The sequence below is a fragment of the Olea europaea genome, chromosome 18, assembly GCF_002742605.1.
Source record: "Olea europaea var. sylvestris chromosome 18, O_europaea_v1, whole genome shotgun sequence".
Taxonomy (NCBI): Eukaryota; Viridiplantae; Streptophyta; class Magnoliopsida; order Lamiales; family Oleaceae; genus Olea; species Olea europaea.
In genome coordinates, this window is record NC_036254.1 from 4,373,695 (window position 1) to 4,434,194 (window position 60,500).

At 36.4% G+C, this 60,500-nt stretch overlaps 7 protein-coding genes and 1 pseudogene across 7 annotated transcripts; 2 read left to right on the forward strand and 6 right to left on the reverse strand.

Annotated features, from left to right (window-relative positions):
- Window positions 1-5,429: 5,429 nt before the first annotated feature.
- Window positions 5,430-7,378, reverse strand: LOC111366626. Its single transcript, XM_022987342.1, has 5 exons — window positions 7,192-7,378; window positions 6,550-6,825; window positions 5,860-6,429; window positions 5,749-5,802; window positions 5,430-5,635 (listed from the first exon to the last, which is right to left on the reverse strand). Exons 1-5 carry the CDS (start codon window positions 7,376-7,378, stop codon window positions 5,430-5,432), a joined length of 1,293 nt encoding a protein of 430 aa, XP_022843110.1.
- Window positions 7,379-10,212: 2,834 nt separating this feature from the next.
- LOC111366445 lies at window positions 10,213-12,742 on the reverse strand (annotated as a pseudogene).
- Window positions 12,743-17,854: 5,112 nt separating this feature from the next.
- LOC111367227 lies at window positions 17,855-18,859 on the reverse strand. The gene has a single exon (XM_022987983.1). The coding sequence runs from the start codon at window positions 18,261-18,263 to the stop codon at window positions 18,006-18,008; it is 258 nt and encodes an 85-aa protein (XP_022843751.1). The 5' UTR covers window positions 18,264-18,859; the 3' UTR covers window positions 17,855-18,005.
- An 82-nt stretch (window positions 18,860-18,941) lies between these two features.
- Window positions 18,942-21,195, reverse strand: LOC111367226 (protein CONSERVED IN THE GREEN LINEAGE AND DIATOMS 27, chloroplastic). Its single transcript, XM_022987982.1, has 7 exons — window positions 20,823-21,195; window positions 20,294-20,446; window positions 20,081-20,158; window positions 19,844-19,939; window positions 19,725-19,760; window positions 19,437-19,612; window positions 18,942-19,327 (listed from the first exon to the last, which is right to left on the reverse strand). Exons 1-7 carry the CDS (start codon window positions 21,042-21,044, stop codon window positions 19,165-19,167), a joined length of 924 nt encoding a protein of 307 aa, XP_022843750.1. The 5' UTR covers window positions 21,045-21,195; the 3' UTR covers window positions 18,942-19,164.
- A 2,064-nt stretch (window positions 21,196-23,259) lies between these two features.
- Window positions 23,260-28,915, forward strand: LOC111367228 (probable prolyl 4-hydroxylase 9). The gene is made up of 8 exons (XM_022987985.1): window positions 23,260-23,649; window positions 23,727-23,846; window positions 24,552-24,709; window positions 24,887-24,989; window positions 26,237-26,332; window positions 27,091-27,156; window positions 27,273-27,392; window positions 28,627-28,915. Exons 1-8 carry the CDS (start codon window positions 23,524-23,526, stop codon window positions 28,717-28,719), a joined length of 882 nt encoding a protein of 293 aa, XP_022843753.1. The 5' UTR covers window positions 23,260-23,523; the 3' UTR covers window positions 28,720-28,915.
- A 2,368-nt stretch (window positions 28,916-31,283) lies between these two features.
- LOC111367229 (ribonuclease III domain-containing protein RNC1, chloroplastic) lies at window positions 31,284-36,201 on the reverse strand. The gene is made up of 5 exons (XM_022987986.1): window positions 35,245-36,201; window positions 33,329-33,533; window positions 32,299-32,499; window positions 32,000-32,086; window positions 31,284-31,835 (listed from the first exon to the last, which is right to left on the reverse strand). Exons 1-5 carry the CDS (start codon window positions 36,015-36,017, stop codon window positions 31,518-31,520), a joined length of 1,584 nt encoding a protein of 527 aa, XP_022843754.1. The 5' UTR covers window positions 36,018-36,201; the 3' UTR covers window positions 31,284-31,517.
- A 6,727-nt stretch (window positions 36,202-42,928) lies between these two features.
- LOC111367230 (BTB/POZ domain-containing protein At5g67385-like) lies at window positions 42,929-46,469 on the forward strand. Its single transcript, XM_022987987.1, has 5 exons — window positions 42,929-43,691; window positions 43,833-43,902; window positions 44,053-44,673; window positions 44,749-45,288; window positions 45,738-46,469. Exons 1-5 carry the CDS (start codon window positions 43,567-43,569, stop codon window positions 46,263-46,265), a joined length of 1,884 nt encoding a protein of 627 aa, XP_022843755.1. The 5' UTR covers window positions 42,929-43,566; the 3' UTR covers window positions 46,266-46,469.
- A 2,411-nt stretch (window positions 46,470-48,880) lies between these two features.
- LOC111367231 lies at window positions 48,881-51,418 on the reverse strand. The gene is made up of 4 exons (XM_022987988.1): window positions 51,215-51,418; window positions 50,698-50,938; window positions 49,692-49,854; window positions 48,881-49,534 (listed from the first exon to the last, which is right to left on the reverse strand). Exons 3-4 carry the CDS (start codon window positions 49,770-49,772, stop codon window positions 49,004-49,006), a joined length of 612 nt encoding a protein of 203 aa, XP_022843756.1. The 5' UTR covers window positions 49,773-49,854; window positions 50,698-50,938; window positions 51,215-51,418; the 3' UTR covers window positions 48,881-49,003.
- Window positions 51,419-60,500: the final 9,082 nt, after the last annotated feature.

Here is a 60,500-nt window from a genome sequence, read left to right on the forward strand (position 1 = left end):
GAAGAATCAGCACCGCTCTCGGCACTCGTGTCCTCCTCCAAACTATCACGAATCCAACACAAATGACGCTGACACACGGCAAGAGCACAGCGAAAAGTAGAAAGCTCAGCTGACTGACGCTCGGAAGCAGCACGTAACTGCGTGATCTCTGCCATCATACGAGCCTGCTGCTCGACCAAAGTAAACATTTGTTCCATAAGCGTTACCATGGGGTCAACGGGCAAAGCAGCCACCCCAGGGGCAGAAGTAGATGTCGAAGGAAAGGTAGAACTAAGCAAAATTGCCGAAGAAATTCTGTACGAGGCGGAAGAGACACCCGGGAACCCCCAGTAAGAATCTCAGTAATAGGATCAAAGAGCTCCGAAAAATCAAGAACGTCAAAGGTCGCAGCCTGAGCTGTAGCACCAGCAGAAGAGGAAGATGACAGTGCATGGGATCGACTCTGATGAATGGTCTGCTGTCCTATCGGATGTCCTATGCGACAAGTCGAACCCTCTGGAAAAGAAGCACCCAAAGACAAAGCAACCCTATGAATCAAGCAAGCATAAGGCAACCCGATCCGACCCCCAGGAGTACGAAATGAAGCTAGAATCTGCTGGCACACAAAGCTAGGAAAGTCGATCGAGTCCCCATGAAGAAGGGCATATAGAAAACAGGCACGCACCATAGGTAATGAAGAGGTATGGGCAACGGCCCACAAGTTTGTGCACACGATGCGCAACAAAACCTGACGATCAGCTGGTAAGGAATCTGTGGCCATCGTCGTAGGCCCCCCAACAGACGGGGTGTTCAAAAGCGTCGACCGAACAAGAGCATCAGCCGGAATAGAAGCAGGTAGAATATAGGGATAAGTCGGATGTGTAATCTGAGGTATACCTAAAGCATGAGCTACAGCCGATGGAGTAACCCTAAAAGAATGACCTTCAAGAAAAACCCTAAAAGACGAGTCGTCGATATCATGAATATTAGCATAGAACTCCTAAACGAGGAGTGGGGGAGGAGGTGAAAGACCAACAAGAAGGGGCTCCCAACCCCGAAAAACAAAAATGGCGGCGATATCAACAGGAAGGTCAAAGAGGATTACCTCACGCTCCATGAGAACGGGGCGTAAGGAGAACTGAGAAGTGAAGACCTCCTGAGCTGTAGCAGAAATGAATCTAGAACGACTATACGACGTCGAACCACTAGCTGGTTGCGCAGAGGGTCGAGAACGCTTACGGGCCATCTGGCACATGGAGAGAGGAACTTAATAAGTAAGATGAAGAATGCATGGGGTACGATGCAATATGAAATGAAACACCGCACACACAAATGAGGCACGAAAGAGATGCATCAAAAAACGTGAACGACTCTAAGAGCAAACCAAGCATGATGTACTTATACACCAAAAAAATGTGTAAAAACACTCAACAAGTCACGTGACGAGAATGAAACAAAGACGGAATGAAGAGGAGGAAAAATTGAAACACACAAACTAAGGAAAACAAACAAAACATAACAGGGGACGTTCATCGAACACATGACGAGCGTCACTTCGGCACACAATTCCAAGCACATACGAGACCCAAGCACGCATCCAAGCATAGTCCCACAAACTAGAATCCAAGGGCTTTAAAATGAAACAAACCACACATCAAACGGATTAACGGAATGCAAGAACGACCACGACGAACATGGTACCAAAAACACGAAAATGCTATAACGAAACAATGGAAGAACACGCAATCCATAATTAATGGTGAAGGCAAATGCGAAGTGTACCAATAAAACCAATCACAAAATGCATGAGGATCATAATAATGCACGTATCAAACAAGCAAAAACACAAGAACAATGAAACAACACAAAAATGAGAAAAACAAGAAAAAAATGAAAATACCTCAAAATCAATATGAAGAAGATGAAATCCGGATTAGGAATCAAGGTTAGGGCCCTCAAACTTATGTAAGAAACCAAGTAATGTCAAGAGATGGGAATCAAATGGAAGAAGGAAAAAAAAGAGAGAAAGAAAAAAAATGCGCGAAAATGAAACAGGCGAGGGGTTTAAAAAGCACCGTCGCTAGAGCGAGGAATGGGCGAAACTCGAGCGAAAAGCCTTCTGCTTTTGTCGCTCGAGCTAAGTTCAGGCGAGACTCGAGCGAATTCAAATGTCAGAAATAGCACCAAATTTTTGAATTTTGAGAAAAAGAACACAAGTTTCAAGAAATGACGAAATTAGCTCCAAGGCGTGGAATTGCAAAGATAAGACAATTGCAGAGCATCGAAAAATAATCCCAAAAATCAAAACCGAAGTATGGAACCAAAGTATGTAAACGATACCACCAAAAAGCATAAAGTCACAAACTTGACAACCAGCACAGAGACAAATCTTAAGCCCACACACAGTTCAGCATCCCGTGGAGTAAAATATATACAGAACATCACTGTGAGAAGTGCCACGTAGTCCATGCAAGTTAGACTCAAAACCTTAAATTAGTGAGAAAGGACACGTGAAAACAACCAGACAAAGGTGAATGGCTACCAAGTGACAATCAAATCCAATTCCACGAGGACCGATATCAATAATTACGATTGTCACAATTTTACTCCCCCTAACTGTATGATTCAATTTTTTTTTTTTTGTAAATAGTAAGAGCAAAAGAACTTAAGTGCAATGCAATCCTCATTAGGAGACAGAAATGACCCCAGTAACGAACTTTGGGCCGGTGACTCCCAAGTCAGACGACCCTAGGGCACCAGGTTAGAAACCCCTCAAGCTTAATTGTTCGAGTCAAGTAGGCTCCGAAAACAGTCATAAGTTCAACGAATAATCAAAATAAAACTTGGGAAAGACAATATTTATTAGGTTACACTCGTCCCAAATCAAGTCACATATACATACAACCCCAATCACAGAAGAACACCATCCCAAGTCTCACCCATGCGGTCAAGACTCGCTTACAGGACTACAATGTGTACTGTGTGAAAATGAACGACGAGCCATATACCCAGAACTCCACAGACAAAAATGAACAATGATGGAACCTCAGACTCGTACATATGATAAAAATGGAGTTTGATTTTTAATGCACATGCCATATTCGTTACATAAAAGGCACAAAAAAAATTCTTATTATTATTATTATTATTATTATTATTATTATTATTATTATTATTATTTTGTTTAAACACACAAAAGACTACTAAACTACAAACTAACAGTCAAAAATGCATCACACACATAGATCACACGCAAGTTATGAAGTGATTAGGTACATATGTGATAAATGCATGAATATGCATGAATCCATGATCAGATAGGTGAGCAAACACCAATAGCCGTCCGAAGCGACTCAAACCTCAATTCATCTAGTGGTTTCGTAAGTAGATCTGCCAATTGATTAACAGTAGAGACATGGTCGAGAGAGACTACATGTGATTCAACAAGCTCACGAATAAAATGATGTCGTATGTCAATATGTTTTGTTCGAGAGTGTTGAATGGGATTCTTAGAAATATTTATAACACTTGTATTATCACAGAAAACAGTCATGGTCTCTTGACTAATCCCATAATCACTCAGCATCTGCTTCATCCAGAGAAGCTGAGTGCAGCAACTCCCTGCAACTATGTATTCGGCCTCTGCCGTGGATAGAGATATAGAATTCTGTTTCTTACTCAACCAGTCTACGAGATTGCTACCCATGTAAAAACAACCCCCTATCGTGCTTTTCCTATCATCTGTGTTTCCGACCCAATCGGCATCGGAGTAACCAGCTAAGTCAAGATTAGAATTCCTAGAATAGAATATTCCTAGATCAATTGTTCCACTCACATATCTAATGATGCGTCTAACAGAGCTTAAGTGTGATTCTTTTGGATCTACCTGAAATCGAGCACACATTCCAACACTAAAAGCAATGTCAGGTCTAGTAGCTGTGCGATAAAGAAGACTACCTATCATGCTTCTATATAGGAAAGGATCGACACTTTTACCCGAAGCATCACGACCTAACTTCAAGCTAGTATTCATAGGTGTCCTAGTATGCTTCTTACTATCCAACCCAAAGCGCCTAACTAGATCCTTAGCATATTTAGACTGTGAAATGAACAGTCCATCCTCTGTGTGTCTCACCTGAAGTCCAAGAAAATAACTCAACTCCCCAACCATACTCATCTCAAATTCTTGCTTCAAACACTCAGCAAACTCATAAGCTAAAGACTCAAGAGGAGAACCAAAAATAATATCATCGACATAAATCTGAGCAATGGTGATAGTTTCTTCAACATGTCTAATAAATAAGGTCCTATCTGCACCACCTCGAGAGAATCCATGTTTTTCAAGGTATGATGTAAGTCTCTCATACTAAGCTCTAGGAGCTTGTTTCAGACCATAAAGGGCTTTGTGAAGTTTGTAGACATAGTGGGGAAACTTAGGATCAACAAATCCTTTTGGTTGTTCCACATAGACTTCTTCTTGAAGAAGTCCATTCAAGAAGGCACTTTTAACATCCATTTGATGCAACTTGAGCCCTAAGGTATATGCAACAGCAAGCAGAATCCGAATAGACTCAAGTTGTGCAACAGGGGCAAAAGTCTCATCAAAATCAATTCCTTCAACTTGAGTATAACCCTGAGCAACTAGTCTAGCCTTATTCCTAGTTATAGTACCTTGGTCATCTGTCTTGTTCTTAAAGATCCACTTAGTACCTATAACATTACAATTCTCAGGTCTGGGAACTAAGATCCACACATTGTTCCTCGCAAATTGATTGAGCTCCTCATGCATCGCATTCACCCAACACTCATCACTAAGAGCCTCTTCAACTTTCTTAGGTTCTATCTGAGAGACATAGCTAGTGTATGCTAGATTGTTCAGTACTCTCCTACGAAGCCTCATACCTTCATCTAGATTCCGAATGATATTGTCCTTAGGATGATTAGACTTAACCCTAGTCGATGGTTCCTTAAGATCTTTATCTCGATCTTGTGGAAGTGTTTTCTTTTCAGGTGTTTCAGGTTTCCTAAGAGATGATTCAGACACAGGTGGCTCTATAGGATCCCTAGAACTTATAAGATCACCATCTTTATCACAATTTTCAACACTCTCCCTCTCACTCACAGCATCATCTATCACAACATTTACTGACTCCATCACCACACGAGTACGTAAGTTATACACCCTAAATGCTCGGCTATTTCTAGAGTACCCTAAGAAGATTCCTTCATCACTCTTCGATTCAAACTTACTCAAGTTCTCTCTATCGCGCAAAATGTAGCACTTACTCCCAAACAGTTGAGAAGTCATCTACCACAACAAGAATGTATCGCTTACCACCTAAACTATTAGTCCTAGATGGTCCCATTAAATCCATGTCTATCAATTCTAGGGTTCTTTTGGTCAGAATTTTTGAAGTCTTCTTATGGTTCCCCTTAAGTTGTTTACCTAGTTAACATGGTCCACACACAACATTTTCACTAGGACCTATCTTAGGCAAACCATCTACCAATTCTTTTTTAGCCAGTTGTACTAGACTCTTATAGTTCAAATGACCTAATCTTTTGTGCCAGAGTTCACTCACATCAATTTTAGCACTCCTACACACATAGTTAGAATTAGACAAGACTCCATAACAATTATCAGTTGTTCTAACCCCTTCAAGAACACCCCACCAGACGAATCATACACAGTACATCTCTTTTGCACAAAACTCACCTCAAAATCAGCATCACAAATTTGACTAATACTTAACAAGTTTGACTTTAAACCTTCCACATAAAGCACATTAGAGATCACAGGTAAACCATGTATTTGTACAGTACCTTTGCCAAGAATAGGTGCAGAACCCCCATCTCCAAAGGTAACCATACCACCGTTACATTCATCAAGAGTAGTGAATAAAGCCTTATTACCACACATATGAGTCAAATGACTAACCTGATTAGACAGAAAGCTAACCTTACTAGGAATGTTCAGATTTTTATGCTCATTCCCTAACCTATAGCATCTAGGCTTAGTGTGTCCTAAGGCTCCATAGTGGTGACAGGTAGGAATGAACCTAGGCTCAAAGGTACGTGGCTGAGGGTATCTAGGTATGAAGTTCCTACGTGATTGATGACTCTGTTCTCTCGGAACATTCTTACCCTTATTTGAACTACTAACAGCATTAACTTTCTTAGAGGCAGAAACAAAAACAGTCTTAGAAAGTCCAGCAACATGTGTATTACCCTCAACATATCCTAGACCTTTCCTATCTCCTGCAGGCTTATTCATTTCCAAAATATTGTCCAATTGCTTAGTCCCACTTATGAAAGTCTGGAGATGAGCATTAGATTTCATCAATTCACTAGTCAAAGTCTTAATCTTGTCTTCTAACTTCTCATTGACACACTTTAACTCACTGCCACTCTTAAGTGAATTCTGAAGATTACTAGCAAGTTTCTCTTTTTCTCTTTCAAGTTCATCAACCTTTTTGAGTAGGGCTTTATTGACCTTTTTGATTTTAAGACTCTCCTTAAATAAAAGTTGATAAGCTTCTTGTATTTCTATGTCATCCTCTTCCTCATTACTAGAATTATCGTTTGGAAGTTCTTCCTCAACCTTGTCACTCTCCTTATCAGATTCACTCTTAACAGTCGATACAAATGTCATATAGTTTCCTTCGTCCTCACTACTAGAAGATTCCTGTCTATCATTGGTCTCAGATTCATTATCTCTAAGTGAGACAACTAAGGCCCTACGTTTCCCTTTTCTTTGGTTCTTCTTATAACTAGGGCATTCATTCCTATAGTGACCTATACCTTGACACTCATGGCACCTAACCAAACGTGGTTTATCACTCGACCCTTTATTGTTAAACGTTTCAGTTTTTGCTTTTGTGAATCTGCTAGGAGCTCCACTCTTTTTATCTTAAGGCTTTCTCCTATTCTTGAGAACTTTTTGAAATTTCTTAACAAAGTATGCGATTTTCTCGTCCCTAAGTGACTCAGTATCAGAAGATTCATCTTTTTTGATGGATTTTAGGGCTATGGACTTTCCTTTCTTAGGTTGTGTAATAGTGAGTTCATAAGTTTGCAACGATCCTACCAATTTTTCAATTTTAACTTCATCTAGGTCCTTACTTTCCTCAATGACAGTGACTTTAGGCCTAAATCTCTTGGGCAGGGACCTAAGCACTTTTCTCACAATTTTAGACTCGAGAGTTTTCTCACCTAAATTGAAGCTAGAGTTAACAATGTCATTCAATTTAGCATAGAATTCGTCAAACGTTTCATCATCCTTCATTCTCACTTCTTCAAACCTAGAAGTTAGCATTTGTAACTTAGAGTTCTTTACCGTTTTTGTTCCCTCATATGTAGTTTCAAGAATGTCCCAAACCTCTTTAACAGTTTCACACATTCACACTCTCCTAAACTCTTCAGGAGACACGGCCATAAACAGGGCATGAAGACCCTTGCTATTCCAATTACACTCAGCTATTTCATCCTTAGTCCATAGTGATATGTCAGCAAGGTTAACAGTTCCAGATACGATAGTAGAGGGAGGTTTTCAACCATTTTGCACACTTACCCAAACATGCTCATTTAAAGACTTAAGAAACGCACGCATTCTAACCTTCCAATAGGCATAATTACTTCCGTCAAAGTACAGAGGTACAGAAAGTGATTGACTCATCTAGACAACTATGGGTCAGGACTCGAGATTTAGCTCTGATACCACTTGAAAAACAATAGTTCGACCCAACCAACACCTAGAAGGGGGTGAATAGGTGTTTATGCGGAATTAAAACAATTAATTAACTGATGCAACAAGTCACATCAATTATGCATTGCCTAGATTCATTCACATACTTTATCTACCTAAGTTGAATTACCAGTTGAAAAATAAATAACAGAAAGCAGTAAAAACACAACAAAATGTTGACAGAGAAAACCCAACTGGGTAAAAACTCCGGGCACAAGCCAGTAGAGATCTACTATAGAAGATATTGACTTACAGTACGTCAGACATTATTGATTCTAATAATATTCTGATCTCCTTACTGTATCGACCACAGCTATCCTGGATTTTGCAGATCTGCGCCAAAATCCCAACTTTGAATATCTTCTACCTCCTGTGAATCACCAAGCGCTCCAGCTCTTCTAGCAATTTCCTTCCCGGATCTTCAAACAGATGATCTTCTGGAAGTTTATATGGAGATATGAAAGGGTGTTTTGGTTTTGTGAGGGTTGATGTTTTTATTCAAAGAACCATGAGAATCAAAGATGAAAAGAATGAATTTATTTTGGCTCTTGATCTTTTGGAAGTTGAGAGGAATTGTTGTTTTATTGTTTTCCAAAGGTCACATAATGAAAATCGGACGTTTTGTTTATATAGCAGGTCGAATTTGGTAATATGGAGCGTTAAAAATTCGCGAGGCATTAAAATTACCCAAAGGTCAGATAACACAGTCGCTCGAGCGAGATCCTGGCGAAACTCGAGCGACGTACCTTCGCTCAAGCGATAGACCAGCGAAACTCCAGCGAGGTCAATTCTGCAATTTTGGCTCTAGCAAGGTCAGGGCGAAACTCCAGCGACATCAACGCGCCGTTTGCATCTTCAAAGCATCCCACTTTACCTTAGACCTATGCTATGACCTTTACTAAATTGCAACTTTAGTCCCTAAACTATTTGACCTGTACAATTTAGTCATTGACTTTACAATTTTGACAAATAGGTCCTTAGGTCCCAGATTACCAATTACACATTTTCCTAACACATTCAAAAGGTTAATTAGAGGCATAAATGCAACCGAATTACCCAAGTTCACAATTTTTCATATTGACAAGCATGTCCTCGAGACAACATGACTTGTGCCCCATGTAAACAATATTAAACCCCATTTGACTCCCATTCTTTGACCAGAAAAATGAAAAATATGATCGTTATCAATTAGATCAAATCACCATATTTGACTTTTTATCTCTTGTGTGAGTCATGTAATAGTTATATTTTTCATTCTCATTCTTAAATCAATGGAAATCAAACGGGCATAATACAAATAAATTAAGCAGTTAGAAATATGTATCCATGAAGTTGTGTCCTCTTTGGTATTTGATAATTAGGGTTGATGCAAATGGGTGGAGAATAAAATATCACTACTTTCGTTCCATTTAGTTATTTATTCTTTATTTTTTTTCTATGATTAAAATTTAAACACAAAATATAAGAATCAAGGCAGGTTGAGTAGAGACCACATGTTCCAAGTCATGTTGCGTGCTTCTCCGACTAAACCCATTTCTACTTATTCTTCGCAGCAAATGGATTCTCTTGAAGTGAAATCTAGGACGGATCTGTATTTATTTGGTCGGGCTTGTGTTGGAAACTGTAGGAACTGGTTTGTAGTTTTGTTACTTGGTTCAGAATATGACTGCAAAACCAGCTAGGAGAGGTTGATGACAACTATGCCCTTGTTTGAGACCATTCTTATCAAAAAAATGATTTTTAAATAGTTTATTGATGAGAAATATATAATTAAAAATAAAGAAAAATCATGAATTTATATGTAATATTATTTTATTAAAAAATGTGTGATTGAAGTATGATTAAATCACTGTTGAAAAATATATTTTGATAGAAAAAAATGTGCTCAAACAAGGACTATATGTTTGTTGATAATATTCTTGAGAATAATTTTAATTTATTTTCTTTGGCAATAAAAAATTGTAACAATTTTTTGTGACAGGTTCTTATCAACTTCTAGTGCTAAACTATGTGCGTAGACTTTATTTGATTGGATTTGGACTTCATTAACTATGTTCGTATTTTTGAAATTCTGTTTATTCTGTGCTGAATTATTTAATATACGTAAATACTACGCCCCGTTTGACCCCCATTATTCTTTTCATTCTTTTTTTTCTCTTATTTTCAACCACACAAATTTTCATAAAATAATATTATACGCAAATAAAAAACTTTTAATTCTTTTTTAACCGCATATTTTTCAAAAAAACACTATTTTAACCATTAAAATTTGGAAAGAATGGGAGCCAAAAGAGGCTACATATCAAGTGAAATATGTAATAATTGTTTAATAAAATAATAGCAAAATTTATAGAATTACATCAATTAATTAAGTGGTAAAGCATTTGAAATATACACAAGCACTTAACATTGACATCCAATATTGAATATCTAGCCTTCCAAAGTTCTTTTCCAAGCAAAGACCGAACAAGACAAGTAGATAAAAATAATCATGAAGCAATGCTATAGCGAATGTGCCTAAGAAGAACTGGAGTCACAACGTCGAGCAAGCTCAATTGAGGTAAGTGACCATTAGTCTGCATCATCTCAACTATGGATTTACTGTCAATGTTCTGGTGGATGTACTCAAAAATCACTACTAGAATGGCTAAGTTTTTCATACTTTGAATTATGTGACATGGTATAGTAACATGGCACAATAGATGCCACATGTCACTTTGAAATATAGTTTGTACCATACTTAATGCTATGTCTGGTCTCATGTTGTATGATGTCCTGCTGAATCCTTGGACAGCCAATGTTTCCATGTCACCTCCTATGACTAGAGGTGCAAATCCATCACACCATGCCTTGTAATTTGATTGCATGGCTTCCAATAATTGTTAAATCTCTTCTTGTTCAACTCCTCCATAATAGTCCGTGTCATTCAAGTACCTGAGCATGAAGTTAAGCGAAAAACATGAAATTGTGAATGTTTACATATTATGTGTTAGAAATTGAAAAGCATGACAAGAAAATGTGCTAAAAGAATTAAAAATATATATGTAATTAAATAAGCAAAGCTCAAGATTCGACCCAAGGTTAACCAAAGGTACATGAAGTACACATTTGGGGCCATGGCACATTAAAGGTAAACCACATTTAAAAGGTTAATAAATACAATAATGCTGAGTGTACATGGGTTTTCTGAACAGAACCCCTTCAAACACTCATGCCAAGTGGGTCCAATGTATAAAAACCCACCAAAAACCCCACCCACCCTCAGTGTTGTGAGTGCTGCTGTACTCTGTCCTCTTAGCACCGTCCTAATAAATAAAAGTACAAAAAGTATGTAATTACCAAACATGATGGTTTGTACATAAAAGTTACTAACTAAAATTGAACAGCTATCGAATTTGCATTCATTGTGTATTCTCTAGAAGTTAATTCTAGAGAAGATTCAAAGTTTGGAGAGCTCCTTCAAAACTTGCTAAGCAACAGTGATTAACACTAAAATTCCACCAATTTAAATTTAATTTTTGGGACTCATCTTACCCAACAATTAATTCATCTGTCATATCATTTGTTGCTTCATTTATCTTTATAATATATCTCCAAGAAAAGAAATTTATATCCACAAAAAGGTAGACGTTTAAAAGTTAATATAAACCTACGTAGCTATTCATCTATTTAATTGAACAGTAGTCTTAACTTCGGAGGAAAGGTATATGTACAAAGTAGGATGCAGAAAATAATAAGATCACCTATACACCAATTTAAATGACCTTATCATTTCACCTCAATTTGAGGATTAGGATGATCCCAATATTCACAAACAACATTATTCATGTGAAATTTAAAGACCTATGCAACTGTGCAATTTATTCAGTGATATTCAATTGATATTTACTTTTACACTTCAAGAATTCAACTCCCATCCAAGAAATACAAACCAGTTTCAAAGTCAAAGATCTAACCTCGGAGAAACAGAGATGGTGACAAGTTTAGTGAAGAGATCGGGACGTGTAATAGAAGCTATAACTCCAATCATGGTGGATACAGAATGTTATGCCCCTGCATAGAACCTCACCGCGTCCGTTTCAGATAATAATCGAAGCGTATGAAGAGGAGGCGTACCTGAAAATGTCATGTCCGAGGCGTGAGGTCATCGAAGTGATATAGTCCGAGGCATCTACATTTTCTGAAGCGTCGCTTTCGAAGCGTGAGGTAACCGAAGCGTTATGCTGTGAAAGAAGATGAGAAGCACCTCTCCGTCGCCAGTTTCACAGACGAATCTTTTGGTCAAGATTGTCTCTATATCTTTAGGAATGATTGATGTGACATCTCTGTCATATGTCAATTCAAAATCAGAAGAATTAATTGTCCGCACACCTACGAAGCGATTGATGGACACCGACAAGCAGACATCTTGCATCGTCGGATGATCACAAGTGTCTAGCATCTAGCAGTGCTCTTTGCCTATAAATGCCAAGAACTTAGCCAAAAATGAGGTAACTATTATACTCATGTTATTCCACAACTAAGATATTCTACTTTCTCCTCCCCCTTCAGCTTGTGCATTCCGGCACCACCATCATCACCGTCCACTGACTTAATCGTCGGAGTGTATGTGGGCACCACTACCACCGCTGGTACCGACCATATACACCTAATCGTTTGCTGTTACACTAGGGTGGAATACGTGGAGTAACTCTCAATTGGCCACGTGAAGGGTCCAATTTGCAAGGTCAACACAGAATGACCCACAAATATACACGACTGAACCTGAAGCTCCTTTAGTATTGCAAACACGTCATAGGCATATCCTTCAAGTGACGAATACCTTTCGAAATCAAAGTAATCCGGCTTGGTGGTTCCAACACCCATATTATCAAACACTATGACCCGATTTTCCTCAACCAGATGTGGTACTAGGTGTTTCCAAATTGGCTGGTCAGTTCCGAATTCATGAGCTAGTACTATGGTTTGGTCACCTGACCCCACAATTTTCACGTTGTGTGCTTCTTCGACTAAACCCATTTTCTTCTTCGTAACAAAAGGATTTTCCTGAAGTTGTAATTTGGCGCGAGTTTCTATTTGTTTGATGGGGCTGGCTGGTCGCTAGTGATGGAAACTGCATGGACCTGTTTTTATTTTTGTTTGTTGGTTCGGAGTATGACACAAAACCAGCAACACGAGCCGATGACTAACACCTGTTTGTTTATAGGGTTTATCCACAATGCTGCGGCCATATTGGCCCTGGCCATCTGGCACCGCCAAGGCCGATGTGGGTAGTGTAGCACGATTCTTATATTATAATATTTTCACGATAATGGTATTATTTTTTCTTGGGTTCAGAAATGAAAGTTGTAGGATTGCTTGACGAAAATGTCTTATATTTAGGATTGCTTGACAAATCTCTTGATAAAAGGTTTGTCAAATTTGAATGTTTAGTTGAAAATTGTCGAACTCAAGTAATTTGTGACTAAAAATTAAAGTTTGATCAATTGATAAAATTTTAGCAAAATTTTCTCAAATAGGGACGTAGAAAGTTCGACATTTTCTAATCATATTTCACCCAGAATTTCATTAAAGTAATTATTTTCTCTCCATTCTCATCAGTTTATCTCGCTTTTTCTGTTATGATCACGAAAGTGAAACATAGGTAAAGATTTGACGAGTTTTAAGACTTTAATACGATTGTACATGTGATGAATGATGGTAAATGCTAGAGTTTATGATCGTTGTAATTTTCTATTTGTGACCTTTAGCCCGGTCATGTTTCTATTTGTCCACATATGTTTATGACAATTGTTTTGATAAATTCTAATGTAATATTTGTATTTCCGTGACTTTGTTTTTCCTCGTAAGTTGTGACAAATATATATATAATGGGTCGAGTTGACACGTGTCTCCTCAAAATTATGTCAAATGTAACTTTTGTCAAATTTATAGCTCGTGTAATCGAGATAAGTAAAATTAAAAAATTTGTGACACGTGATTTGTGTAATGTGAGACATCTCCAGTACTCACATAAGTGAAAATAATCATTATTTAGTATATTTAGGGTTTCAAGTCGAGATAACTCCCATGAAAATGTGAAATACCTAAATATATAGCTATATAATTTAGAACGAAAAAAATAAAAATAAATTTATGCTCGCAAAAGTGAAATGAAAGAGAATATGAAATTTCTAACAAGAATGATGAAATTACGCTCTTCGAACCATTTCTCTCTTCAAGCCATTGTGAAGAAACTAAGGTAATAGGATTTACGGGAGTTTACATGGTAAAATTAAACCTAAAATAATATTACCTCAATTATAACAATTTTTTGAAAATATAAAATGAAATACTAAAAATAAATTTGAATTGTTATGAGCAAATATAATACCTTTCAAGAGTATCATCACCATAACATGAATTGTAAATGCATGAATGTGATGTACCAAAAAATCCACGATCCTAACAAAATAGGTAACAAAGCTACTTTGTCACTCACTACTATAAAGTTAAACTGGTGCTTGCCGTTGCACCAGGAGTTGTTGCGCTAGGTGCTAAAGCATGTATTTTCTTTCTTCTTCCTTTTTTGTTGATTCAACAATCCTAGAGTTTCTTTTTTATCCAATCATATATAAGGAAATTTTTTGTTTTTTGTTTTTTTTGCCCCTTTTTTATAATATATATTGTTAAGGGCCCTTCGGTATAAAAATAAAAAGATTGCAACATCGAATTGGACTCCCGATAGATAATAGAAATTGGAAATACCTTTTATCTCATACTACTCTCTCAATATATAATTCAATCTTTTGGAAAAAAAAATTAATAATAATACAGGAAACTTTGCATATCGAATTCGAAAGTTTCAATCAATTCTTGCCAATATCCACAAAAGGAAATTAAGAACATATTCTAGTTGCCCAAATAAAAAAACATCCATGGCCAAACCAATAAAGTATTCATGCCAAAAGGATTATATTCATTGATAAGTTGTGAAGAGTTTGATAATCGTCAATCACCTCAAGTTTGAGGTCATCTCGTTTAAAAGTATAACCGTGGTACTTCGCTACACTCATTTTTTAACAAAAGCATAATTTAGACGAGTTGTTGAAATTTGCTTTGTGTAAGCTTTCCTTGCATATATTGGATAACTCGAACGCATTCGATCCGTTGTTGTTTTTTTTTTTTCGTTGCGCTAGGTGTTAAAGCATGTATTTTCTTTCTTCGTCCTTTTTTGTTGATTCAACAATCCTAAAGTTTCTTTTTTATCCAATCGTATATAAGGAAATTTTTTGTTTTTTGTTTTTTTTTGCCCTTTTTTAATAATATATATTGTTAAGAGCCCTTCGGTATGAAAATAAAAAGATTGCAACGTCGAACTGAACTCCCGATAGATAATAGAAATTGGAAATACCTTTTATCTCATACTACTCTCTCAATACATAATTGAATCTTTTGGAAAATAATAATAATACAAAAAACTTTGCATATCAAATTCGAAAGTTTCAATCAATTCTTGCCAATATCCACACAAGACAATTAAGAACATATTCTAGTTGCCCAAATAAGATGTCCAAATAAAAAAAAAAAACATCCATGGCCAAACCAATAAAGTATTCATGCCGAAAGGATTATATTCATTGATAAGTTGTGAAGAGTTTGATAATCGTCAATCACCTCAAGTCTGAGGTCATCTCATTTAAAAATATAACCGTGGTACTTCGCTACACTCATTTTTTAACAAAAGCATAGTTTAGACGAGTTGTTGAAATCTGCTTTGTACAAGCTAACTCGAACGCATTCGATCCGTTGCTTTTTTTTTTTTTTTTTGTCGTTGCGCTAAGTGCTACAGCATGTATTTTCTTTCTTCTTCCTTTTTTGTTGATTCAACAATCCTAAAGTTTCTTTTTTGTCCAATCATATATGAGGAAATTTTTTGTTTTTTGTTTTTTTTGCCCTTTTTTAATAATATATATTGTTAAGAGCCCTTCGGTATGAAAATAAAAAGATTGCAACGTGGGGGCAACCCCAGCCAAGTTAGTCGGGCAGTTGGACTAGCAATCGTGAGGTTGCTAGTTCGATTCCCGTTGGAGCTGCTTATTGGCCTTCTTGGTTTGAATCGGTCAGCTATGGGTAACCTAGGCTGATTTACCTCCTTGTGGTCCTTTGCTGGCTAGGATCACAAGGCGGGGTTTACCTAGTGCGCACCTTCGGGTAGCGGCTGCGGGTTCCCTTGTCAACAAAAAAAAAAAGAAAAAAGATTGTAACGTAGAACTGGACTCCCGATAGATAATAGAAATTGGAAATACCTTTTATCTCATACTACTCTTTCAATATATAATTGAATCTTTTGGAAAAAAAAATAATAATACAGAAAACTTTGCATATCGAATTCGAAAGTTTCAATCAATTCTTACCAATATCCACACAAGGAAATTAAGAACATATTCTAGTTGCCCAAATATGATGTCCAAATAAAAAAAATAAAATCCATGGCCAAACCAATAAACTATTCATGCCAAAAGGATTATATTCATTGATAAGTTGTGAAGAGTTTGATAATCGTCAATCACCTCAAGTCTGAGGTCATCTCGTTTAAAAGTATAACCGTGGTACTTCGCTACACATTTTTTAACAAAAGCATAATTTAGACGAGTTGTTGAAATCTGCTTTATGCAAGCTTTTCCGTCATATATTGGATAACTTGAACGCATTCGATCCGTTGTTGTTTTTTTTTTTTTTTTTTTTTTTGGCACGTCGGTACACCCCCTTGCCATGATGAATCTCTGTCTTGTGGAAAGATTCGACAGCGTCTCCCATAAGGGGAGAAAAAACATAAAGATGAGAAAAGAAAGAAGATATTTTTTTTTATAGCTACTACAATCGTTGAAGCAACTATTGAACCAACTATCGTTTCGTCAATTTATCGTAATAAAAAATCAACTCGTACAAATATACTAACTTAAAAAATTGAATGCATGACCTGATCTATGCGAAGGAAACAATGTAGTGAACTGGTTGGTCCACATAAACCTTTATTTTTGTGTTTCTGTTTTCTTTTTCCTTCAAAAGTTAATACAAATAATGAAGAATGAAAAAACAGTTGAGTCAGATTCACGGGATAGTAATATAAGAGCATCTCTATGATACTCTTTAAATATGAAATGATCTTCAATATATGGAAGAGGCTACATTTACATCACATTGTACATAAGGGTGTCCATAGTTGAGTCAGATTCACGAGATAGTAATATAAGAGCATCTCTATGATACTCTTTAAATATGAAATGATCTTCAATATATGGAAGATGCTACATGTACATCACATTGTACATAAGGGTGTCCATTATGGACACCCGACGCCTCGGCATTGGCTAAGGCGCCTGCCACGCACTGGCCCACTGGCGCCTCGACCAATGCCGAGGTGCCAGGTGTCCATAATGGACACCCTCATGTACAATGTAATGTACAACAAGATTAATCCTATATTCTTTAAATATGAAATGCTTTTTATTTTAAATAATTAATATTTAAAATCATGCTCTAAAATACTCTTTGAATTTACAGTTTAATTTAAAGAGTGAGCTTGACTCTCCAAATTGAAGAACCAAACCCACCCTCTATACTTAAAGCACATTTGGTACGGATCAAAATCTGATTTTAATTTAAGTCAAAGTCAAACAATTAATATTAAACATATCTTTTATAGGTTCCACAACTTTTAAATCACACATTTTAAATTTTTTTTATTACAATTTATTCAAAAATCTAATTTTAATCTCTACTAAACACCCTCATAAATGCATTCAAAGTATTTCAATTTTTAATGTAGGAAAATAATAAAATAATTTAAAGAAAAAGCTTGTTAAAATAAAAAATAGAGAAAATTAATAAATATTTTTTAAGATTAGTAAAATTAAGTATTAAATATAAAGAGTTTGTTGGGCAATTCAAACTCTCTAACTTCATAGATGTTAATATCTTTAAAAAATATAGAGGCTAGATGCTCTAAGAATCTAGTCTCCATAGAACAAATGAAATTTCTAATGAGATTATTTCCAATTACTCTTAACTTTGATACCATCATGCCCTGATTCCAGGATGTCAAACTCATGAAGTTGTGTAATGTCATTAATTCTACACTAAACATAATAAATCTTAATCCTCTCATTTTTCTCCTTATGATTATAATTCAAACGTGCCTTGAAAAACAAGTAGCTGAACTACAGCCTTTTATTCAAGTGCTTCCAAATCATACATATATCAAAGCATATTAAACAGGTAAAAAAAGAAAAAAAGAAAACTAAGGGACCCCTTGGCGGTTCACCGCATCAGTGGCGGAGAGTTGAGCCTGGGAATTGGTGCCGCCGCCGCCTTTCTCAGTCGGCGCGTCGGTGGAGCTGGCAGCGCCGCGGCCAGGTTGAGGCTGAAGGTGTCCCTGTGTTCCGTAGCCTTGTTTCTTGTAATCCTCCAAATCTTTGTACTGCGTGTATGGACTAGTCTCCACCGGTAGCCCCTCTAAATTCCCCTTCTTTTCAACATTTTCTTGTTTTCTATCCATCTGGTTCTGGATTCAAAGTATTTCTTCTAGTTTATTTTTGTCTTCTCCGATTTCGTTTATAATATTTGGCTGTGGATTATTCCATCCATCGTTTTTGTTATTTAAGGTTGCTGATTCTCTTTGTAATGGTGCCACGTGTCATATAGGTGTCCATTTTTTGCATGAGATGTCACTCATTGAATGAATGAAGGCTAAAGCCATGCAAAACCAATAAAATATTGGGGGTCATTGTCGATTTGTTTCTTTGCTATATTTGCACCCACATCTAACGGAAAACATTGCTAAAATAATAACGGATTAATAAAAACTTTTCATAGTAATAATGGGCAGTTTCGAATCATTTAAGAGTGGATGATCATAAGCAATTTTTTAAATAATTTTAATATTATCCGTACTTATTCCGATTATGTAATATGACTGATGTTGAATACATTTTAAATACAATTTTTGCTGAATAAAAGTGAAAATTAATATAAAAGATTTTCAATTTTAAACTCCATGGCAAATCCTGGAAAATCAGATCACTTGAGTTGAAACTGTAGCTCTTAGCCCACTTTATGTACCATTTCAGTAGAATTTTCTGATTACTTTCTGTATTATGTACTTCGTATTTGAAGTGAACATTTATGCTACCTTAAATTCGAACCATCCACACCTTTCACTCTGTAACAAACTGTATATCACAATCACATCATGTATTTGTATTAAAAAAATGCAAATATAGCTAATTGTTATGCTTTAACATTAAGATTTTGAAAATAAAGTTTTTAAGTTCCCTACTCTTTGCTTTGCCTGTGATTATTTTATCTAAGGAAATCCCTAGTTTCCCCGTCCAATCAAAATAGATCACAGGGCTTGTACATGATGTGAAAACTTAACACCAGCCAATTTTTCCTCATTATTACTCAAGTAAATCCTCCCATTTGCAGTATTGCCCCCCGGCCAATGCACGATAATACCTATCTCTGCAGTACACTGGCCTTCCATTGGCCGCCTCTGCTGCGGCTGCTGCTAGATCATCGTCTGATTTCACATCAACTGGCAGTCTCAACAGTTCCTCCTTCCTACAATATATTCGTAGAAAATTTGTTATGTGCAGTAAATATGATTTGACATGTTTGATAAGGTAGATGGTACATTTTTGTATTTAAAGACTTGACTAGTTTCACATACCGTATATTGAACTTTGTGTTGATCTTTGATGATGAAACGTTGGATGGGTTCTCCTTAAATGTGTTCTGGATAAAATTCTCGACTGGGGTAGCGAAAATGAATAATGAAACGGCTGCAACTAGCAATGCTCCTGTTCCAACCAGTGTCTGCTTCAGCAGCTTGACCACTGGTTTTACCTAAATGCACACATTTACACAGTTCTTTCACTCTTATTGAAGATACAACCTCTCTAGGCTTTAAAATCTGTATTGATCTCTACAATTGAAAGCAATATAATCTATTAAGTACCTTGTATGAACCCAATAATCTATCGCGAGCCAGGATCTGCAATAAAAATGATCAATGAAAGTTATCAAACGCAGTTCGCAGTTTTATGGATTGGGTTACAACTGATAAACAGCACTAACCTCGGGTGGCTTCACCCACATTTGTCCATCATACCATCCAGTCTCTTCGTAAGGTATGACCGCTGATAAAAGTCTATCGCCAACATAACTCCATCCCTGTACATGTACAAATAATAAATTTTGTAGATCGCATTTACAACATTCTAATGGAACAATAAAGTAGTTTGGACAATGAATTGACCTAGCCATTCTGGTATTCTAAAGGATGGACTTTCCAGGAGATTAACTGTAACATACCAGATAAATCCTCAGGACTATTAATGAAACAAGAAAAAGAGTTCCCGTCCCTGCTGCTAAGACGAATCGTAAAGGATCCTGCAGATTGAAAAGTATTAGTTTGTACTTGGCAGTGAGCGAGCACAATTCAAGTTCCATTAACAAATTGTGCAGGAAGACATTCTTAGCAAAACCTTAATCCTTTGCTCATGTATTGAACTATACTTGTACTACCTTTGTAGGATTGAAACTTGCTGCTGCAATAGGCACTCCCAGGACAGTGAAAGTTACCAACCAGAGTCCACCAAGACGTAGGAAAAAAGAGCCTGGACCCAAGTCAGCCCATGAGTATAAAGATGCTTCTTTCAGAGATGAGTATTCATTCACCTGTCAAATCACCATAGTATGATAAAATCAACTTTTTAACAGATCCTATGAGAAAAAAGATGACCAGTTCATTACATTGTCCACTTCAAACCATATAATTAAACTTACTAAACAAGCCATTAAGGTTTTTCTAAACAGTACGAGGTTAAATAGACTGGTGGTCTACAAATTTATACTGAAGTTTGTTACAATCTCTCTCAATTTTGATAATAAAAAAGTGTCGCAATAGAAATTTTAACTAGCCAGATTGTGACGTCAATTTCTTTAACAATCAATCTGACGTACATACAGACATACACGCAATAATCAATTTCTCACAAGTGCTACAACTAGGTAACTTGAAACAAAATTAAGTTAAATGATCACTTGAACATACCGGCCTTTGTTCGAATGGCACCTCAACTTCCATCCCTGGACCCCAGCTTCGACCAGGCACCCCACTCTTGCCCCCATCCATCTCATCTCTTAGAGCCCTGACAGCAATTCTCCCGGCTATAATCCGATTTCTGTCGCACCGGATTATCGACCGGAAACTACTCCCAACATCACCCTGTCGAGGACTCGGGACTATAGAACAGTATACATTCAACCGAAGCATTTTTTTTTATCAATTAATCGACGGCAGTTTCTGTGAAAAACCAGTGTGCCTGATTAGTTCGTCATGAAGAGAGGGTCGGCAATCTGCATTATTTACGTGGAGGAAAATAACGGGAAGAGAAAAATAAATAAATAATGGTTTTTTGTTTTGTTCTAAAGCGAAAATGGTCCGTATTATTAATTAGTAGGATAATCCAAATAGGGTTAGATTTTTTAGATATATTCTGTGGCTCAGAAATTACAGAATGTTGTGTGGCCTGCGCTGTAACGTGTCGAAAGTTTCCTTGCACGCTGCATCTTGTTCATATCGCACGTCCCCACGGGCCTGCGATCTTCCAATTTTCAACTCCGACTGCATAAGTGGACGAACCCATTGTTAAATCAATAATTGAAAACATTAAAATCGATTCAAACTATGAAACTTAAGAATAAATTCACTTACATAATAAATAAAATTCTGACTCGAACTAATTTGCCAAATTAAGATTTTCGTTAAACACATAAGATAATTTTGTATAATTTTAAAATGCATATTTTGAAATTTTTAATTGACAATATATGTTTTCTCAAGTCATTTCCCCCCCTAAAATATGCCTCTAAAGTTGCATTTTTTATTTATTCTTTCTACGCAAATCAAACTCAACCCCATACCCTTTTTTTGCAATGCACATGCTGCATTTGGTATATTTTCATTTTTATTTTTTAAATTTGGTACAAAATAATTATTTAAATTTACGATAGTTAAAATGATTCTTTTAAAGAAACATTTTGTAAAACACAATTATTATTTAAGCACAATCATTCTCGATAAGCGTATTTTATACCCCTTGAATAATTGCTTGACATAATCCAAATTAATAAATTATTTTATCGATAACTTCTCTAAAGTAATGATTTTTTGTTTTCACTCGTATACCGGCCAAAGTTAGGTAAAGAAGCTTTCTTACGAGGACTCTTTTATTCGTGCTTGTTGACCAATGGTTTTTTCTTTTTTCTAATGTATGGAGATTCTATTCTATTGTATTGAATTTATTATTAGTTAATGGATGCTCATAGACTTGAAGGTTTGAGAAGGTTCTAGACATTAAAAATATGGACATCGTTTCCAATTAAAATAATTTAACATTAATGTTGACTTGAAGTTTCAAAACAAATTATCTCTTCATTAGATTGCGGAATCAAGTAGTTATTTATTTAGGTTCGAAGAGTAATGCTAATTATGCTATATATCATCCCTAATTGGTATCCGTTTAAATAATAATAATGTTACAGCTAATAAATAAAAATGTATGACAACTTTACTTAAAAATATAAGGTAATTGGCACAAAACGTCCATACTTTTCAAGTTTATTGTGGAAAACGTTCCAACCTTTCATTTTTTGACATTTTCGCCCGTACTTTTTACATTTCTTTGCACAGAAGGTCATTTTCATTAGTTTTTGACAATTTTACTCTCCATTCAAATAAAAAAATAAAAAAAATAAAAAAGAAAAAAATTAATTGCAATAATAGTCCCAAATTTTCAAAAAAATAACAAATCGGTCACAATTTATTGTGAACTGGAAAATTTTAAAATTACCCAAACAAAAAAGAAGGGAAACTTGAATGTACAGAAAAATAATCAAGAAATAGAGAAAATTTTGAACCATAGCCACTGAAACTGGAAATCTTCAAAAATTAATAAGCATAAATCTCAATTTTTATGCAGTGAAGAGTAGATGGAAGGTTTGAGGCAAAAATCACGTAATCTTCAAAATTTTTCGTTTCCATTGGTTATGATTAAAAAAATTTCTCTATTTATTGATTATTTCCCTGTACATTCAAGTTTCTTTTCTCTATTTAATTTTTAAATTTTTTAGTTCACAATAAATTATGACTGCTTTATAATTTTTAAAAAATTTTGGAACTATAATTACAATTAATTCTTTATTTCTTCTTTTCTTTTCTTCTTGTTTCATTTCAATGGAGGGTAAAATCGTCAAAATGACCTTCTGCGAAAAGAAATGTGAAAGGTATGGACAAAAATATCAAAAAATGAAAAGTTATGGATATTTTCAACAATAAATTTAAAAGGTATGAACGTTTTGTACCAATTATCCAAAATGTAATAATGACCTAACTTTTGAATTAGTGTTGCTAATGACAAATGGTGATAAACATCATAATTCAATTTTGAACCAGCATTTAGAGGCGTGGTGATTGACTCTTCATTTATTATCCAGTACATTAAAAACTGTATCATATTCATATTTTGGACTAAATACTCGTTTGGGAGCATAGGAATAAAAAATTCCGGCGGAGTAAGAAGTCAAGACGGGCTTATCACTTCTTTGCATTTCGTGACAGCAAATATACTTTGCCCATTCGCATTGGCTTGTTTTTTATTTACTTCACAAAGAGAAGGGGAAACCGGAAAAGGAGAAGAAATATTCTTATATGTGCTAGCCGTTTCATAAAGACGATCGATTAAAGGGGAAAAATGAAGAACAAAGGAAGTAAAAGTGGAGGGGGTAATTGGTTGAGTCTAGGGTTGCCGTCGATTTTCCTCCTGTGCCTCTTCTTCTTTCTCGCCGGCTTATTTGGTTCTTCCCTTTTCTCTCAACAGGTCCGTTTCTTTTTTTTTTTTCTGAATCACTATTCGTGTGTGTGAAAGGATAGATCATTGGTTGATTGTGATGTCAGGACATTTCAAGTACTTTAAGGCCACAACCGCGGGGACTGGAGGAGGAGAATAATCAAGAGTTTGATTTGTTGCCACATGGAAAGACAGGACAGGCGTCTCTCACACGGATACCTTTTCAGGTGTGTGCATTTTAGGATTTGCAAATTTACTGTTCTGTAGTTAAACAGGGTACTAATGGATATTTTTCTTTTTATGTTCCGTTCTATTTTATTTTATTATATATGTAGAATAGTTCGGTAATAAGTTAAGCTATTGTTCCATAATGATAATTGGTTGTTTGGAATCAATTTGTACTTGAAAAGCTGATAACAATTTAGTATCTACGGAGGCAAACATCTTTTAGTTTGTGTTCAATCTGTCCCTTGCATTCATTGTTCTCCAATGAACTAAGTTCATTTTTGATGGACAGATTTGAATCGAATGGTTTCAAGTTGACAAGATGATTCACGGTTGAATTTGAATTGAAAGACCAGTAGCAGTAGCCATTGGATAAATTATAGCATTTGAATTGATGAGATTTGAAGTAATAGTCTCGAATCCTTTACACTTTTTGGACGATCCAATACACTGAGGGTTTTAAATCCTAGGCCAGACATGTCATGTGTTCAAGGAATATTTTCAATTTTAAATGTTTTTCTGGCAAGGGCACTGCTAGTAATTAATGGGCACAACTTGCATTTGTGTTATACATTTCAAATGCTGGATTTTTAAACCCAAGGATTATAACCAATCATTAGAGAAATTTTTTCTTGATCAGCCATCATTTATTTTCCTTTTTCTTTGTTTACAATACACCATTCTTGATCCTTTAACCTCATATGTAGATTTTAAGCTGGAGTCCTCGGGCATTATACTTTCCAAATTTCGCCACTGCAGAACAATGCCAAGGCATTATCAAAATAGCAAAGAACGACCTCAAACCATCATCCTTAGCTCTACGCCCGGGAGAAACAGCGGATAATACAAAAGGAGTTAGGACAAGGTAACTATTTTCATCTTGGATCACATGGCTGATCTTAAGGAATCATGTGTATGGCATTAGGTTACACTAATAATTGTGTTACTGTGTTTTATTTATGCTTGTACTCGCATTTTATATATATATGTATATTTATTTATTTATTATTATTTTTTTTATATATATTTTTTTCCGTATTAGTTCTGGCACGTTTATAAGCTCGTCTGAAGACAAAACTGGACTTCTGGATCAGATTGAGGCAAAAATTGCAAAAGCAACAATGATCCCCAGCGATCATGGAGAGGTAGTGCATTTCAAACTACATTACTGTTTCCTATTGCCTGTACGTGCATATGCTTACTTCATAAATAGTGTATGGCTGGAACTGCGAATCCATATTTGCACCCCTCGTAAAGAATAGTGTGAATATGCTCATAGGAGTGAACCCTTGGATGCTTATTTTTCCATTAAGATTATGTTCTGTTAAATATGAAATTTAATTTTCACAATCAGGCTTCAGGGCCCGTGGGATTAGTCGAGGTGCACATAAGCTGGCCCGGACATCCACAGTCATTAAAAAAAAATATAAATATCATTTTCACATTCATTCTTGACAAACATCTAAGGAAAGATTGGTATAGAAGAAATGGTTGTCAGAATTTTATTTTCATTTATTTTTTTCTGACATATTTCCTCTTATCATGTAATCTACATCTTTGAATGGGTGCTTTCATAAATGAAAATATACACATCCCCAATACTTCAGTCTGTCAACAATTTATCTACCTATGATGATACTTAAGTCTGTGGACTGTTACCCTACCTATGAAATATTCTTGTTGATGTTAATATTATTATATGGGTATATATCTTATGGAAATGCAATTGGTCACCCTCTTCTTGCCTTGTAATTATGATGCCAATTCTTGGTTTCATAACTGGACATCCAAATTTGGCACATCGATGATGGTATTACCTATCTGTTTAAAAATGTGTGCTACTTCATATTTTTAAAATATGCAATTCTTTTCTGGTCTCATATGTATGAAAAAATGCCTTTCTAGTTTATGCCCTGTTTAACATCTGTAGTTACAGAAATCTCAGCATCAATGCTTTATGAAGGATTAAAATTAAAAGTTATACTGTAAGGAACTTTTAGTATCTCTTCTATTTCAAAGAGACATAAATTCTCTTTAAATGTTCGATGTGTACTGCATGACAATACTAAATTATGTTTACAAATTCCATTTCTACCAATGCCAAATGAATGTGAGATATGAGTTCTGGAGTTGAGTTCTGTTCCCAACTCTTGTTAATCTACTTTGAACAATTTGTGCGTAGAACGATTGTTCACAATTGTCATTTCCCCAATGCCAAATGAATGTGAGACATGAGTTTCTGTAGTTGAGTTCTGCTCCCAATTTTTTTCAATCTACTTTGAACAACTTGTGCGTAGAATGATTCTATTTATTTATGCTGAATTACTGCATGCAATTCCGTGACTGTTGTTTTGTTGAATTACTGGACCTTTGACTTCTAGTTCACTTTCAGGCTTTCAATGTCTTGCGTTATGAGATTGGTCAGAGATATCAGTCTCATTATGATGCATTCAATCCTGCTGAATATGGTCCACAGAAGAGCCAAAGGGTAAGATAAGCAATGTATTAGATCTCTATTTTAGGCATTCTTTTTTTGGAATTAGATTTTAAGTGCTTGATGGGCAATCTATTGATATATACCTGAGACATCCTGAGCAATCAATGTCATGAGACTTTGGTTATAATCTCATGAAATAGCTGTGTTATCATGAGTCCAACACCTGTATCTGTAATAAAAATAAGGAGGTGAGAAATTTTTATTCCTCTCACGCTGTTTCTTATTTACCCCTTAGATGAAAAAGGTTGGACCTTATGCAATTCTATTCCTTTCTCAAGTTAGAAATTGCGGTCCTAGTAAAGCTACTAAACTTAATACACCCTTGCGGGAAACTACGGGGGTACACATGACAATTTCACGATGTATTTACAATCTCAATCATTTGTAAGTTACCTTAATTTTGGTACCTTAATCTTGTCTCGGCTTGGCTCAGCTAAGCTCAGCTCAAAACGTATTATTATCACACGTCCTTTTTTCTTCTTCCTCCTGTTCTTTAGGAATTTTATTATTTTAGTCTTCTAGTTTCACAAGGGCTGAGATTACTTGTGCTCTTAGGGATTACATCAACCCTTTGCTGCAAAATGGTTAGCTAACCACCAAAAAAAAAAAAAAAAAGGGAAAAACTACCTTTGGGTAGATCTTCGTCAGTCTGTCTCTGCGATATGTTTGTTTATCAAGATTCGAACACCAGTTCTTAGATTAAGATGATGTCGCTCCTTGCAATCTTGACTTGATGTAAATTTGTTCAGGTTGCTTCTTTCTTGTTGTATTTATCTGATGTTGAGGAAGGGGGAGAAACTATGTTTCCTTTTGAGGTAAGATCAAGCCCACTGTATCTTCTATTCTCCAGCTTCCTTTACTTCTCATTGCCAATGACCTGGGGTCCTTGACCACTGGTTTCGGCGGTCACTTAAAATGCTTTGATCTACAGAATGGGCTAAACATGGATGGGAATTATGATTTCAGCAAATGTATTGGTCTAAAAGTAAAGCCCCGCAGAGGGGATGGACTTCTGTTCTACTCACTGTTCCCAAATGGTACAATTGATCCGGTGAGTGGCACTGCTAAATGTCATTCTCATCCTTGCACTGTCTTGCATTTTTATACGATCATTTTCTTGCAAATCCTTTGTGCATTTGGTGTAACATTGATAAGTTGTTAGGCTGGAAAGATACTAGAATTAAGAGGGATTGCAATTATATATTGAAATTACGGGTGCACATAACTTGTAACATAGTTTATGTAGAATTGTTTCAAACTGACACCAAAATTAGAACATCCTATCGAGATGATTGATGAGATGCATTTCAGGTGACAAATGAGAGTCTCATTAACCCTTTACATTATGTGGGATGCAGAGTAGCTGCTCAGTAAGATGGTATTGGACCTATTGGTCAATTTTACAACGTAGAACTACCTAATTGCTTGAAGAACTAAATAGAAAAAATTGCTTTGCTTCTGAATCTAAATGAAGACGGTGACACTTGAAAGGCGAAATGTGAAGGAAAAATGTGTTAAGATTGGACATAGTAAATTGATGCGGAATGAGCTGGCCTCGTAACCTCTACGGGAGGAGGTATTAGAAGAGTCTACTCAATAAGGAAATGCAGAGGTGGAATGAGAAGTTTCAAATGACGGGCGATGTAATGAAAAGGTTCACCTCAATTCCTTCAGGCTCATTGAAATAGATGGTATTAACAAGAAATTAAGAACTAAATTAGGAACTTATATTGTGTAGCTACACGATACATATTTATCGATCAGGCTATTGGAATCGATCTTTGGTGCATTTCATACGGTAGAATGATACAGTTGGGTATGCATTGTACATTTATGATTGGTTCGTTCCAAGTCAAATAAGATGATTTGATAAATGGTATATTTATACCGAATGAAATTACAAGGGAGTAAACTAGAATAGTATAGACTGAAATGTCCGTAAACAAAAATAGTGACTGGTGTAAGCAAGGGCTGCTGACAATATTGGAAGAGAGAGATTCAGGGAAAACAACTAGTATGACCTCAAGGACGATGCTGTGCTAGACTTCAGTTTCTGTAGTAATAAGAAAATTTCATGTGCAATTCTCAAAGATTATTTTTCACTTTCTCATGAACTTGAATTTTTATGATATCTTTAAACTGTCATTTGGCAGTTCATGTTCGTTGTTTTATGGAAATGTGTATTACATATTGTTGAATGGTTTAACAAGGTTTATAATCATTTCTTGTTATGTCTTTACTGTTGAATTGGGTTCTGATTGCTGCATTCTTTGGCATCGGTGCAGTTATCTCTTCATGGGAGCTGTCCGGTTATCAAAGGGGAAAAATGGGTAGCCACAAAGTGGATCAGGAATCAAGTGCAGGACGACGAAGATTAATGTGGAAATTAATCACATCATAGTATAGCTCTAATTATCCAAGACTCAGACATTTATTTATGGTACAACTTGTAGTTTGCAACAAATTTTGCTGTGTATAGAATACAATAAATAACATCCGTCATCTCTCACAAGATTGTTCCATTTGTGATTTAGAGGAATAGCTTTATTAAATCTTGAAACCACTGAAGAAATATTTCTTAAGAGTTACTCTGACTATTTTTATGGTCAGAATACGTCGCATGGAGCACAGCTCCCAACTAGAGCTTCAAGTATATTTGTGCAAAGAATTTTGCTATTTGTACAATCGGGGTTGACAACCCTCTCACAAATTCATCGTATGCCCCACCCGGTTGTTCAAATAGCATGGTCCTTGTGCAAATATACATTCAACTCATCTATCCCAAGCACCTGGTGGAGGAATTTTTGTATCAGATGCAACTTATATGGCAAATGCATCAGCTTTTCTGAAAACAGGCACAGCTTAGTGTTATTATGAACTTCATCAATTTCTTCAAGGACTAAGTGTTTATTTGATAATGCTTTTATGTGCTTATATTAAATGGTTAGTAAGTTGTGGGTACTACAAAGTATGTAAAATAAAAAGTACGTTGACCAGCTTAAATTATAATTTAAGCTTTGCCGAAGGCTGTTAAAATTTCAATTTGTATAGTTAGATCAGAAATCTGACGTGTCTGTGATTTTACACCTTCAGATCAAGCATCGCATCTAGACCATTTGGATTAACACGGATGCATGAGCACCGTGTATCTCTTTATTAATCTAATAACATCATGATGTTAAAGAACCATAAATCTTGAACTAATTGATCTCACAAGAAAACAGAACTGGAACATAGGGTCAACTGCATTACCTTAGCAATCTTGACAAGTTGATCCTGGTTAATGCCTATAAATTGCGAAAGATCTATATCAATATCAATATTGGGAAAGTGGGAAAAAGAATATATAAGATACCATGTAAACTGAATATATCCAGTTTTTTAGCGTTGAAACTCTCAACCATTCCAGCAAACTTGCAACCAAGACTTCACAAATCCAATGAATAGTCATAGTCTTGCAGGTCAACAAGAAGTTCTGAACCCTTGAAATATCTGAGTAAGAAGAGCAGAAATTTTCGGCTTTAAGGAAAATAAACTAGCAGCTTAGCTTAATGGAACCCAACAAAAAAGAGCAAAAAGTACAACTAGAGGGAGAGCTATCATTTAAAAAATCATCAATTATGCACACACACTGAACAATATTAACAATAAAAGACTTGATTTGTGATCTTATACGATCAGGTTTCCTTGAGAGAGGCCAATCTTTATTAACATAGGTACGATATTTGACCAAAAATCACAAATCTGAGGCATTTTAGCCGTTTCGATACATGTTATCATCTAGCAACAAGTTCTTTTGAATTCTTTCCTTTAATCCTTTTCAAGAGAGAGAATGAAATTTAACATATACCCCCGTGTCCACCTCACTAGGATGGATAAGCCACATAATTTCTATTATAAATTTAAAGTTCAGATGTAAAACTAAAATCAGAAGATAGAAGCATGACAATTGACATGAGCGTAGATGCATCACTTCAAAGTTAACAAAAAATCCATAAGCGAACATATCAGGTCTAGAAAGATCATTGTAAAGTTGAAGACATGTTCAATAGTTGTGTGAAACCAACCAAGCAAAAGAGGGATAAATTCTTAAATAGAGAGGAATAACATGGCATCTTTTTAAATCACAAACAAAAAATCACCCAATCATGAACAAATGAATGGCAAATGCAGCATTCATTTCTAGTTTATTAGCATTAAATATTTTTTCAGATTTTCCTCAAACTTTTTAAGTCCATCCTGTTGTCTAATTCTTACTGTGCCTAGCATGTGTCAACGATACATCAGTGCCCGGAGTGATATCCTCATTTGGCTACCTCTCGCATTACATTGACAAAGATAAGAAACTACATTATTGCCATGGCCCTTCACCTGCTAAAAGGATTAGTTACTGAAGTGCTTTACTTCTTGGGGCCCTGTGCTACGGAGGAACCCTGCTGGGTGAATATCATTCTCTTGGAAAAAGAACTTGTGCTTTCACACAGCTTTGGTTCCAAATTCTTTTATCAACATAAATAATGATCACAACCATAACTTTTGAATTTCTCTTTTGAAATTGTAACTACTAAGATTTCTGCCATTTCCTTGATGCTATCCATTACTTAAGTAAGAAATAGAAACCCTTCTTACTAGTCATGACTTTCTTGAAGGATACTGAGATCTATATGCTTTACAATGTTGAGTTTTCAAGAGGCTCAACTCTCTCACAGTTTGACACCTGCCTAACTGATGACACTTCCCACCCCCTGCCTTGTGATGCCTATAAAATTTATTCTACTGAATCCCCATAATACCCTCCTATACAAATGGCAATTGAACCTATTGCACTGGTAAGAGCATGAATTCACTGCCTTTGCACCCTCAGCATCAACTGTATTCACTGCATCGACATTTGTATTTCCAGGTTTTTTACCTCGCCTTGCATATGGGGTGCGAGTAAAGGGTCTATAAGTATGCTTCCTCACGAACTATATTAGGTACAAAGAGGTGTTTTAATCTTATACAAGCATAAATGTCATTTTTATTGTTGAGATATATAATCTACATTCAGAATAAAATTAATCTGTACATTGCCCCCTTCATCAAATAGACTACAGAGATGGAAAATCTCAACGGAAAAAGAATACATTAAAAATCGTAGGCAGGTCAACCGTCAACCTCTTGTATATTCAACTCTTCATACTGCCTTAGGCTGGATCTGTTCGAAGTCAAAAACCTCAAACATGAGGCGTCTTACATCTGGCTTCCCATATACAGCATATGCAAGCCCATGAATGGCTTGTTGAACCGAGGTTGTAGCTGGATTTCTCAGCCTTCTGTTATGTTCATAGGAATCCTGTACCTCCTCGCTGTAAATAATGAAGCGATGGAGATATTTCTCCCTCAAGTACTTCCCACAGAACTTGTTCATCAGAAGTCGGCGGTGCTTTTCCTGCAACCATCTTCCGGGAGCGTCTAGATGCTTCATTAGCAACCTCTCTGCTAATACAAGATCCTGCAAAATAGTGGGAATATACAGTCGTAGTTAACCTATTGATGCCAAGATTTGATATTGTTGAACCAGCTCATCTAGTTGCTTAAGCTGTTTGATTATTTTAATCAGTCTTAAATGCAACCCATCGCATGCACGGTGGAACTAGGAATATGACATTTAATTACCTGGATCTTTTGGCCAACATATTCCAGTCTCTCGAAGCAAAACCGTGGATGCTCAAATTTGAACTTGGAAGGGTGCAAGAAACAGAGCTGTATTTGTAAAGAAGAGGAAAAATCCATTAGGAAGAATCTAGTGCACATTCAATCAAATATATAGCTCGGCAAAATCAGACAAGTGTAGATACATAATTGTGCAGAATATTTCTCATAGGCCTTGAGCTTTTACGAGTATGCATAAATTCATTGCTACAACTTAAGGGTGCTGGATAAAGCTGTAAGCAGGGGGACAACAAATAGAATACCTGTAAGCCAAGTCCAAGTTCTATGTTCCTAGCTTCAGTGATCTCAGGGATCCTATCTGCCATTGCCAAGGGATATCCGAGTGTTTTCATGATTTGTGGTCTACTATCATAATCCCATATATTTCCACGAAATCGATGCATACCAGGAGGAACACATGCCCTGAAAAGCCTTGGTTGTGCAAAAAGAGCATCTTCTGGAGGCTGTGAATGGGAATTTATTAATGAATAGATAATTCAATTTCAGAAGAAATATGTCCCTTTACAATAAGCTATTACCATCATAAGAAATACGTAATATGTTTAGAAGAAACTGAAATTCAAGAGAAGGCACTAATATATACTAATCCCGAGTTGGAATTATTTCACCTGGAATGGATAGTCATGTTCAAACAACTATATACTAGCATGTCCAGGGTTCATTTTCCATTTAGTCTTTGAGTTACCATCAGGTCAATTTAGACTAGTACTGAAAGTGGGTCCATAAAACCTTGTTTTAGTATGATAGACTTATTAGTTGTTCAAATTTTGACCATCTATCCACCTATTAAAAAATAAAGAAAAAATAAAAAAATAATAAAAATTTAAAAATTGACCATCTATCCAATGTGGGATAATTACAAATCATTAATGCTCCCAAACATTTTTCAGTATTCGGACCATTGCCACATGATTGGGGAGCACTACTGTTCAATCCATCAAAATTTAGTTGAACAGGGAGTTAAAAAACAACCTTGTCCAGCTAATTTGCGCACAAATACTTTAGCTAATTTCGCTGATTCCTTTGAATTTCTTCATTTTCTATTTTTACAAAAAAATTGATCTTTCTTACATTGCTTTCAAAGCCCATCTAAGTGAAGTGCATGATACATGCACCTATCAATTGGGCAAATTCCAAGGTATTTTGCTTCAGAAAAGATGGAAATGATATAACAGAACAGCCTTCAAAGATGAAGCTACAGCATGCTATTCTTCTTATTGTAAGACTAAAGTAAAAATAATATCGTCAAACTGAGAATGAAATAGTGCTTACCCTATAAGCAGCAACATCCTGCCAGCTAAGCTTTCTACTTTCAAACTCCACAGAAACGTAGTCTACATCTTCAAGCTGTCTCCTCAGTTTAGGTTGGCAGTCTTCAGCCTCAGGGTCCATTCCGAACACTTCAAAAAGAACACGATATACTTCTGGCATGCCAAAACACAAATATATCGCCCCAAACAAGGCCCAAAATACAGATCTGCCATGATAAAATTTGAGGCATTACCAATATGTAACTTTCTCATGACCAACTACATCAAACGACTATCACCAGAATAATTTTAAATAAAATCTGCAAAGCATCACATGACGGAAAAGTTGTAGGTTCATTGCAGAAATTGATAGATTATTCAAATTTATTTATGGAACTTCAACATGACGTAAAGGATAGCAGCTCAAGAGTGCACATTAGATTATTTTGCATTGTGAGTCCAACTGCCTAACACAATAAACAATATGAAGCCCTTGTTTGAGCCCCATTTTGGGGAAAAAATGTATTTTTGAATAGTGATTTTTTGGAGAATGTGTGGTTAAAATGTAAGAAAAAGTTTCTAATTTACAAGTAAAATTATTTTATTGGATAATGAGTGGTTGAAAATGAGTTCTGAAAAAAATGAATTTTTGGAAAAATGAGGCTCAAACAAGGGTAAAATAAAAAGAATTGCATGAAGATGCTTATATCATACCCAAGTGTGATTTCAATTACTAGAGAACCCTTACTACCCTTGTTCAAAAGCATATTATGCACTCACTTTTTCGGGGCATGGGAGGCAAAAATAAACCATCCAACTATCTCGACATGTACAATTTTAACCAATATTATGCCATGCTATCATATGCATAGTAATTATTTCGTTTACATTTTTGAACAACAGTACTGAAGTGTATGTATTCGGCAAAATATAATCAGTCCCAGAACAACGACCAAATTGTTATTATATGCTGCACAACCATCCGTTACATGATCTTCACGAATTCAGTACGTAATCTTTTGACAGTGCAGTTCTTATACAGCAGGACAGCAAAAAGTAACATAATAGAGCTTTCCCAGCAAGTAAGCACCGCCACCCACACTCCAAAGTAATCACGATAACATTCACATAGGATCAGGGTAATAATAAATACATACAGATGTAATTCCTACTTCAATATTCTCAAGCCACACCCTTTTCAAGCTCTCATCAATCCAGTTATCTTACCTGAGTCCGATTTCAATCATGAAACTCATATATCAATCTTCCACTTTGTCCCATAATCCTCGCAGTGTGAGTTCTTCAGTTCATGTAATTTGTTTTAGTGTAGCAAGAAGTTGATGGAACTCAGGAGCTCCTTCATTGGAATTGGTCAATTCATGAATTGGGACAAGACTCATTGACTGTTATTAAGGGTTGAGTCTTGCAAATAGGTGTTGCAAAATGGCATATTGGACATTGTATGTAAAGAGGCATTCATTTACAAATTTTAGGTGTGGTGAATATGTAGAATTAGAGGGTAGGTTTCCTAGCGTTCTTAATTATTGGAAACGCACCAATTGTGTCACTTCATAAGAAGGGGAATACGTTGTCTATTCTGTTCCAACTATGTAAGAGTGGATTTTTTTTTTTTTTTTACCACATGATATTTGCAGCAGAAGCCCGTCCCAAAATGTGCCACTTATTCATGTCATGCAATATGTTTTCACAATCATTCTTGATAATATATGTATTACTTTTAATTATGTGCAATCGAGCATCAAACATGTAAATTATTCCAAGTATTTCCGTGAAATCTTTTTCTACAATACATGTAATTATGTCCAGGTACTTGAAAAGCATAAGAAGACTGATAAAGTTTCAGACCAGCAAGGTTGAAAACTATGTCTATTATTTCAATAAATATCAATACCACAAAAATTAAAGAACATCACTTACTTCACTGGCGGTTCTCGATCCTTTCTAATCAACTTATCCATATCATCATACGGGAAAATCAAATTCTGCAAGCTAGCAGCTTTAATCCACTTGGGCAGAAACTTTTTCCCTATCAAAGCATACACTCTCTCCCTCATCGGCCCGGGTGACTCCCTAGGATACCTCTGCAAGAAGAACTCACACAATGCCATCTCCAGCACATACTGCCCCAAGAACCATAGCCTGGAATGCCCCGACCGCACGTGGCGAGCATTAGTCCTCTCGCAATGGGGATGCTGAAATGCTAGATACAACAATGTGTCGAACTGCTTAGCTGGATTATCATCTCCATAATTCTCCGAAGGCTCCAAAGGGTAACCTAAAGCCTGCTTGGCCTCAAGCAAGTACTCATCCATCCACGTTTTATCCGCATTGTTTAACCGGGAAGAAGGCAAGCAAGAACTCAACAAAGGGAAGGACTTTAGCGATAATTGCGGGCTGTTGAGGAATCTTTCAGCCAGTTTTGCATCATCAAGTGGGGGCTTGAGAATGAATCTCTTCGGGGGCGGTTTTTTCTTAGGGGAGACCACTTTCTTGCGCTCTGCTAGCTCTTTTAAAAGCCTTTGGGGGCTATTTCTTGGAAGCTCTTTTGGGTCAACAGCTACAGCAAAAATTCGAAAACTTGTTGCAATATTTGGTATTTTGAGGTGGGTTTGGAAGGAGAAGGATGAGAACGAGGAGGAGAAGGAGATTTCTACCGTGGACTGTGGTTTGAAAGCGGAACAGAGCTCCATTAAAGATGGTAAAAAGATGGGATTTTTACTGGGGATCAAAAGTTAGAATTGAGAAGCGAAATATTTTATAGGATTGGTTTGAATGGGGAGGCACAAGGAGGTTTTTTGCAGGGTTTTGAAACAGGGATTGAAGGAGGAGTCGGGATAAGGTGAAAACTGAAAAAGTGTATCCGAAAGGAATGCAGATTTTTTTCTTCTCTTCAAATTGAAGGCTTTTCCATTTAATTTAAGAATAATGTTATTAAGACCCCTTAATTCATTTTAATTTTTGCTGTACGTCCACGTAATAAAATATTTTATACATAAATTTATAATTTTTTCTATTTTCTAATCACTCATTCTTAAAAAAATATCATTCAAAACTATATTTTGAAAATTTTAAGGCCATGAAATTATTAATTTTTATTTGATTGAAGAAATTCTGACTCGATTATCTCTCATTATATTATGTGTATGTAAATTATTATATACATATAGCATAATTACTAATTTATGGTGCCAGAGGTTTGCCATATTGTGGTTCGTATTCAAACTGCCGGAAAAATAAGCATAATTGATCATTTTGAATGAATTCCATTTAAATGAACCATTAATTTTGTATTTGTAAAAAAAGATGTTTTTGCTTGGATTGCTTTTAGGGTAATTATATTGTCATTACAAAATTTACTAAGTGCACTACAATTTTTAATATTTTTTAATTATTTAAATAGCCTTTAAGTAAAATTACATAATTATGGTTTTTAATAAACTTTTAAATAAAATATATTATTATTATTATTATTATTTTGGTATAGCTTCGAGTCTTCTAACTCCTTAATTCTTTATATTTTTTCGAACTAGATTTTCTCTTTCATGGTTAAGTGGAATTTGGAAAAATTTATGCCTCGAAAATATTTGCTGTCGCATGGAATTATCTTTCTCTTGATATTGACAAATCGTGTGGTGAAGCAATAGTTAAGAGGCACTGAAAGCTCAGAAAATGAATTCTGTTCGACTCTTTAGTGCACCAGATCTTCCCATTCAATATTAAGGAATTCTAGTTTACAGAATTCCCCTTCAATTGGATGTCATTCTAGGCTTTGGAAGACGTTAAATCACAGTTGCTGAATCTCAAAGTTTCACAATCAATCGACTTTCAGCAAGATAGTCTTACATTTAGTCTCCGTTTGACCCCATTAAATTCTATTTTATTACATTCAATTTTTCTTTCTCTTATTTTTAATTGCATAATCTTTCATAAAATAATATTATACATAAATCGAAAATTTTTCCTTCTTTTTCAACCAATCATTTTTCAAAAAAAATAATAATAATAATATTTCACTCATTTTCATTTCTATAAAATGGGGGCCAAATGGGGACTTAGTGTTATCCATTGTTGCCCAAATACCCAACTCATCATTCGAATCAAATCATCATCAAACCTTTCTTCTTTTCTTATCTTCCCCTAGAAAATAAAGGAAAATATAGTTAGAAGACATTTTTTTCTTTTAATTTTTAATTTTTATTGAATTTGGAGTATATTTGTAAATTTATTGTGGCGTATTTCTTAAAAATGTATTATAATTGTGATGTGATTATAATGTGGTGCACTTAATAATTTTTTGTCGTGGTAACACAAGCACCCTTGCTTTTAAGAGCTCATAAATTTCAAGTCTTCAAAATATATGGATCATAAGTGGATAATAAGTTATGAACCTTATTGAATTCTGAATAAAAAGTATATTTCACTAAATTAAGAAAACTTAATAAGAAAATGTTGACCCTTGCAAAACTAGCTCAAAATTAGGCAGGACCAAGCTCGAAAGGCTTAAAAGCTAACAAAATAACAGCTTGTAAAAGGCCTAATATAATACGTTCACTACAGCCACTAGGCCCAACTATTGGGCTAATGTTTCCCCTAACAAAGACAGCCCAAGACTGCAACTACAGAGAGGGGCCTAGATAGTAATTACAAGACAAAAGCCCAAAATACTACCGGGAACAAATAATCCGTCCGCCACCGGTCAGCGGAGGAGGGAGCCTATAGATTTCCCGGCTCCATTTCCGTAGATTGAAAAGTTCATGTATAAGGATGTTAAATGGGAAGAGTTCAGCCGTTGATTCGCCAGGAATCGGTTCACTCAACCAAAGTGTATGTCACTCGGCTCGTACACAAGCCGACGAGAGCGCAAGCCAACTTGGAAGATGGCACGATAAATTTGCTGCTTCTCACGCTAGTCGGACGAGCTGAGCCTGCTAGCCGCACTTAACAGTCCTAACTGCAGGTCATTTGCCTATCACCTGACTTCGATTTCTCTTCGTGAAAATGTCTCCTCGCAGAATTCTAGCGTTCCAATAAATCCTTATTTTCCTTTTCACTTCAGTAAAGCCCTAGTTACATTTTGATTCATTTATAACCCCCGCCCCCCCCCCCCCCGGGCGTTCTATGTACTCTTCTGTTCTGAATTAGTGCTGGAAGGAATTCTAAGGATTGTTATGTTGCATTGTTATATAAACTTGAATAAGTACTTCCTTTGCACTGCTTATTGTTGCTGAAAAGTCTTGTAAATATATCGATTTATTATTTTCGAGGGATAGAGCGTAAATTTTGTGGGTAAGGGACTTCAATTTTGCACTTGCTGGTCCATGTATCTGGATTAAGAAATTTGATTCTACCGGGGAACTAAACAATGATGAGTTATATTTGGATTCCTTTTTCCTATTTCAATGAGGAAAATATTAAAATCAGCTCCTTGTGTCCTAAATTTATCTATATTTCTCTTTCCCTTAAACTTGTGTAAAGGCATATCTGAATTGCTCCTCTTTCGTTGGTGGTGCCTTGACAAGGTATTGAATCAGTTGGCAAGTGGATTAGTAAATTTAAGCTTGGTTACGAATTGATCTGTCATAACGAAAACTCCTTGATTCATATACCTGAAGGAATAATTTGGATATTATAAGGTCTTCTGGTGGTTAACTGGTTAAGTGCCCTGATTATCTGTGAATAGTGAGAAGATAAAGAATGGTTTGGAAGAGCGAGGAGGAATGCATAATGCAGTTTTATTGTTTCTCAAGTTTCCTGTTTGGGAAAGAAAGGAAGTGAGAAGGGAGATTTTGGAACGTTACTATTTCTTTCTATCTATAGGTGAGAGCGAAAAGCTTACCACTTTTTCTATAACTCTTCTTACTTTCAATAGAAGATTAGGAGAAAAGGAAGTTCATCTTTAAACTATCCACGTGTTTATGATGTAAACTTGGAATAGTGAAATGGACATTATGACCCTTCTGTCGTTTGTTTTGTGTCCACACACAAAAAAACTGGAGAACTTAGTCCTTCCACTAGCCATCATTATTTTTATTTCATTGTTTATCGACCTTTTTGACCTTTATACCTGATGGAACATAAATTTGTTGTCGTCTTACATGAGATGACACGAAAGAAAATTTGTGCTGTATTTACAGAATATAATTTAATATGCCGGTTAATATTATGTTTGTTGACCTTCTTATAGTGGCTAAGTGTTTTCATAATTCATGTCTCTGGCTGCAGTCTGCTTTGGTAAGAAAGGGGTGTGTGTTGTCCTTAGGCTTCACAGTTATTACTGTAATTTGTTTTACATTTATTTCTTGTAGTGCTTGGGGCATCAAATATTGAAGCAGCTAGTCTGACAGACTAAAATAAAAACTCAAATACTGTCTAGAATCGCTTCTTTTAGGTTCAATTATTTGCACAGGCTACTTTAATTATTCTATGCTTCAGTGATATAACTCCATGTTGAACAGTTACAGTTTGTACATGTGAAGAATGAATTTTGATGTGACAAGTTCTTTGTTAGGTCCCATTAGCTAAAGGAAAAAAGTTCTGGGCCACGAAAAGGAACTTATAATTGATAATCAGATTAATATTTGCATTATTGGACGTGCCACTTGTACTGAAGCTGATGATCATCTTGTCAAGTGGTTCATGCTTAACTAGTTTTTTGGTCCACTTTTTAACCATGATTTACTGGATGCCAATCAAATATGTTACAAATTGCCGACATATGCACGACAAATAAAATATTTTAAAAGCTGCAACAGTTGTTATTTTTTACTTTGCTTATATTATTTTAATTGGTTTTGACAGCTTTCGCTAACCTGATTATCTTCGTGCATTCAGTTGGGAATTTACACCAACAAGAAGTTGAATGGTGATTAACCACAAATAGGACACTTGAATTAAATAAAATTCTATTCACTTATTCCGCGTTGAATGCTTACATCACATGCTCTAAATGTGGAAGTTTAATGAACTTTCCTGCCATCTTGTGTGGTAGCTCAATGTGATAACTAACTGAGATATTGGCTTTCCCTATGGTTGAAAGTTGGGATGGAATTATTTGGAACCCTATGATGATGAGCTTCTGACTACCCATATATAAATAACCTCATATTTCTTCATATGTTGGATGTAAGAACTGATTACTTTGTTTAGAGCTTTATGTCTTCTCAATTTGAATTTACCTGGAATCTTTAACCGTATACGCTAAATTATTGCTATATGCACGGGCCTAGTAATCTTATTATGTCTGGTTATTATCTGCAAGGAGTTTCAAATTGAAGTTCAACTTCCATGCAATTCATATTCTGTCCTTGCTCCAATAAGGAGAATAGAATGGAAATGGTAAAAATTGAAAAAAATATAGTAATGTAGCACACGAGAAAGATTTACTTGTCCATTTTTTGAAATTTTGTTGGGTTTCCCTCAAGAACTACAATGCGAACTTCCGGTCATGGAGTTTGATCTTTATATTTGCTATTATGCTTAATACTTGTCTTTTCAGTTCTATGCTTTAAATGATCCATTCAAGGTTGCTTTTTTTGCTTTTTATCTGACTAGATCTCGTCAAGGTAATGCCTGTGATGTTTGCTAGTGAGAATTCTGCATGGGAAATTCTTACACTTACTGAGGTGACCAAGCAGCAATGGCCGGCCTGGACACTCTCGTGCAAATTACTCGTGTTGTAGGGTGGAATTGGAGTTCCTAATTGAAATTTGAAAAAATGAGTTGAAATTTGAGTAGAATCGTAAAAGTTTCCACCTGGCAACGTTGTTCAATTCAGCATCAAGTTATTTCAGGCCATGTAGGTTTCAATGTCTTATATTTATGATATGGCATTGTTTTGGTTTAGCGTTTTAGTTAAAAGGGGAAAAACCCTTAATTTGTGTAGTGAAGGTGACTCGACCTATTGTGGACTTGACCTATATGTTGATGCACATTCAATGATTCTAATTTGTGGGGATCATCGTTTGCATCTTGGTTGGTAGACTGTACTGAAAGAGGAATTCAAATTGCTTTTTACCAAACACATGGTGACTTCATTGATACGAACCTCATATTATGCTTTTTCTATTTTCTATTTGTGAAGCAAACCCACCTACAAATCAACAAAAACAATCAATTAGTGTAAGGATTTGCCAAATAAAATGAAGAAAATCAAGACCAAAAATCTGAAAATTAAGGAACGCTTTTCCCCTTTATAATTCGGCTCAAAAACTTGATTCACATCACAAAGGTATCTCCAATTTCAAGGTCATTATCAGTCAAACAGACAGATTCACAAAAAAAGGCAAAGGAGGATTGATTTGCATTAAGCAGAAAAGGTTTTCTTCTTCTTGTTTTTTCTCTCGGTTTTGGTGTGTCAAATAGAAAAGAAAGGTGGAGTATTTATAGACTCATAGGAGAGAACGAATTTCCCAGGAGTCTAACAAGATTAGATTGAATAAAAACTGCAAGATCATATTCAAACTGAAAGATAGAGCTCATCCAACAAAAAAGAGATAAAATTGGTTTGACAAAGATAATGATAATATTGATCTGTCTTTCATGTGAATTTCAAATTTCCTCCAAGTTTGGTATTAAGCATCTAGCCCAATAGACTGATTACTTCTAAATACTCAACATAATTGGGCTATTTCAATTGTGGTGTGGATTTAATTCTTCAATTCTGAGCTTATAGCCTATGAAGTTAAAACGGGCCTCGATTTTTTATCACAACCTAGGGGATTTGGGCATCACTTATCAAACATGCCCAACACTATTTTCTTGTTTATCTTTCTTTTTGTCAAATATTGTGGTTAATCCTAATGTTATAGGATGAATAAGTGAATACCTAAGCAAGAGATGAATTGAATCAATATTTACAAGGTAGGGCTTGATCAGCCTGCATACGGGCTCCTTCTACTGGCACCATTACCTCCATTTGCAGGCTAAACGATATTAAGGAAGAAAATAAAATTGAAGTATGTTTAATGTGTAGCATTAGACTTGGATTCAGCAAATATTGTCGAATTCGATCCAGTCCACATGCCGCAAGAATCAATTAGGACAGATGGACATCTATCGTTTCGTTCGTTTACGCTCCAGTGTTTATCATATTATAACCCCCTTTTACATGACATAGCGAACATGAAAGTGAAAAATTCGAGATTCGATCATTCATAGGATGCAGATTTCTTTAGACCCATGCGTAATGACACTGAAAGACGATGTGGACATCACCTATCATTATCTACTAACAGAAATCTTTCCCAGAGTCAAATTAATAGATGTTAACAGCCCATCGATGGGTACTAGAGCAAAAGGGAAATTTAATTTTCGAGACATGCATCAAATGTACTCTATGTATCGTCAAATCGGGCCTTCATAATTATCTTACCAGTCATGGTTTCTGGTGGCTTCTATAAATGGTAGGTCATGGCAGCCAAGGTTGCATCTCTTTCAAGTATCATGAACTGACCCACCCACCCCTGTCCCCCAGGCGGCTTGCGGGTTTGATTGGGATCTGTAGCTTTTGGTTTACTGGTATTTATTTACATGGTGAAGTTTCACACTTGGTGGGCTCATATGTTAAAGGGAGCCAACCCGAGACATGAATGTCAATTTTCGCAAAATTCTCTCTCAATAAATAGAGGTATTGGATGATATATAAACGTAACTTGGGGTAGTGAGATCGAGAATAATTACCTCTTTGAACTAGTCCATATTTCATATTCAGTCGCTCTACGGAACTGGTTTATTAGTGAAAGTAGCCCTCTAGAATTGATTTTCCAATGGCTCTTTTACGATATTACTGTCCCGTTTTGCCAAAATAATACACTAAACGCTTTGGAAAAGATAGGCAATTTTGTGGATGAAAATACATTTCACATGGAACCTCTTTATTTGGCACCACTCTCTTATCTCTGTCTCCCACCGCACACTACATTTCATTGTGCCCAATAGTATTACCTTTTACCTTAGAATTCAGTAAAAATGGACGCCTGCTATGGGGATTGTACAGGCGAAGATAAATAGCAGAATTTATGACTAAAATTTAGACAGGGACTGAGACTGAGACTGAGACTGAGACTGAGACTGTACTTCCACAACTGTTGAAGTCAGTTATTAGTTCAGTACAAGGAGTGAATTTTGGGGGAAAAAGAGAGAACTTTATGATCATTAGTTAAGAAATGACCACAGCATAAAAGGGACACTCTCCTACAAGAATTTATTATCTTCAGCTATGACGGATTTTTAAATGGGATCATGGTACATGAAATAATTGAGACGGCGGATCTTGATCAGGAGCAAAGTGCACAACCCATGGCTACAAAGATGTTCGCTAAGAAAAATGATCTTCTTTCCACTGCCATGAAGAGAACTAGTGAATGGTTTGCTTTCTGTTTCCTATCTAATTAATATTATTTTTACTTGTATTGTTAATTAATGAAAGAATAGTTTGGCCATTTTGCTGAATTCTGTTTAGGGAAAGATAATGAAGGACTTAAGATGTTTATTTCAATGTTCAACAGGATCTTTTCGCAGGAAATCCCAAGCGACGTAACTGTTAGTGCAGGAGGAACTTCCTTTTCATTGCACAAGGTAGAGTATATTGATGTTTCTTATAGCATATTCTACTTGATTAATGTGAGGAATTGAAAATTAATCTATATTTTTGAAGTTTTAATATTTGATTTATTTCTCACAATCGAAGTGATTTAAACTCCACTGCACATAATTTTACATTTACAGTTCCCATTGGTCTCAAAATGTGGATACGTGAGGAAGTTAGTATCAGGATCCTCTGATACTGATCTTGCTGTTATCAAAATCCCTGATATTCCCGGAGGAGCAGAGGCGTTTGAACTAGCTGCAAAATTTTGTTATGGAATAAACTTTGAGCTAAGTACAGAAAACATTGCCATGCTTAGGTGCGTAGCAGAATATCTTGAGATGACAGAAGACTATGCAGTTGAAAATTTAGTTGAAAGAACAGAGAAATACCTAAACGAAGTGGCACTAAAGAGCCTTGCCGGGGCAGTTACCATTTTGCATTCTTCCGAAAACCTTCTTCCCCTAGCTGAAAAAGTAAAATTGGTAAGCCGATGCATAGATATGATAGCATTTGTGGCCTGTAGAGATGGCCAATTTAGCTCACCGGGGAGGGTGGAGAGTGACAAGAATAATTCGATATCCTCCAAATCGTCCATGTCCAGTACGAAGCCCGTTGTTGATTGGTGGGCTGAAGATTTGACTGTCCTTCGAATCAATTTCTTTCAAAGGGTTCTCGTTGCAATGATGGCAAGGGGATTCAAACAATATGCTCTTGGTCCAATATTAATGCTGTATGCACAAAAATCTCTTCGTGGGTTGGTGAGTTCTTACCCCTAAACGTGGATTATTAATCACATGAGCTACATTCAATTGTTATTTTTCTTTTCATTTCAGGAAATTTTTGGAAAGGGTAGGAAGAAAATCGAGGCAAGAGAAGAACACGAGAAACGGGTTGTTTTGGAAACAATAGTTAGTCTTCTGCCAAGAGAGAAGAATGCCATGTCAGTTAGCTTTCTTTCGATGCTTCTTCGAGCTGCAATACATCTTGAAACAACAGTTGCTTGCAGGCTCGACTTGGAAAAGAGGATGGCCTTGCAACTAGCACAGGCCGTGTTAGACGATTTACTAATTCCTTCTTATTCTTTCACTGGGGATACATTGTTTGATGTTGAAACTGTGCAGAGGATAATGATGAATTACATGGAATATGAAATGGAGGGGAATAGATCGGGTTACAATGCAGACAAAGAGTATATTTCTCCTTCACAAAGTGATATGGAGTGTGTCTCGAGGTTAATGGAGAGCTATCTTGCTGAAATTGCTTCTGACCGCAATTTATCTGTATCAAAGTTTATCAGCCTTGCAGAACTAATTCCTGAACAGTCACGAATAACAGAAGACGGAATGTACAGGTCCATTGATATCTACTTGAAGGTTTGTGCATTTTCTTACTTTATTTCTGAATCCCTTACTAATGAGCAATGGAAAACGGATCAAATAAGACTTTTAGCTGACATTTAAATTTAAGATACGAGTCTATTTTACTTGATTTTAATACTGAAGACGTATTTTTTGGACTTGATACTTCATGTGTTTCACTTTTTGACAAAGTTTGATCACTTGATATTTAGTAAAGATAAAATTCTGCATAAACTGTTCAAGTCAAAAGTTTCCTCTTATTTTCCCTTTCCGTCTTCTTCTCTTGAAATCCTCTCTTATTGGTTGCTTCACATGTCAAATATTGCTAGCAAGTTTTTAGTACAAGGTAGATTTAGTATGATTATAATTTAATACGAAGTAATAGTAAGCTTTGTGTTACTTTATGGATGAATTGTGGACTGCTGCATAGCTTATTCATTTACCTCCTTATATGTAATCTGCAGGCTCATCCGGCATTAAGTGATATGGAGAGAAAGAAAGTTTGCAGTGTGATGGACTGTCAAAAGCTTTCTCGGGAAGCTTGTGCTCATGCAGCTCAAAATGACAGACTACCGGTCCAGACGGTAGTTCAAGTGCTTTACTACGAGCAACAACGCCTCAGGGAAGTCATGGACAGCAGCCTCAATGATTCTCCTTCTCTTCCAACCAAACCGAATAGATTCTCCATTGACATCCACCCTGTACCAGATGAGCTCTCGACTCTACGTAAAGAAAATCAAGACCTGAAACTCGAGTTGGTGAAAATGAAAATGAGATTGAAAGAAATCGCAAAATCTGATGATCCTAAAGCATCATTTGGTAGTCCCTCAGGCAATCGTCTATCCTTTGATAAGCCTCCATTGCCTAGAAAATCTTTCATAAGCTCCGTCTCGAAAACCCTTGGCAGATTTATTCGTGCTGATGGAATCATACCCCAAAGCACCAAACGTCAGAATAAACCAAGCAAAGATAGGCGACATTCCATATCATGATAAATTTGGTTCGGATCATGTTACTATCAAATGAAGGTATTTCATTGCATTGTTCTTATCTTGAGAAAGGGTTCTGGATTTAGTGTCTCTGTTCTTTTCTGTGTGACATGTATGTCAATTATAATGCAAGTGCATTTTATTCATAAATGTAAAAGATTATGAATCTTGATGCATATAATTTTTATTATCTTGCTATTGATTTGATGTGTAGGGCTATACAGAATACCAGAAGCACTACTCTCTCTCTTCTTAGTGTCTGAGATAAATGCTGGATTCAAAATATGACTCATCGTGTGCTTATGTTATCAGTTCGATCCAAAATATTTAAATTGGCCAAGAAAATAGAAGTTTAATGATGCTTGATCTCTTAATTGATAGACTACTGTTAAAGAGTATAAACATACATCCTCTGAAAGCTTCTTTTTCGCCACCAATATACTTGATGCCTAGCAAAGATTTGTGGGTGAATCAGAGGATTAATTAAGGATCTGCTCCCCACCCCACCCAAGAAAAGAGCAAAAACTAAACACAAAAGACCCTTCTATAGAAAAAAATTAAAGATATCTTTGTAAGACGTCTAGGCCACGTCGTTAACATATACTTTAACAATCAACTTACAATTGTCTAAATGTGGATCTAGAGGTCTAAAACTGGGCGGGTTGGACTGTCTGTGGGTCTGACGCATTCAAAATATGTGAAGTCCAGCACCAGCCAATTGAGCCTGGACCAAGCCACCCCATCTTGCTGTTTTCATTCATTATTTTTTGTTCTTTTTCTCAAAGAACAAAAAACAAAAACCAAAATGAAAAGCAGTCAGTCCAGGCTCAACACAGCCCAACCCATCTCCTATACAGGCTGACCAACAGCATGGTCTGGACTGAGTCAAACAAGGACCCCCCGCCCGTACTGTACCGTCAAATTTACTCGTCTACGTAAATCCGTACTCTAAACTTAATAGTTTGATTTTCTTGGTTAAAATCAATAGGAGAAGCCAGAAAATGAAAGAGGCAATATAGCAGTGCCTCATCTCCATGTCTAAACCAAATTATCTGATAATATTTAACTTAAGATATCAGATGATTTCGAAATCATATTTCAGTCATTACATAATTGTGGGGCGGCCTTGTATTTTGGAATTGGAATCTAATGTTCATTTGGTGGTAGACACCTCGAGACACTTAAAAGTTATTGCTTAAAGGGAACATTTTCTTTGTGGTAGGTATGAGATGAAGATATGATGAAAGAAGAATTAGGAAGGGTCTATTTCACTTATGGCATGTGTTAAATAGTATTATAATTAAGTTGAATACAGGTTTCCGTAGATCAGATTCCTTCCATCTTGTTTGTATATTAAAAGAAACCATGTCTGTATCATGATGAAGGCTAACTAGAAAGTGACCACAATAAAGAAGTGGATAATAGTATACTGAGGTGGAAAACTTCCAAAAGTCTCCAAAAGTACAATGGCCCTCAATAATGGAATGAGATTCCTTTAGGGCTAAGGATTTCCTCAAGGTACCATGTATTCAGTTGGCAAATTGGCTGGATTAAGTAAAGATCTTATGACATGTTTCATACATCAGATTGAAGATGATGAAGAAAGTGAGAAATGTTATAAAATGTGCAATGAGTTATTTAGAGATAAGGAACTTCAGAATATAATCTTTCATAATAATAAAGTTATTAGAAGTCGTGTATTATTGACTATTTAGATCTGAAAATGTGAAGTTGATATATAGTGTCACAACTGAATTTGAAGATAGAAATCCTCCTTGAATAGAAGACAAAACATGCCCAAGTGAACATGTGGATATTATATGTTACAAACACAAATCTTGTTGTAAAGTGGATTTTCAAACTCAACGGGTTTTGATTGATGCCCAAAATCTTGCAAAAATTAGATTTTCCAGAAAGGTGATTATCACTAGAATAGACAAAACCCTAAAGGAATTAATTAATTAATAAATATTTATTGGTTGATTCCCATCTTATGTTAATAATACTTAGGTTTAATCTAATGACAGAACAGCAGCATTGACAATTCATGTGGGACAGTTTTAGACTCTTGGGATTCCCATAGATATTTGGTTGTGAACCAAGTACAGACAATCTTGTCTAACTACAACCTCAATCTTAGCATCTCCTGAGTATATCCATATGTTGATGGAAAATACGACGTGCTGGTCATAGTAGGTCGACTTTTATGATGCATCGACGGATCTCTTCCTTCTTAATTAAGAGCATATTTAAGGTGATGTAAAATAGAGATTTAGATCTACAATGTGGTCAAAAATCTCTCCATTGCAAATTGCATTTTCGGCAGAAATACAAGCACAAGAGTAAAATAGTGAATTTAGATCTTTGCATTGGAGCAGAATTTGAATTTAGATCCATCGAAATGTAAATGAAGATACCAATTTACACTCAATTTTATATCATCATTGGAGATGCTATAAGCAAGGTTTGGGCTGTGGCTCCGGGACCCAACTCGATCTTGTCATAGACAGCCACTCAATGAAGGCAATGCACCCTTTTATTGAATAAAGACATGGCTGATTAAAAAGTTGTGGTGGAAATAGTACTAGCCAAAAAACAAGTCAGGAAAAGGAAACCCATTACAAGTAAAAACTAGCAAGTTAATATCAAAATAAAATCCAATCAATATTCACAGAATCAGATGACAATATGCAGTCTACAGATATTATTATACTGAGTTGAGATGAATATTTTCCCCTTTCTCAACTCATATTCAGGCTTAAAACCTGGAAAAGCCAAGGTGGAGTATTTAATCTATCTTGTCTTATATGTTCTTCCACCTCAGAACTATTTTTCCTTCCTCCAAGGAAACTAGGATTTGACACAGGAATTTCTAGTCCCCATTTCTGCTGGTTTAATGGTTCTTCTCTTGCATATTGTCTTGTTCTCTTTACATGGTTTGATCCAGTGGAGGAAGAAGAAATGCTCAGTCCTGAACCTGATACCGGTGGTGTTCCACCGGCTTTTCCCCTCGTGGAATAGCTTTTCGGGCCTAATGTCAACTCAAGATCATAGTAATCTTCAATGTCGAGCACTCTAGTGTCATCTGATTCTGCTATAAACTCTCTAGCAGGCTGTTCCAAGTCAAGACATTTCATGGCCTTTGTATGAATATCGTTATCATCATTGAGCTTATTGGAATTAATCACGTATTCCTGCCAGTTTCGCCTATTTTTGGCAGTTTCTCTCATTAGCATCTTCTGAGTTTGATAAAGACGATGAAGTTCATAAACCTGGAAAATTAATTTGAAGATTATATCACTAATTGAGCCATAAAAAAATCTACAAAAGACTTAAACGTGGACTAACTTCCGGTACAGCAATAAAAGCAAGACATAAGTTTAATATATCTATACGTTGCAAATACAGATAATGGGAAGATAAACGTACCTGCTCTCGAAATGTTTCCTCGTGCTTTAACATGGCCATTTTCATAAATTCCTTGTCATACGAATTAAGAAGCTTCTCCATCGGAATTCAACAGAAAAAAAAAAAACGAAAAGATTTTCGAAGCGGAGTCAATTTGAGTATGGCCTTTCTTATATGCCTGGTCCTGTACGTGCAGAAAAAAATGGCAAAATATTCAAGAAAATTCAAGATTATATCAAGAAAGTAGTACATCAAGCTGAGGAGGCTCCAATAGCTTTTAGTCCACACGTTTCTTGAAGAAACAGTATAATTTCAATTTTGAACGTATCATAATGTTTGGGCCATGACAATTATTCACATATGAAAATATCTCTCAGCATGGCTTCACATCATTTTCATAAGCAAGTGATGCGTATTTAGCACGTACTCACTAAGATATTTTCATTGAGTTTACACCCTTTTGTCTTTTCAAGATTTCAAGTCCAAAACATACGTGCTTTCTCCCATTTTCTTTTTAGGGTTTATATATTTTCCAACCAGAAGCACTCTAGAATTGTCACTTGGAATAGAATCAGACAAAGCGATTTTCTTCCAATTCAAGCATCGAAATTGAGAAACAGGTAATTATACATACTAAAAATGAAATCCAGGCTTTAACAAGCAAGAATAATGTTGTTTGAATTGAATAGAATAGCCTATTGGACTCGTAATCAAGAACCGGACTGGAAGCAAGTCATGTTATATGAAATAACCCGTATAATGAAAAACCAGGAGCACATATAACCCGCAGCAAATAGAGAAACTCTACACCGCTCTCAAACAAACTAAGGTATATATAGGCAACTGAGCCGATACTTTAAATCTCTCTTATCATCAACTCTTAAAAATCGAGCAAAATTTGTTTCGTATGGTGTATTATAAATATAGCTTCAAGAAAAAGAAATATAAAGCAGATACTGTGAACAAGTTTCAAAAACAAAGATTTCATAGTTTATCTTCTTCACTAAGAATCAATAAATTTGCTTACCTTATAAGAATCTCCTTTGCAAACTTCAAAAATTTGCTCTCATATTCCCTTTAGTATATGCCTCTGCTGATGCATATAATATATAGCTGAAGAAGAATTTAAGAATCTGTACCTATACACAGAAATCAAAGCAATTGCTTGTAGCATATGGGTTTTGATGAAGGCATGCCAAACAAATCCCAGTGCCTTAGCCAATCTGATTTAAGCTTTGTGAAGGAGATGCCCCCAGACATGTCCAGCACTGCAAATATATAATATTCCTTTAAAATATTACCATAATATTAAAATCCTATATTCTATAATCTATATAGTTGTGGATCACAAGGGCTCTTCAGACAAATCATCAATGTAACAGAGTAGTGAATCACATGCACCCAGGAATTCTTTATGCTATCAACAGTTGTCCCCTCAATTATATAGTATAAATATATACATACACAAAAACTACTGTATCTATATATGTATGTATATTAGGGAGACAAGAAGGCGCCAGCATATAATTGGATCTTGACCGTACGTTAAGTGGGAACATCTTGGAATAATCCAAAATTGGATGATCATCACAAGATCTCGAGATACATTATCATAAAGAATTTTGAATTATTGTAGGCATAGAACTATGTACAGAGATATAAGGGTTTGTGGGAATTAAATTGTATTTGTAGGAAAAGGGATTCGCAATTGACTCACTCACAGACATTTGCATTTTTGGAAGGTTTTTGAGTTTGATGTACTAGCTAGCAGAATTTATAGCTAAATTTGATCTGGTTTATTTTATATGTAGAATATTCCATTTCTTTTTATTTTCATTTTTCTTGCATAACGTATGAATTTAATGTACAAGTCTTAACATGAAAACAAATTATATTCCCGATCATGATAAAAGAAAATAAAAAGTGTGTGAATTGTGATACGTTTGTTTTATTACATGTTTAATCATATGTATTAAATTCAATCAACAAACTACATATATGGCTAGTTTGGCGGGACTTTTTATTTGCTTCAGCTTCTTATAGGGGAGATTTATCATTTATAAGAGTTACTTTAAGTCAATTTCTCTAAAAATTCTTTTAGTCGGACAAAGTACTTTCAAAAAATTATTTAAATATGTTCAAAAATAACTTTTTAATTTCATAAACAATCTTCGACTTTTTGAAAGCCTTATCAAACGGGTTTATAGTCTTAATGATTTGCTTATACACACAGACGAGTCTTGATTGGCCAATTTGATTACTATATGGATGAAACTAATCCAAATTAAGGTTGTAGGGAGATTAGAGTATATATCCCCATGTAGATGAGGATTACAACGAGAACAGTTAATCTTTAATGATGATATTTTTAATTAACGGGCCGTATTTATTGACTTAGGCTAAAATCTTCGGAATTTAAATAAAATAAGTACATAAGGGACACTCTATAGTAGCATGGCACGTGCGATTTCGTTAGAAGTTAGAACTACATTTCTTTGGAATGGCTTCAATTTAATTTATTTTTATTGTCTTTGTTTATTGCTGCCTAGAGATTGACAGGAGAAATATTCAAAAACCCATTAATGTGGAAGAGGTGGATTTGAAAATTTTAGTGCAAGATAACGAAATCTATTCGTTTGGTCTGCCCGTTATTATCAACAAGGGATATTCACATTGCATTCTTGACTATTTCTTTTACCAAATTAGGGTTTGGATCTATCCATTTGTTCATTCAGTTTTGCTACAAGTACAGAAAAAATTGATAGAATTTTTATAGAGAAACACTTGACAGATTTTTATTAATTTTTGAGACAACAAATATAGAAATTAATATTGTCAACACAACACCTGTATAATTTCTGTCAATAATTCCTTGTACCTATGGAATTATTCTTGTTCATTTGTTTTAAATATGCCATACTACATGTGAATGAAATTAGATAATACAATATATAATTTATAATTTTTTTTACACGATATTATTCGTCTTACCATAGAAACCAATATAGTCTGTGACTTACACGGTCGAACATCTTTTACTTTCAAAATATGTGTTACAAATTTATTCAATAAGATTAGTAATTCCGTGTGTATCGTATATAAATTGTATGCCAAGTTTAAAAATATGTTTTATACTTTAAATTTAACAAGATTGAGCTCTTGTTTGCTTTAGGTAAAAATGTTAAATAGAAATTTAAGTCAATGTTGTCCCTTAATTTTAACAACACGTTTCATGGGATTCGTTACTCTTATCAACCACATATTTCATCAATTTTTTTGTTTTTTCCTAAATTTTACAAAACCAAACAGGAGTTGAATATGACTAGCTAAAGCTTTTGTCCTAAAAAGCTTGCCAATGCTTCGTCTAGACCCAAAGATTAACCTTAGTGTCTAGTCACACGTTGCACCTTTTAAAACAAAATAAGTATGAAAGAAAATTTGTCAATTATTTTGTTGACGTTATTGTNCTTTGACATCATTTCAACCACACATTTTTCAATAAAATAATATTACACGTAAATCTAAAACTTTTCTTTATTTTTTAACCACACATTTCCCATCAATATACTATTCAAAAATTTATTTTTTCCCCAAAAATGGGGCATAATAATGCAATTATAGTGAAAACACAAGTCATAGGTAAGCGTGTGTGTGTTTATATATATATATATGTGTGTGTGTGTGTGTGTGTGTGTGTGTGTGTGTGAAAAAAAATGAATTCCTAAGCAAAATGATGGAAGAAAGAACATTGGGACCTAGGAAGAGGGGTAGCACGCGTTGCCGGTGTAAGGAGGTGCAGGAATTTGGGGGTGGGGACTAGTGGAGCATTAAGGTAGGTTAAAAAGGCTGAGCTACGGCCTTGTACTGTTTTTTGGTCCACTGGTTTAGTACTCTCTGGATAATTAAACAGGAGTAAATAATATGAGAGCGCGCATTCATACTCGATAACCTAGCCTTTGGACTTAATAGTTTTTCCTCATCCTCTACCCTTCATTTCATCTAAGCTCTTTCGAGTAGATCGAGCCATTTAACACTCTCCTTTCGATCGAGGAGAGGCACGAATATGGATGATATCATCGTAATCTCTCTTTGGCACCTCTAGAGATGCTTAACGTCAGGTTCGGATTTCATTTTTAAATTAAAAAGTGAATTTTCAAAGTCAAATTTTAATTGCTGCTTACTTATCCGTCGTCAATTTCTTAAAAAAGTAATTTATAAGCTAAAGAAAAGAAAAGAAATGAACTTGAACCGAGACTTGACATGTATTTCAACGCTGCCCATTATTTATTTATTTTATTTATTTTTTTTATGAGATTTGAATCCTAAACACTTTTAATTCCCCTAATGGTGAATCTCCGTTGACAGATTTCATTCATGGTGAAATGTCACACATTGTTTCATAGCTCTTCGTTGTTGATATCTTGTTACCCCTCGACCAGACGAACATAATTGGTATAAATAGAGATTGAAAAAGAAAATAAAAATTAATTTTTTCCTCGATCAATCCCTCCTCCCTTGCCTTCTTCCCTCCACTTCCTTTTTTTAACGTCATTGCTTTACCCTGATAGACAAAATACAACTAAATTTTATTTGAATCTAGATGAAAATGCTCGAATAGATCATAATCAACACGAAATTTTGAATCTCTCCAACCAAATTTTCATCCAAGTCGTATCAAAATATCCACTATCTCAGTAGCACACTTGCCTGTTTATTCTTGGCTCCTTCTCTTTTTGAATATTTTTTGTCTTCATACTACTAGAATTTCTTTTCTCTTATTTCAACATTAAAATGAAGAGAAAAATGAAAAGATGAGCCATCTCAAATCAATATTTTAAAATATAATTTTGTTTGGCGTGATCTGTTTAGTTTTAATTAAATATTTAAAAGCATGAATATAGATAAGTCAAGACTTTTATTCTTGCAGGTAAAGAGCATTTGGTTTCGTGATCATTTGTTTGTGTATGATCACGGGTGCTAATATATATATTATGAAACTAATGATAGTGACCAAGTACTTAAGCTTTTATCAACTAAATTAATCTAAGATTATGACATTAATAATGATATTTGATGGAATCTCGAATCTTTTATAATTTTATCCAACTTTCTCCAATTAAGAAAAGGATCAATAGAAAGAAACCTCTTTTCGATCTATATAGAAGTTTTTAACTAAAGTCTCGAAATCAAACATTTATGAAAATTGTGCACTTGTTGAACTTTTAAATTAAAAATGAATCTAACATGCACATTAAAGAATTTTTAAAGATAATTAATAATTTGATTGCATAACTTTAAGTTCTTAATTTTAGATACGAGTGACGAATCAATCGAGTCGCTCATAGACTCGGCTTGTCCACGGCTCACTCCATGGGGGATTCCAGCTTGTACTAGATGAGCCATGAGCCGAGCTCATTTTTTTTTCCACAATCTAACTCATGGACTGGTGGATGGCTCGGCTCGGCTCAGCCAATGAGGCTCACAAGTTAAAGGGTTGAATCCACCCTAATTTGTTAACACGAGCTGAGCTATGAGTATCTTAACCCAACGCATTGTCATCCCTGATTTTAGATAACTAACCTATGATTTTGAATAGATATTTTCTTGCTAGTATGTCAAATTCTACTCTATCCCAACTTCAATTCAAGCAATTATTTCTTTTAGAGAAAAATAGGTTACATCAGATAGCAATAACACCAGGGACATACATACATTACAAGGTGGACCCATTGAAAATGAAAAATGTAGTGACTCTATCCATGGAGATTGAATATCATAAATAGTGGATGTATCACATAGACACGACACCGTTCGCACTTTCTAGAGCACACCATAATTTGCTTTTCAACGACAACTTGATACTAAACGACTTCAAATGCCCAAAAACCCTCGTACGTCACGGCGAAGCTGTGTGTTCAATTCGAAACGCTCGCTACCTTTCCGAAATGGGGTTATGGGCCCAAAACGGACACCAAATGCAAAAATTACATCAATTTCTTTGAAAGCCGACCATCCAACCGTTCCATGTATGCCAATGCCCGTTCCTCCACATAAACCTCATCATTCTCCCCAGGATCAATGGGATTCACCCTCGAATCAAAACCGGTAGCACTATCTCCCACGTTGTCTCCATGGTATGGCAAAAGATGCTTTACATTAAATACATCAGAAGTCCGTCTATGGGAAGGAAGTCGAATGCGATAGGATTTGGGGTTGATCTTCTCCACAATTTCCACTGGACCAATGGTACTAGGTGATAACTTCGAATGCTCATGAGATGGCACTCGATCCTTAGTCAGCACCGCCCAAACATAATCCCCAATGTCAAACTCAACAGGACGTCGATGCCGATCAGCCGCCTCTTTATACTTACGGTTGGACTCTAGCAGATTAGCTCGTGTTTCCTCGTGAACTTGTTGCAAACTACGAACAAAGTCAACAGCTGTCCCATGCAGCCGAGTCTTAGAGGGCAGAGTCAATAAATCAACAGGGCTGCGGGGCAGAATACTATACACAACCTGGAACGGACTGAAACCGGTGCTTCTATTTCTAGCATGATTATACGCAAACTGTGCCTGGCTAAGCCGCTGATCCCATGAGCGTAGATTATCCCCAACCAAGCATCGCAACAAATCACCCAAAGAACGATTAACTACTTCTGTTTGCCCATCAGTTTGAGGGTGATAAGCACTACTAAAATTGAGCGACGTGTTAACTGACTTCCATAAACTCCGCCAAAAGTGACCGATGAACCTCGTGTCTCTGTTAGACACGATGGAAGTGGGCAACCCATGCAACCGATAAATCTCTCTGAAAAATAGATGAGAAACCTTGACAGCATCAGTGGTGCGCTTGCAGGGAATGAAGTGCACCATTTTAGAAAAACAATCTACCACCACAAAGATGGAATCATTACCACGTTGTGTGCACGGTAAATCCAAGACAAAATCCATGCTAATATCAGTCCACGGAGCTGAAGGCACTGGTAAGGGTCGATAAAGACCAGCGTTTGTGGCTTTTCCCTTTGCTACGTGGCACACCCTGCATTATGAGACAAACTTCTCCACTTCACGACGCATAGGAGGCCAAAAATGAAGCGCTAATCAAAGCCAAAGTACGATCTCGCCCAACATGACCTTCACCATGAAACTCCTCAATCAATTTCAGACGAAGGCTGCAATCTGGTATACACAACTGAACACCTCTAAACACATACCCATCCTCTAACAGAAAAGAGTAATGGGGTCCCTGCAGTAAACTGTGATAGATGGGGCCAAATTAAGGGTCATCAGCATAAAGAGAGACAAAGGTCTCAAACCCGGTGATCGCTACCTATAGCCGCGCTAATAACCCATGCCGCCGACTGAGCGCATCTATCACACGATTAGAAGAACCAGCCTAATGTTTAATGACAAAGTTGAACTGCTGCAAAAAGGCAACCCATGATGCATGACGGGCAGATACAGACTCCTGGCTTGACAAATGCTTGAGGGCTTCATGATCACCGTATGAGACAAATTCTCGCTGAAACAGATAATGTCGCCAATGGCGAATGGCCTGAACAACAGCATAAAGCTCTGCGTCGTAAATGCTATACCTCCCACGAGCCCCTGCCAACTTCTGACTGAAATAAGCTACTGATTTTCCTTCCTGGCTGAGGACAACTCCGTTACCCAATTTAGAGGCATCACAATGTAATGCAAAAGGTTTTGTGAAATTAGGCAACGCAAGTATCGGGGCTGAAGTCAGACGCTCCTTAATGATCAAAAACGCTTTCTCAGCCTCGGGTGTCCACTGAAACGTACTCTCCTTCATGCAATCAGTAATGGGCTGAATAAATCGTCGATAAAACGACGCTAAACCGTGGAAACTCCGCACATCAGAAACTGACTGTGGACGCGGCCACTGCCGAATCGCATCAACTTTAGCTGCATCCACCGTTATTCCACCGGCTGACACAACATACCCCAAAAACAAAACACTATCGGTATAGAACACACACTTCTTAGTTGCTGCAAAGAACTTCTCCTTGCGTAAAACAGCAAGGACTTCCTTTAGATGCACACCATGAGACTCCTCGGACCCACTGTACACCAATATGTCATCGAAGTATACAACAAAGCACTTACCAATAAACGGTCGAAGTACTTGGTTAATCACCCGCATGAACGTGCTCGGTGCATTGGATAGTCCAAACGGCATAACTAGCCACTCAAATAATCCCTCCCGTGTCTTAAATGCTGTCTTCCACTCATCACTAGGACGGACTCTTATCTGATGGTAACCACTTTTCAAGTCCAGTTTGGTAAACACAGTTGCGCCGGCCAACTGATCAAGCAAGTCATCTAGCCTCGGTATCGAAAAGCGATAACGAACCATTATTTTGTTGATGGCCCTGCTATTTATACACATCCGATAACTCCCATTTTTTTTTGGCACTAGGAGTGCAGGGACTGCACACGGGCTGAGGCTCTCTCTGATGTACCCCTTCTGCACCAACTCCTCTACTTGTCTCCTCAACTCCTCATGTTCCACTGGGCTCATTCGATAATGTGGGCGATTAGGCAATGACGCGCCCGGTACCAAATCAATGTGATGTTGCATATCCCGCAAAGGCGGAAGACCCTGTGGAAGGTCATCCGGAAACACATCATGAAACTCAGACACCAAGGCGGCATCTTTTGGGTGAAGACCCGTCCCCTCGGCTGCCATAGGAACTATCGACACTTCTTTCGCCTCAGTTCCCACTAACAACAGTACAACACCTTCTGCTAGCATCTCACGCACAAACAAAGATCGGGAAAGTAGATTACTACTGTCCCCTGCCGAAGATAGACACTGCGTATCTTTGGAGGGTAGTAGTACAATCTTTTTACTCGAAAAGGTGAATGTATATGCATTTCGACGCCCTTCATGGCACACATCCCTATCAAACTGCCATGGACGACCCAATAACAAATGACACGCATCCATCGGCACCACATCACACCAAACACTATCACGATACACACTGCCAATAGAAAAAGATACCAACACACGGCTAGTAACACGAATTTCATTACCTCGTCTCAACCATGCTAGGCTATAGGGAGCAGGATGAGGTTCAGTGCTTAACTGTAGCTTCTGCACGACTGCTTCGAATATCACATTTTCGCAACTGCCTGAATCAATGATGAACCTACACACCTTTCCTCCAATGGTACACGTAGACAGAAAGATATTGTTTCACTGCAGGTCCTCAGACGACCCCTTAGGCGTAAGGCACGCCCGTTGGACCACCAAAAGAGGCCCCATGTCACCTGTATGCACAATTTCAGCCTCTTCTTCTTCATTCTCCACATGAACAGGATTGTTAACATCGACTTGTGTTGTCTTTCCAATGAACAAACCTGGGCGTGGCTGTCCATGAGATGAACAGTCCTTCCTCAAATGACCAAAACCACCACAACCAAAACACTGACTTCCACGCCCTCGTCCACCAGGAGGAGCCCAGCCACCCGGATTAGCGGTTAGGAGAACCACTGGCCTAGTGTTCAGATCAACGCCCCGACCTCCAGATGTAACGGATTGGGACGAATCAGATGTGGGATTTGGGGCGAATTGTTGACCCCCATCTCTAGATGGACCACCAGAAATGCCTACTACAGAACGAGGTTGTTGTTGATTTTCAGCCTGAAGTGCTCGCTGGTGAGCCTCAGAAATAGATACCAGCGAGAACATATTTAGGACGTCTTGCAAATTCAATCGTAGTCCACCAATATAGCGCGCTACCAACTGGTCTTCTGATTCTCCCACATCATTTCGCGCTATAAGTTGGTAAAACTCTGTGGAATAAGTATCTACAGATCGATTGCCTTGTCTCAAATTCTGTAAGCGCTGATACAAAGTCTTGGAATAATTAAAGGGAAGAAACGCTGCCTTCAATTGTTTCTTCATTTTTTTCCACGACTGGATTTTCGCCTTACCCTGACGGATCCGATTTTGCTTCAGTTGTTGCCACCACGCAGCAGCACGACCACGCAGACGGGTCGCCACCAAAGGTACCCTTTTATTGTCGGGCAGTTCTTTGTAATCCAAGATCTCCTTTGCTTCAGCCAGCCAATCGAAGAATTCATCTGCCTCAATTCCACCATGAAATTCAAGTATATCAACCTTGAATTCGGATTCCCATCGCTGAAACGCATCCTGCTATTGCACACGAGGCTGTTGAACACGATCGCCACGTGCCTCTGACAAGGTCTCCTCATCTGACCTCTCCCCTGATTCAGATCCACCTCCACCATCACTCACTGGGGCACGACGTGGAGGAGCAGGAGGTGTTCCGTTTTGCACAACCTCTGCCGCTCACGTCATGAATTGATCAAATCGGATTGTCAACACCTCAACTTGATTACGCAGATTTGCAACTTCACCAATCTGGCCACCACGACCACCACGTCCTCTCCCATGCACCATGCTCTGATACCAAAATGATGTAGATTGAATCTACAAACACACGACAACAATAACCAAACGGATTGAATTCAGAAACAAACTTTTATTATTTCGTGAACAACCAAGAAAACCCTAGGAGGCGTCTTGCAGCATCTTAAATATGAAAGAAAAGATAACCTATTGGGCCAGCAGTCCCAAAATGGGCTGGGCTACAAAATGGAAATAACAAATGCTGAAAATAAATAACATAAAAACTTAAAATGCTGTTTTGACACACTAAACGACTTCAAATGCCCAAAAACTCTCGTACGTCACAGCAAAGCGGTGAGTTCAATCCGAAACGCTCGCTACCTTTCCGAAATGGGGTTATGGGCCCAAAACGGACACCAAACGCAA

Coding starts and splice junctions, on each gene's coding strand:
- LOC111366626 (XM_022987342.1), bottom strand. CDS start 7,378: ATGTGTGAAACTGTTAAAGAGGTTTGGGACATTCTTGAAACTACATAT. Junction 6,826..7,191: donor TAACTCTAGCTTCAATTTAG/GTGAGAAAACTC, acceptor TTAACAATAAAG/GGTCGAGTGATAAACCACGT. Junction 5,636..5,748: donor TAATGTGCTTTATGTGGAAG/GTTTAAAGTCAA, acceptor GTGTTCTTGAAG/GGGTTAGAACAACTGATAAT.
- LOC111367227 (XM_022987983.1), bottom strand. CDS start 18,263: ATGGATAGAAAACAAGAAAATGTTGAAAAGAAGGGGAATTTAGAGGGG.
- LOC111367226 (XM_022987982.1), bottom strand. CDS start 21,044: ATGCTTCGGTTGAATGTATACTGTTCTATAGTCCCGAGTCCTCGACAG. Junction 20,447..20,822: donor TGCCATTCGAACAAAGGCCG/GTATGTTCAAGT, acceptor GTGATTTGACAG/GTGAATGAATACTCATCTCT. Junction 19,613..19,724: donor GATTATTGGGTTCATACAAG/GTACTTAATAGA, acceptor GTGTGCATTTAG/GTAAAACCAGTGGTCAAGCT.
- LOC111367228 (XM_022987985.1), top strand. CDS start 23,524: ATGAAGAACAAAGGAAGTAAAAGTGGAGGGGGTAATTGGTTGAGTCTA. Junction 24,990..26,236: donor TCCCCAGCGATCATGGAGAG/GTAGTGCATTTC, acceptor GTTCACTTTCAG/GCTTTCAATGTCTTGCGTTA. Junction 26,333..27,090: donor GTCCACAGAAGAGCCAAAGG/GTAAGATAAGCA, acceptor AAATTTGTTCAG/GTTGCTTCTTTCTTGTTGTA.
- LOC111367229 (XM_022987986.1), bottom strand. CDS start 36,017: ATGGAGCTCTGTTCCGCTTTCAAACCACAGTCCACGGTAGAAATCTCC. Junction 33,534..35,244: donor GATCGAGAACCGCCAGTGAA/GTAAGTGATGTT, acceptor TTATCATGGCAG/ATCTGTATTTTGGGCCTTGT. Junction 31,836..31,999: donor ATGTTGGCCAAAAGATCCAG/GTAATTAAATGT, acceptor ACTATTTTGCAG/GATCTTGTATTAGCAGAGAG.
- LOC111367230 (XM_022987987.1), top strand. CDS start 43,567: ATGGTACATGAAATAATTGAGACGGCGGATCTTGATCAGGAGCAAAGT. Junction 44,674..44,748: donor AAAAATCTCTTCGTGGGTTG/GTGAGTTCTTAC, acceptor TTTTCATTTCAG/GAAATTTTTGGAAAGGGTAG. Junction 45,289..45,737: donor CCATTGATATCTACTTGAAG/GTTTGTGCATTT, acceptor TGTAATCTGCAG/GCTCATCCGGCATTAAGTGA.
- LOC111367231 (XM_022987988.1), bottom strand. CDS start 49,772: ATGGAGAAGCTTCTTAATTCGTATGACAAGGAATTTATGAAAATGGCC. Junction 49,535..49,691: donor AGGAAACATTTCGAGAGCAG/GTACGTTTATCT, acceptor TTAATTTTCCAG/GTTTATGAACTTCATCGTCT.